The sequence below is a fragment of the Vicia villosa genome, linkage group LG3 (assembly GCF_029867415.1).
Source record: "Vicia villosa cultivar HV-30 ecotype Madison, WI linkage group LG3, Vvil1.0, whole genome shotgun sequence".
Classification (NCBI taxonomy): Eukaryota; Viridiplantae; Streptophyta; class Magnoliopsida; order Fabales; family Fabaceae; genus Vicia; species Vicia villosa.
Window position 1 is genome coordinate 97,151,284 of NC_081182.1, and position 72,089 is coordinate 97,223,372.

Here is a 72,089-nt window from a genome sequence, read left to right on the forward strand (position 1 = left end):
TTAAATGCCTTATAAAACATTAAACTGATGCACTGGATACATAAAAAACATGAGTACAAAGCACCTCCAACGGAGGATCTTTTGCTGTAGTTAGCCAGCATGGATACAAAGAACCAGTTGATTTTCCAAAATTTGTCATTAGAGTTCGACAACATGGCACTACGGTTTAAACAAAAATATTATAATTAATTGTTTTTATTTTTTAACAAATATTTATTTATTGTTATATAAAGTTTTAATCTTTAAAAATAATTGTATTATTTTCTTAAAAACTTAATTTAATTTTATGATTTTAATCTCTTAATTTTATTTGTACATTTAATTTACTTTAACAATTTTATAATATTCTTGTCAAAAAAAAAACAATTTTATAATATTTTTTCCTTTAAATGTTGTTATAAATATAAGTTTAATTAAATTTATTTAAATTGTAATAAAATTTAATTTAAATATAATATTAATATATAAGATAAAGCTATGGGACCGAAAATGAGTTGCATCATTAGAGTAAAAATTTGAAGAATTTCTTCAAGATGATTTGGTATTGTAGGTCCCATAAAAAACCAAAAACTGAATTGCACCGTTGAAGATGCTCTTATGTTGCTTATTTATAAATAAGTTGGATGTAATAAATAATAGAATTTTAATTTAATAAAATATACTTAAACCGTGTATGCAAGAGGTTTTGACACGTCTATCCATGTAAAATTTTATGTTTTTAAATAAAAGAAAAACTAATATATTATTGGAAACCTAAAAAAGTATTTTATTATGTGTTGAATAAAAAAACTGTTGAACTGACCTAAGGATTTGGAATTTGGAATATATGCTGGTTACTCATTGGTTATTGGCATTAATATGTTAAGCAAACGCGTATATCCCAGTAAACAGTATAAGCATACTAAGAGGCCTGCATCGTAATAATAGCTATTGGAACTTAAAAAAATAAATAATGGTATTCTCCAAAAACGCATTGAGTTTATTGGAAACTAGAGCAATTGTTATTGACATGCGTCTCAGGTATTACTGCAACACCCCTTTTCTATTCTCTAAAATATAATAAATATTTACAGAGTATTAACACGCATATAATAAAAAGGGCGTCACATGTTATTTTCACCGCAATGAAAACATAAAACAACAATACCAAATATGCACTAATCATTTTTGTAACACAATTTGATACTTCTTACTTTCACAAAATTATGCACATCGCACGCGGAATAATAAACTCATGCAATTTCAATGAATACATCCCATACTATATTCATCTACCAATTCAAATTAACATATTCAACTATGCTAATTGAAATCCAATATCTAGGCAACATAGCCTTCAACAACATATCAAGTCAAATACAAACAGGATAACATTATTCAAACATAAGCACGAGTTCAAATAAAATCCCCCAAGTGTTACATGATCAGAGCATATGACTTGCTACCTAATCAAACAATAAACTCAGAAGCTCCTCGGTTAAATCCTCGAATAAGCTCACTACTCCTCGGAACCTGCACGATGTCACAATGAACATCATTCAAACAGAAGGGTGAGAATACACATCATAATGAATATATATATATATATATATATATATATATATATATATATATATATAAAATATGTAAAATGAACATAGCATACAATAGCATTATCATTCATCACACTTCATATATTGAATGAGTTCCACAATTATCACACAAACACAATTTCCAATATCACCAAGACAACTCACATCATTTACAGTCAATCACATAGCTCTTAATGCGACTCGAATGTGACTCAAATGCATGAGGTACCAATTTGGACCCAAAGTTCCACCGCTTCCGATTCATATAGAATCTAGCCACGCTCCCGATCCGGACAAGATCAAAGCCAACATGTGAACCCATAGTTTCATCGCCTCTATTTCCAATCAAGGATCAAAGCTAACATGTGAACCCATAGTTTCACCGCCTCTACTTCCAATCAAGGATCAAAGCCAACATGTGAACCCATAGTTTCACCGCTCCCGAATCCACAAAGAAAACAAAGCCTCGTCTCTATTTCCACACAAGGATCAAAGCCACTATGTATGCATGTACAATTATCACCAAAACGTATGCAATTAAGATTATCCATACAATATTAACATACCGCATACCACAATAATTCACATAATGAATTATCCAACAATTGTACCAAACACACATATTGAATAACAATCACAACAAGGCACAACAATTTAGCATATAATCATTCACACTCATCATGAATATCATATCACATATCATGCCAACAATGTTATTATCATTCAACATCAATTCACATATTACATAAATACGATTCAAGTAACATGCCTTCACTCACGTATGCATCATACTCTTAGTATTCACCAACAACAACATACATATTCGCTAAATTCAAGCATCACGTATACATACAATTACCAACACATATGCAATTAAGAATTATCCATATAATCTTAACATTCAAGCATATCACATAATTCACGCATTGATTATTCACCAATTGCACATCATAAATTCATTGTGTAATCAACATCAACAATTAACACAAGGTAACAATAGCAACACATGTTATCCTCATATAATATTAGTTCGTTACATATGCATACATAAATACATGTAGTTTGCCAATTGAACAACATACATCGAATAATCATCTCCAATAAAATAAATTCAAATAACATATATTCATTCACACATATCATGAATGTCATACCACATTTCATGTCAACAATTGTTATTCCTGCTTCACCAAATTATGACGCACATACACCAAATTACATGTTATTCACATAACAACATCATAATTAATTCATCAAGTTCTAACCATTCCAATCATATGATATAGATAATCACATTAGCTTCTTAACGCTTCGAACGACACATAAAACGGAGTTACGGATCAAAAGTTACGATATTTTGAAGTTTCAAGAAAACTCATATTTACTACTGGTGAACGGGTTCCCCAATCTGGGAATCAGGTTCCCAGACCTTCTGTCCGCTAAAAAGTGCATTTTTTGATATGGGAACCGGTTCCCCCCTTTTGGGAATCGGGTTCCCCTGTACTAGAACCCAAAAAACTCCATTTTCTTGCTGTTACGAAAACCCACTTTCAATATTCAAAATCCCTCATTTTCCCAACAATCCCAACACATTTATGGGTCAATTTATACACTTATGATAGCACTCAATTCAACACAATTATCATTAACAATTCCTCTCATTCAACATCATAAATTCATCAATTTGAGTGAAACCCCATGAAATCAAACAATGGAAACTCAAAACCTACAATCATTCAATTTAAGAGTTTCTAATCATATTTCTATCATGGTATATCAACATAGCAACATAGAACATGATTATCTCATACAAATTTCATGGATTCATACTTAAACTCTAACATAGAAAGTTATGAAATAGAGAGATGAAGAACACACATATACCACTACCCATTGCATATATATATATATATATATATATATATATATATATATATATATATATATATATATATATATATATATATATATATATATATATATATATATATATATATATATATATATATAAACAAGATAATGGGATTCTCCCCTTTACCTTGAATCAATCTCCTTCTATCTTCTAGTTTCTCCCCAAATCTTCTTCTCTTTTCTTCTCTTGAGTTATCTCTTTCTCTTTTCTACTTTCTCCTCTAGCCTTTTTTTCTTCTTTTCCCCCCAAATGAGTTATAACATCTAAAATCCTATTTTCCTTACTATCTCTATTCTTAATAGGCTTAACCGACAAACCAATTTCATATTCTATTTCTACTACTTAGGCCCAATTACTTATATCTCTCTAATAACTTAATTAACCCAAATAGCACAAATACACACATAATTAAATAATCAAAGAATTATCGTGTCACATAATAATTAAATAAATCATTAATTATTAAAACATCAAACAAAATAATTAATAATATAATTAATAAAATCGGGATGTTACAACTCTCCCCCACTTAAAAGATTTTCGTCCTCGAAAATTTACCTCAAACAAACAACTCCGGATACGATTCCTTCATCTTATCCTCAAGTTCCCAAGTAATATTGCCACCGGCCACTCCTCCCCAAATCACTTTCACCAAAGTGATTTACTTACCACGAAGCTTCTTCACTTCTCGATCTTCAATTCGCATAGGCGATGTATCAACCGTCAGATTATCCCTCACTTGTAAATCATCTGGTTGAACAACATGCGATAGATCCGCAATGTACCTCTTCAATTGAGACACATGAAATACATCATGAAAATTAGAAAGCGACGGTGGCAATGCAATCCGATAAGCCACTTCACCTACTCTCTTGGAAATTTGATATGGACCAATAAAACGCGGCGTTAACTTATGCGATTTAATGCCCTATCAACACCCGTTATCGAAGTTACTCGAAGAAACACATGTTCATCCTTCTCGAACTCAAGTGCATTCCTCCTCTTATCATGGTAACTCTTTTGACGACTCTGAGAAGCCTTCATCTTCTCTTTAATCATCTTATTCTTATCCGTTGTTTGTTGAACTAACTTGGGTCCAACCACATTACTCTCTCCAGATTCATACCAACACAAAGGAGTCCTACACCTCATACCATACAAAGCTTAAAATGGAGTCATACCAATACTCAAATGGAAACAATTATTATACATGAACTCAATCAACGGTAAATAACTATCCCAAGCACCTCCTTGCTTCAAAACACAAGCTCTCAAAAGATCCTCAAGCGACTGAATCGTCCTCTCCGTTAACCATCAGTTTGAGGATGTTAAGCAGAACTCAAACACAACTTTGTACCCAAAGCCTTCTGCAAACCTTCCCAAAATCTCGAAGTAAACCTCAGATCTCTATTCGAAACAAAATCCATAGAAATGCTATCGCACTTCCACTAAGGAATGGATAACGGTTGCATCAAACCCGACGATTTCTGATGTTCAATCTTTAACTTCTGAGAAATCAAACAAGAATACAAAAATTCCGCAATATCCTTCTTCATACCTTGCGACCAAAATAATTTCCTCAAATCTTGATACATCTTAGTAGCACCAGGATGAATACTCAAACCACTTCGATGACCTTCATCCAAAATCCTCTTTTCCAAATCCGAAATATCAGGAGTATAAACTCGATCACGACATCTCATGACACCATTCTCATCAATCCGAAAATCACCACCTTTTCCTTGATTAACCAATGTCATTTTGTTAACCAACTTCAAATCCGATTCTTTGATCTTCTCTAATCTCATAAAGAATACCACAAGTAATTTAATTTTTAAATATTATTTATAATAAATATTATGGAGTTTTATTTTGATTTTTTTAAATAAAAAAGCGCATTTAGGGCTGGGTAGCCCGAAGCCCATCTAGGGCCGGGCTCGGGTAGTAAATCTCGAGCCCATATTATACAGGGCCTTTTTGGTCCACCCCTAAAAAGCCCAAGGCCCACTAGAGCCGACCTGTTTAGGACCGGGTAGCCCATTTTAACAGCTCTAAGCTTAACCCACAAATCAATTTCATATTCTATTTCTACTACTTAGGCCCAATTAATTATATCTCTCTAATAACTTAATTAACCCAAATAGCACAAATTCACACATAATTAAATAATCAAAGAATTATCATATCACATAATAATTAAATAAATAATCAATTAATAAAACACCAAACAAAATAATTAATAATATAATTAATAAAATCGGGATGTTACAATTACCATCCATCCTAGTTTATTTTACGTTTCGTTCTCTGTCCCTGAAACTTTGTCTTATACCTAATGAAGACGACATCGAGCAATCAACAAGCAGCATCAACCGAAACCAACCCACGGGACAATCACACAATGAGTCGAGAAAGAAAGTATTTCCATGGTTGGATTTCAGACGACGACATTTCAAGCAATAGGTAAGTAAATACTTCAAGTTGAAAATATAGATTATTCATTTGCAAAACACAATAATGTAGTTTATCATTGAAGATGTAGAAATATTTGGATGTGATATTATATAGGACGACATTTTTCCCTAAAAAAAATTAGCGCAATGTTATTAATGCTTTCATACCCCCAATAAAAGTAGAGCAATGATTTAGAGTTTGGAGACTGGCAAAGTTATTCAATGCTGCTATAATTAGTGCAAAGCTGTTTCTAATGCACTAGGTGGAGAAGTCGAAGAGTTATTTTTTGATTTATGTATTTGTGGCAATGATGGTTTTATTAAAATCTGCATAATAATGGCTCATTGGTATATAAATTTTGGATTGGGAAGATAGATTTAATGATTTTTCTATTAAGGTATTTAAATGTTTTGATTTACTCTTTATAATAAATTAAAACCATTAATTGTTAAATTGCATCACTTAAAACATATGTTACGTTGGGATAAAAAAACAATGTTATAAATATGAAGTTACCTCAAATATTGAGTAGAGTATATTTAGTTTACTAAAACATGTCATTTTGATTATTGCATGAGTGATTAATGTTGTTCAACTAAATGCGAAGAAAGATAAGAATACAGCTTTATAAAGATAGACTTATACCATATATATATATATATATATATATATATATATATATATATATATATATATATATATATATATATATATATATATATATATATATATATATATATATTAATAACCGAATAATGATTAATGATGCAACAACATAACTTAGTTAAACATGGCCATAAGGTTCAACTAAACAGTAACAATAAAACAAAGTTTTCGATACGTACACTACAACACGGAAGACATACAAAAGCGTTTTTTTGGGCTTTAACAGCGCTTTAAAGCGCTGCCAAAGCCAGCGCTGGCGTAGGTAACGAAAGCGCTTTTAAAAGCGCTCTGGTAGACCCCCCTATAAGAGCGCTTTTTCTGGAAAAAACGCTCTGGTAGACCCCCTATAAGAGCGCTTTTGCTGGAAAAAGTGCTCTGGTAGCCCCCCCTATTAGAGCGCTTTTCCAAAAGCGCTTTGGTAGGTTGCGTTTTTTTTCTTTTTTTCTTTTTTTTAATCTTTGGCAGCTCTTTTTGTAATAAAGCGCTTTCGTATGTGGACCTTTAAGAGCGCTTTTTAAAAGCGCTGTCGTTGCTAAATGAGGTATTTTAAAGTGCAGCCTGTAATTTCAGCCTCCCAGTTCGACCTGTAATATTTTCGACCTGTAATATATTTTCAACCTGTAATATTTTCGACCTGTAATATATTTTCGACGATATATTTTCAACCATAGGTAGGACTATATATATACTAATATAATACCATTATAATATCCAAAATTTTATATATATATATATATATATATATATATATATATATATACACATCATTATGTCAAACAAACTAAATCTCTAACATCAACAATATTATACTTCAAATATTAATTGGCAACAATATGAACAAAGTTAGTAACCATATATCCTATAGTACTATAATATTCTCTTCAAATCGACACAAATCCTACTGCATGAATAGCTGGTGAATATAAAATTGACACAAATCCTCTTTGATTTCTTCCAACTTAAGTCTCGTGTAAGAAGCAGCACGGAATTCGTCAAAGTACTACAGAATAAAAACATAATATGAATGATTTAGTTAAATGTAATAAATTATAAGAAGTTATCTAATTAAGTTATAAATCCATACCGTGATTGGAATCTCTAATTGATTCATTTGAGGATTTCTTTCATAAACCTCAAAACATAGTATCCGCAATCTGAACTATTTCGCTGTATCGGACACTACATAGAAAAACAAATAATATTTTATAGTTGTCTTGTTTTATCAAGTAGCATAAATATTATAAGCAAAATTGTGAAAAATAATGTACCTGCACTTTGATCCAAGTAATGTTGTTTGATTTAGGTCTCGTTGACTTCGGAACACTTGTATTGATCTAACAAAAATATAAAAGCATATATTTAGATCAATCTCACAAATAATTAAATATATAAATATACAAGAATATTTAGAACGATCCCACTTACAAATCAATAATTTCCTTCATAGCCGGATAATTTCTCCACTCACCATCTACCGAATTCAGAAAATATACCACTTCTCTTATCGGGTTGATAGCAAGCAACAACCAGTGTGCTCTATAAATTAAAACAATAGGTTATATGAAAATTTTGCTACGCAAAAGAAACAAAGATTAAATGAACCAAGAATGAGAAACTAACCCTATTGGTCGGGTATTATACGCCCAAAGAATCAGACTTTCTGTATTGTCGGATGACATGAATCTATCGACTAAGCGCTGTCTAACTGATTCCGGTTCCGAAGCAATTGTCATTCCGCTGCAATGGGCGGAAGACACGAAACGAAATCTGTTTGACAATGCAGTCCCGCGCAACACTCTGTCATGCAACAACCTTAAATAAAAACATTATAAACATATTAGCGGATGAGTGAATAACCGGATGTATGAGTGCATATTAGTGTATATTACCAGATGAGTGAAAAACATAATAAACATAATGTGTAAATAAATTGTTCGATTAATTAAATAATATATCGGATGAGTGAATATTACCGGATGTACGAGTGCATATTAGCGACGCCTAGTTGTTCATGCGTAAAAATCTCTTCCAAGTCATCTATTGCAATATGTGACATGAATTCAACACCAAAGATACCTTCATCCATATTGATTTGACGGAGAGCACCTTCCTTCAAATCGGACATATCAACAAGTGTTCCGAGCATCGTCCGGTATTGAGGCACAAAAGCACCACCTTTTTTTACCGCTTGCTTCGGAGGACCCTTAGGTGGTACTGTTAGCTGAAGATTTCGTTTTGTAGTATTTGTCCTTCGAAGAAGTAGAAAATCGAAGGAAAGATGGTTACTGATGGCCATCCCTTAAAAATAAAAGAATGGCTACTGATGGTCATGCTTCGAGAGTAAAGATTTCTAAGTTCGCTATGAAGATAATGAATACTGAAAGCTAGTGAAAAGTATGTGTCTTCGGGGACTTAGACAAAATTTATAAATATATTCAAGTATTACTACTTAGCGTGTTTTTCGTAGTGTTTGTTTAATACACTGCCACGCGTCGAAGACGGACTCAGGCGGGAAGATTTGAAATTCGAAGACGGTTTTGTAACTGTCCAAGTAACAGATGGCGTCGCTAGAAGTTCTTATGAGAAACGTGGCAGCAGATTAGTGTAGGACCGTTAAGGTCGAAACTAGTATAAATAGGAGTCTTAATGTTAGGATTCTGTGTGTTCATTTTGTACAAATCACTCACATATTTACTCAAGTATCAAGCGTTAAGAGAAAGAGTTCGCTGAGAAAATGTACGTATGACACCACCACTTTAATACATGTGTATTATCTTTTGTTTTTAAATATCTTCCAGAATTACTGCATTTCGTTTACTTCTTGCCATTTACATTTCTGTATCTTTACTTTAATGTCATTTACTTTCGAATTACTTTCATGTTATTTACTTTCAAAGTCTTTAACGTTTCTGCAGTTTAAGATTCTTTACGTTTTAATAGTCCTTTTAATTTCATATGTTATGTTACTTATCTTTTCGTTGAAGTCACATTTATATATAACAAAGTGATTATCAAGACTATTTGTTCTTTAATCGAACAACGCTTATTGAAGAAGACAAATCATGAATATGGTTCGAATGAACATTGATAACAATCTTCTTGACTATGTGTCCTAGGATCAATCTAGTCGATCCTGCGAGTAACCAAATCATATTTATTATAGTTTGGAAGACTAGTGGTTGTTTACCGGAAATCACCGTAAACAAATTGGCACGCCCAGTGGGACAGTGTCAAGCAGATTGTTTTAATCAATTGCTTTATTTTTGTCTAGACAATATCAAGATCTTGTATGAACCTTAGGAACGGTAAATTAAAGAACAGTGCACAACCGATTCCCAAACGAAGGTACAACAAGAAAATGGTCGTTACGGCCAGTGCAGGGGGTGATCGAGATCCCCCACAAGGTTCGGGATCAGGAGCGGCAAATTCGACTTCTACTCAAGGAACACGAGATGCAACGGGTCCAAATGGATCGAGACCTGCAGATAATTCCCAGGCTTTGCCTGAAAATAATACAGGGCTTTCAGGGACTATTCCAGTTTCAGTGTCGACAACCGCACCCTCATCCACAAGCGCAGAGGACGTATTGTTTGCCTCGACAAATGCTGCAAATAATTTGTATGGTCAAGGCACGAATTCCGCCTTCGAATGGAGACCAAATAGTTCATATGCAATGCCATACCCATATGGAACAGGCGTACGAGGGGCAGGATCTATATATGCCCCAACTAACAATGCGACATTTTCACCGAATGTTAGTTCAGTGGGTCGAAGTGCACATAACACTGGTTTTTCTACCCAGGTGCCCCACTTTACCACAAATAACCAAGCAGCATTTCGACAAGAAATGGATGCAAGCAACCATGATATGGTAGGGGTTTTGGCCAGAGAATTGACTTCAGTTTTAAGCCCACTAATGGTAAATGTTACTACTACAAATAGAGAAAACATGGAGACTTTCCAAAAGATATCATCTCAAATGAATCGAATGGCGGAATTCATGGGAATAACACCACCTAAAAGGAAAGACAAACAGCCTTCGAATCAAGAAGAGAGGCCCATTTTGGAACGTGTACAAGATATAGTTCCGTCATCTAGGACAGCCACTAGGGATGTAGGCCCCTCACGAAGAACAGAGATGTTCGAAGGAACTCCAGTAATTAACTTAGAAGCTTCAAATCAAAGAGCCGTCCCCGTTCGACAAGAAACGGAGGAGGAGCGACCCAGATTAAGGATTGTGGGTAGGAACGAACACCCAGATGAGGTCGTTCAAAGAGTCAGAAGAGAAAATCTGGCTACAGAAAATAACTTAACTGCCATGATAGAAAGGGTTATGGCCAATAATGGCCTTAGTACTGGACTTAGACGCCCAAACTATACATCCCCTATATCAGATTATATCATGCAGACAGAATTGCCTAGGGGCACTAAGGTACCCAAATTTACAAAATTTTCAGGCGAAACTAATGAGTCAACGGTGGAACATATTGCTAGATATTTGACAGAAGCAGGAGACTTAGCGGGAAACGAGGATATAAGGATCAAATATTTCCCTAGTTCGCTGACAAAGAATGCCTTCATTTGGTTTACTACTTTGCCACCAAATACGATAGATGCATGGGCATACTTGGAAAGGCTTTTTCATGAGCAATTCTACATGGGTCAAACTAAGATAAGTTTGAAAGAATTGGCCAGTGTTAAAAGAAAATTCACAGAAACAATTGATGATTATTTAAATAGGTTCCGTTTGTTGAAATCAAGGTGTTTTACAACAGTCCCAGAGCATGAACTTGTCGAAATGGCTGCAGGTGGTCTAGATTATTCAATAAGAAAGAAACTAGATACCCAATACCTTAGGGACATGGCCCAATTAGCAGACAGGGTTCGACAAGTCGAACGCCTGAAGGCAGAAAAAGTTAGGGCGAATAAAAGTTATAAGAAAGAAAGAGTAGCGTACGTCGAAGCCGAGGACGCTGATGATGAGTCTTTCAATGACTCATATAGCCCTGAAGAAGTCGAAATAGACTTGGCTGAATTGAAAGAAGCGCCACCTTACGCCTGCAAATTGCTAAATCCTGCAAACGGAAAAAACCCAGTAGAAAACGATAAGATTGATAGGTTCCCTAAGAAAACTTATACATTCGACATTACCAAGTGTGATGAAATATTTGATTTATTGGTAAAAGATGGCCAAATGATACTACCTCCAAATTCAAAAATTCCTCCGTTGGAACAACGGAAGAAAAGAGGTTTTTGTAAATATCATGGGTTTTTAGGCCATAAAACTTCTCAATGTTTTCTTTTCAGGGATCTAATTCAAAATGCTCTCAATGATGGAAGGTTGAAGTTTGCTGACAAGACCAAGAGTCATATGAGGGTCGATACCAATCCCCTGAACATTGCTGACGCTAGCCTCTGCGAGGTAGAAGATATCAACATGGTGGAGGCATCTGAAGTTGAAGTTGTGGAGACTAAAGCAATGTTCAATGGAAAGCAGGCTACTGAAAGCCTAAAAGGTGAAATAGTCTTCAACACTGTTGTTGAAGAATCTTCCAAGACAGAAATAACTGAAGCATCGAAGGAAGAAAACAGTGAGGCCACTGAAGACCTCAGGATGAAACTCTAGAAAATCCAGATCTCTGAAGTTCCTCCAGCAGCGGTTAACATGGTCAGCGCCAGACGACCAGTGTCTGAATTTGGCGAACTAGAGACATGGCTGACGAGGCAAAATGGGGGCATCGAAGTTCCTCCAAGAACCGAAAGCCTCAAAGAATATCTCTGGAATTGCCACGAGAGAAATGGTGGTAAGCAATGGATGTGTCCAAGGTGTTCGATCATGCTGAATCGAAGGGTCAAAGCCAACTTCGAAAGGGTTCGACGCGAAAGGTGGGAACACCCAGGAAGAGAGCCAAATCCCCTACTTCAACTGTACCCAAAGATGGAGGAAAGCTTGGTAGGATTTTTGGTCAGATGCAACAAAGAAAACACTGAAGTCGCTCTCTGCCCAAGATGTGGGGCAGTCTATGACGAAATGCTAGCACGATCATTCGAACGTGTGTATTGCTACATGAGTCAAGAAACTCAGGGGTTGCGTCCTAACCTGTACGGTTTCGACATATGGACTCCAACAAAGAGGCCTGATAGCCCACACCCCAGAACTCGAAGGGTAACTTTCAGAATCCCTGCAGATGCGCCAAGGGATAGGTGGGTGCAAGCTGATGCAAGAACCAACAAATGGCGAAGTTGGGACCAAGGTGGTAGAACTGCAATGGCATATAGGAAACAATTTCAAAGACCAAATCGAGAGGCGTATCGATTGGAGAATTATAAAGGAAAAAATCCTATGTCTCGGTCCCAGTGGAGAAGGCATCAGAGAATAAAAAAGGCTCAGAAGGAATACAGGCCAAGAGAAGCTGGAGAATCTAGTAGCAACCAAGTCCCATACCAGGGGGCAAAGTCAAACAAACCTCCGGTGGAACGCAGATTATTCGAAGCTGAAAAACTCTTGGATGAAGAAGAAAAGATGCGTTCAAATTCCTGGAAAGAAGAGGATAGAATGACAAATGATTTTGATTCTGATGGAGTGTCATCTATAAACTTGAATTGCAATGTTGTTTCCGTACTCCCTCACGAGTTTAATCAGGAAACTGAAGTGGAAGACTGTGAAGAGGCTGATATCGAAGAAATGACAAAACACAAACCTGTGTGTTACTATGTGCTGAATAATGGTGCAGTAGAAGAACAGAATGCTTTCTTCGAAAGGCCTGATGAGGGTATGCGAAATCATTTGAAGCCACTCTATATCAGGGCTAAGATTGAGAACGTTGGCATTAATAAAGTCCTAGTTGATGGTTTTATCTAACTACGAGGGCAAAATAGGACAAACACTGGGAGTTGTTCAAGTCAATTTGACAGTAGGCTCAGTTACCAGGCCAACCATGTTCATGGTTATACCAGCAAAGGCAAACTACAACCTTTTGCTTGGTAGGGAATGGATTCATGGGGTAGCAGCTGTGCCCTCAACAATGCATCAGAGGGTGACAATTTGGAGAGAAGATGGTATAGTGGAGAATATCGAAGGTGATCAGAGTTACTACATGGCTGAAGTCAACCAGGTGAACAAAACCAACTTCGATAGGAACCTGGCAAACATAGGCCCTTGTCATGCTGCAGAAGAGATGTATACCCCAAATAAAAATGCATTGTACTATTTAACGTTACACCCAAATGGATTCCAATGGGATAGAGAGATCATGGATGGTCCACCAGATACAGCACCATTGGAGAATTATCCGACAGTACGGCCAACAGGCTGGGACGATGACATTAATCATGTCTGAGTCTTCGTTCTTCGAAAAGATTTCGGCCTATGTGGCCGAGAACAAAAGGAAGGCGGCTCTCGAAGCCGAACTATCAAATACAAAGATAGATGCAGTTCTAACCAAAGAAGGAATAACAGAATTGGAGATACGTACGAGTTTCAAACTCCCTGAACACACGGCTCCAGACGAAGAGATCATAAGAGAAGAACCAAACCAAAGGTTGGATGCAATATACGACGAGGAACCTTTGGGATTCGAAAAAGACCCAATGGCGTCGAATATAAAGATGTTGGCCCAAGATCCACTTGAAGAAGTAAATCTTGGAGACAATGATCAAAAAAGGATAACGTATATCAGCGCGAAACTAGAACCAGAATTGAAAGCAACGGTCATCAAAATGCTGAAAGAAAACAGAGATTGTTTTGCTTGGGACTATGATGAGATGCCTGGTCTAGGAAGGGATTTAGTCGAACTAAAATTACCAATAAAAGAAGGGAAGAAGCCCATAAAGCAAACTCCCAGAAGATTCGCGCCAGAGATTCACTCGAAGATTAAAACAGAGGTCGAAAGACTCTTACGGTGCAAATTTATCCAAACTACAAGGTATGTTGAGTGGATTGCTAATATAGTACCTGTAATTAAAAAGAATGGCTCATTAAGAGTATGCATAGACTTTCGTGACCTTAATGCAGCTACTTCTAAAGACGAGTATCCCATGCCTGTAGCAGAAATGCTAGTAGACTCAGCCGCAGGTTTTGAGTATTTGAGCATGTTGGATGGATATTCGGGATACAATCAAATTTTTATAGCAGAAGATGATGTATCCAAGACAGCATTTCGTTGCCCAGGGGCAATAGGCACTTACGAATGGGTTGTGATGCCTTTTGGTTTGAAAAACGCTGGGGCAACTTATCAAAGAGCAATGAATTCTATATTTCATGACTTTATAGAAACATTCATGCAAGTGTATATAGATGACATTGTGGTAAAATCTACCTCGGGTATGAGTCATCTCGATCATCTGAGCCAATCATTCGAAAGAATGAGGAAATATGGCTTGAAGATGAACCCCCTTAAATGTGCTTTCTTTGTGCAGGCAGGTGATTTCTTGGGGTTTGTAGTCCATAAAAAAGGGATAGAAATTAACCAGAACAAGACGAAAGCCATTAGGGAAACCAAGTCCCCATCCACGAAGAAAGAACTACAATCATTATTGGGTAAGATAAATTTCTTAAGGAGATTTATCTCTAACTTGAGTGGACGCACGCAAGCTTTCTCACCTCTACTTTGGCTTAAGCAAGGAAAATTCGAATGGCGTGTTGAACATCAAGAAGCTTTCGATCAGATAAAGCAATACTTGACTTGTCCACCAATTCTGTCTCCCCCAAATGGGAAGAAGCACATGCGCCTATACATTTCAGCATCAGATAAAACAATAGGCAGCATGCTTGCCCAGGAGGATGAGAATGGCATCGAGAGAGCCATTTATTACTTAAGTAGAGTACTCAATGATGCAGAGACTAGATATACTGATATAGAAAAAATCTGCCTTTGTTTGTATTTCTCCTGTATCAAACTTAAGTATTATATAAAGCCAGTTGATGTTTACGTTTCATCTCATTGTGATGTTATTAAACATATGTTATCTAAGCCAATACTACATAGTCGAATTGGCAAGTGGGCTTTGGCCCTTACTGAATATTCATTAATATTTCAGCCTCTCAAGGCAATGAAAGGTCAGATTGTGTCAGACTTCATTGTCGACCATGCGGTGGTTAAGAATCATCAGCATTATGTGGACTTAAAACCTTGGAAGTTATACTTCGATGGTTCAACGCATAGAGAGGGTACTGGGGTTGGAATGGTGATAATTTCTCCTGATGGAATTCCAACAAAGCTCAAGTTTAAAATCGAAGGTCCATTGTGCTCCAACAATGAAGCTGAATACGAAGCATTAATTGCTGGACTTGAGGCTTTGTTAGAATTGGGGGCAACCAGAGTCGAAATTAAAGGAGACTCCGAATTGGTCATCAAACAATTGACAAAGGAGTACAAGTGTATCAAAGAGAATTTGATCATGTATTTTGTCATCGCAAATAGGCTACTCAAGAAATTCGAATATGTGGAATTAAAACACGTATCGAGGGTGAATAACCAGGAAGCAAACGACTTGGCACAATTAGCTTCAGGATATAAAGTATCAAAAGAAAAGTTGGAAGAATTGATTGAAGTAAGAGGAAGAGCAATGTTTACTAAACTTTCGCCAAGTGATCTAGAGAACTCACAATTGGGTTATGCCAACAAAGAACAATTCGAAGTACTGAATATAGACTCGTTGGCAGACACAGATTGGAGGAGTCCAATTATTAACTACCTAAAAAACCCTTTGACGGATACAAACAGGAAAATCAAGTATAGAGCATTGTCATATTTTCTGATGGGAAATAAATTGTTCAAGAAAACTCCTGAAGGGGTATTGTTGAAATGTTTGGGTGAAGCAGAAGCATATTTGGCTCTGTCGAACGTACATAGTGGGGCATGTGGTGCACATCAAGCAGGGCACAAAATGAAATGGCTCTTGTTTCGTTATGGGATGTATTGGCCTTCGATGTTAAAAGATTGCATAGAGTTTGCGAAAGGGTGCCAAGAGTGCCAAGAACATGCAGGTATCCAACACGCTCCAGCAAACGAATTAAGTACGATAGTAAAACCATGGCCTTTCAGGGGATGGGCATTAGATTTGATTGGAGAAATTCACCCCAAGTCATCTAAAGGTCAAAGGTACATTTTGGTAGGAATAGACTATTTCACAAAATGGGTCGAAGCAATACCACTGGCAAATGTGGATCAAGAGGCTGTGATTGAGTTTATTCAGAAACACATTATATATAGGTTTGGAATCCCAGAAAGTATAACAACTGATCAGGGATCAGTCTTTACTGGACGAAAAATGCAAGACTTTGCCAGAGAAATAGGTTTCAAGTTATTTACTTCTACACCTTATTACGCTCAAGCAAATGGACAGGTTGAAGCAGCAAACAAAATAATAATTGGCCTTATTAAGAAACATGTGGGAAAGAAACCTAAGAACTGGCATAAGACTTTAGATCAAGCACTCTGGGCTTGTCGGACATCTCCAAAAGAAGCTACAAATACAACTCCTTTCCAGTTGACGTTTGGACATGATGCAATACTCCCAATTGAGATATGTTTGCAATCGGTAAGAATACAAAGGCAAGCAGACATTCCTCCCAACGTATACTGGGAGTTAATGATGAATGAGTTAGTAGATTTGGACGAAGACAGACTTCGAGCACTGGAAATGATAAAAAGGCAAAAGGAAAGAGTGTCCAGAGCATATAATAAAAAGGTGAAAGGTAAAACTTTTGTTAATAATGACTTAGTTTGGAAAGTTATTTTACTTATAGATCGAAAGAATCAGGCACTTGGTAAATGGTCCCCACATTGGGAAGGACCCTTTCGAATCTTGAAAGTATTCTCGAACAATGCTTACGAAATTGAAGAATTAGCAGAAGATCGTAGGATCTTAAGAGTAAACGGGAAATATTTGAAGAGATATAAACCAAGTATTTACGAAGTAAGGATTGCAAAAACGTAGATACTCAGGGTACTACGAATAGCCAAAATGGTCAGGCATGTGTCAAAACACATACGCTACGTTGATCAAAATGGCTTTGCGATCAGAATAAATTTTAAATGGAAGGAAAAGAGTCTAAGGAGACACCAAAAATATTTTTCATTTAAAAGCATAGAAGTACATGCATTACAAAGGATCCAAAGAACAGGATCCAAGATTACAAAAAAAAAAGAAGAAAAAAGAAGGCATATAAATAAAATAAAAAAAAACCTAAGGAAAAAACTAGCTAGTTGAATCCTTTGGTCCAAGCCTTCCAAGGACAGCACAGGCGAAGGTTCAGCTTCGAACATATCCCTGGCTCCAGAATCACGCATCCGCCTCACTACACCTTTCTTCAGGAAAATGTAACTGAGGAGTCTCCCGTAGGGAAGACAAGTCACACTCCCTCGACGGTCAACACCGATAGAGACAACTTTAACAAGTCCTTTAAAGATCATTAAAGGAATGTTAATTTTCCTCCCTCGAAGACCACAGAGGATAAACTCCAAGTCTTCAACCATGATGTTGTTTTCATCGATCCGCCGAGGTTGGAAGTTCCCCACGAGCATCTGGTGCCAGATCCTGATGACTTTGGCACTGAAGCGATCGTTGTCCATAAGAGTTCTCAGCATGAGATGAGTAGTCATGCTGAAACTGTTGTCATCAAAAGTTGCACCAGAGTTATTGCATCTTATTAGGTTGGCAATAGTGGTGGGAGTGATGCTGAGACGAGCGTGTCGAATTTCAGAATCAATGGTGGTCCTACCTTCAGGATCTATGCGTAAAGACGCATTCATCCAGAATTCTGCCACCATGTTGGGGTAGATAGCACCCTCCAAGACTTCTTCAAAATAGAAGTCCAGTTCTTGGTTGACAAAGAGGTTTTCGATATTGATAAAATGACGAACAAGTTCATCCTCAGAGAGTCTAAACTCGCCTCTGATGAGGGCTTTGATGTTGTTAAAGGAGAGAGTTTCAGCCATTGCAAGATAAGAAAGGTGTTCTGAGAGAGAAGTTGTGTGTTTTCTTTTTCTGTGTTTGGTTTGGAGAAAAAGCTCATGAATGAAGAAATGAAGACAATATTTGACCCTTTATATAGACTGGGAATACTGAAGGGTGGTTTTAAATTGTTAATGAGTGATTGGACTGCGGTTGGTTTTCCAAAGAAAGAAGTTATGGCTTCCGCCGTTTCCCGCCCTTGGAAGTTGAGAAGTAATCATGAAACTGATGCACGCACGTCTTAAATCGACGTTTTGGAGAAAGTGACGTCACTGTTTAATAATGATTATGGCTAGAGAAGGGGAAACGTCAAGTCTAGAGGCAAGGATGCTGCGAAAGATGTTCAGTTTCTACACGTTGCATTAAATAAAAAGCACTGTAGAAAATCTAAAGATATATTTTGGCAGAAATGTTTAGATTCGCTAAAAGTAATGCTGGCAAACATTATAGATATAAATGGGAGTCAAGCATACAAATATTATGGGTCTACAGTAGTTTCGATTACAAAACAAAGGTGCAACAAGTAACAGGACTGAAAACATCTAGTTAAAATCTTTAGGGAGATCCGTTTTGATCTTCAAGTATTGAGCCTCCCACGAAGACATACGAAGCTCAATTAGTGCCCGTTGTTTCTTCAATCTTTCGATCTCTGGCACTAATTTCTGTGCAGTCTCGAAATGTTTAATTCCCGACTGCACCACTTCGAGCAAATCTTGTTGGTTAGATTTTTGTATGGCTGCCTGACAACGTTCAGCTTCTTTTATCTTGTCCTCGAGTGCCTTTATCTCTTGTTTCCAGGAGTTGATGTTCTTCTCATAATCATCAAAGGCCTTCTGATTTTCTGAATGTTTAAGCTTGAGGGCCTCACCTTGTTTCGTTGCGTCCACAGCAGAGTTCCATGAAGAGTCATGAGAGGCCATTGTCTCAGATAGCTCTTTTTCGACATTTTGCTTTTGAAGAATGTTGGCCTGGAGTTGCTCGAGTAGAGAGCCTAACAGAACAATTACCTCTGAAACTTCTGTGGAAACTTGAAGCAAATCTACCTTCTTTAGAAGTTGATTTAAGTTGTGACTCTTAATAGGTTCCAGGTTGAGAACGTCTACAAGATTGACCCCAAAGAATCTCTCTTTTATTTGTCGGAGGAGGCTAGGAATATCTTCTTTATCACTAGATTCTGCAGTTACAGCTGGAGAGACATTAAGTTCCGAAGGCGAAGAAGTATTCGCATCCATGATAGCCTTTAAGAAACTGAGAGGATCAGTTTGCTTAAGTTGTTCCAGCTCCGAAGGAGTGGGCTTCACGGGGGCAAGCGTCGAAGTTGTCTCAGGAATGGTTTTCGTATCAAGAGTCGAAGTCCCTTGAAGATCTTGTTTTTCTGGTTGAGAAATCTCTTCCATAGCATCTTGCTCCGACGCAGTATCTTCACTATCATGTGTTTGGGGGTTCACATTGTCGCTGCCTGAGAATGGATGATCTTCTTCCAAATTTTTGTCTTGATGAGTAGGTGGGGATTCGTCAGTGGAGTGACTTTCTTCGACTGGTTCATTAGGCAATATGGTAGCAATTGGCCTAACGTCTTCGAAGACTGGCGAGAGAACATGAGTTTGGTTTTGAGAGGTACCTATGTTAAACGGAGCAAAGTTAGTCATAAAGATAAGCCTTCGAGGGGTTTAGTTGACGAAAGTTAAAATTTGACAATTACCGTAAAGTTTGTCAACATTAATGGTAAAGCCATGGTCCTTGAAACCTGAAGTGGCAGTGCCAGCGTCATCCTGCAATAACAAGGTAGATGTCAGTTTAATTAGTTGGTTAAATCACAAGATAATATGTGGGGTGGAACCCAAATACCTTGGTTGGGATATTGTCTGGACTTGAATTATGACTTTCCACAACGAAAGCATTACTAGCAGTTTTCAAAGGAGACTCTTCAGAGGACGCCTTATCACCAGGAGAAGCAGTTTTAGAGGGACTTATCCTTTTCCCTTTTCTTGAAGGGGTAACAGCTTTTTGTCTCTTCTTGTGTCCTTGTCTAGTTTGGGGAGGGGATTTATCTTCGCCATCTGAGGCAGCTGTCGAGGAAGCTTTTCGCTTCGAACCTGTTGGAGGTTTCGAGCTCTGGCGAATAGACGATAAGTAAGGTGGATACTACTCACAGATTGTACAAAATCAAGAATATGAGATGAGTATGTACCGTGGGCTTCTTGCCAGTGACGATGGAATCACTTTCACTCGGCTTGTTGCTCTTAGATGTCCCGGAATCTTTTTGGGCAGAAGCTTCCTTGATCTTCCTCCTTCGTGCAACAGCTGTAGTTGAAACTGAAATCAGTATATCAGCAAAGAAAAGAAAAGTCAGTCGAAAAGATTGTCTTAATCCAAACCTTCAGGTATTGGGGTCAGGACACGAACATGTTTAAGATCTATATGAAGATATCCTTTGAAAGTATCCAAGGTATGCTTAGTCGGGACCACTCGTTCAGCGCGTTTTTTGGTACTCTCTCGAAGAATTTTGAGAGCATTCCCACACACGAACCAGTCTGGGAAAGGAGGACTTAGAGCCACACCAAAATCAGCACTCGGTAGTGGAGGGAATTTTGGAGGATTAAGTTTGAAAGCCACTTCATAGCGTAGTTCTGGTCGAACATACGAGGGCAATTTCAACTTATCCAGTTTGGCGGAAAACTTTTCGCGCAAAATGACTGCAGCCTCACGAACGGTCCGACTAAGATCATCAGGCCTGTAGATAGTTTCAAAGAATTTTTGAAAAGCTTGGATTTCTTTAATATGAGTTGAAGTACCTTTTTGAAAATTCTCCTGCACATCAGTAAAAGCTGCAGTTAGTTCTTGAGCAAGGCTATCAGCATCAAAGATTTGGGAGCTATAATAATCCGTCCACCATTGATGAAAGTCTGGTGTAGAATAAAAAGCAGGTTCAAAAGAGACAGGAGGAAGATTGGTGATGCCAACGTATTTGTTGATTTTTGTTTTACATTCTTCTTCAGTCAAGTACAAGGTATGGAAACACATATGGTTTCTTTTCTCATATAAACACTTGGGTTTTATTTGAACCAACCCAAACTGTCTCGAGACCAAATTTGGTTGGTAACACATGAGAATACATTGACCTTTTGATGGTCGAAGGCGATGGGAAAATAACCTTGGAGTCAGAAAGGCTTCCCAAATTTCCATAGACTCTGTTTGTTGATCCTGAGATGTTAATGGGAATTTTCGAGTAAACCATTCGGGACCTATTGTTCTGTGTACAAATGGGGCCATAGAAGGATCGAACTGGTTACGCCGGGCAAACATCATTGAATATGCCAGGAAGTGTTCACGAAGCTTTCCAATTTCTTCTTTTGGAGTTAGGTAAGCTAACCTGGTCCATTCTATAGTTTGATTTTTGATTTTGCTATCCTCCTCATTGACGTTTCCTCGAAAGGGAAGATGAGTTTCGAATGTAGCATTAAGCCACAGTTGTAATAGCCAGAAAGGGCCAGCATAAAGTAAACTACCGGATTTGAAATTCTTGGTGAGGGTTGCAGCTTCGCTGAGGTTTTCATAAAGAGACCCTAAAAGCAGTTGGCTGAGGTTGATCTTTTTTCCAGCATGCAATTGATTAGCCATGCAAAGGTACCTCTTTGCAACTTGAATAGATCTTGAGCAGAAGGCACATCGTGAAAGCCATAGCGCTAGGAAAGCAATATGTTCTTCATCGGATACTGCCGTTTCGGTGGTAATATGATGCTTCTGGATGAATGCAGTATAAGTGACTTGTGAGTCATTAAAACCAATAGTATCATTATCCATTTCGTTAGGATCGAAGGTTTCGTCAGTTGGTCGAAGTCCTGTAATCGCAGCCACATCGAAGAGAGTAGGGGTAACCATTCCACAGGGGAGATGGAAAGTGTTGTGAGAAGCATCCCAAAAGTGAACCGCTACTACTAACATGGGTTGGTTGTATTCTAAACCTGTCTTTGACAGTTGAATCAAATCGTATATTCCTAACGATTTCCAGAAGGATTCTTTCTGTTTCTCTACTTTTTCTAACCAGGAATAGTACAAATCAGGATCTTTGGCTAAAGGAATTGACCTAAACACTTTTACAGAGTTGGTCATATAGTTTAACCTAATTTTCGCTAAAGCTAAAGGAGTTACAGTTGGAGTTTCTTCCATGTTAGCAGATTTTCCTGAGGGAGAACAACCATCTTCATCTATCCTAATTTTGCTAACTAATGGTCTAGTCTTGTAATAAGCAGGGAAGAATTTATTCAGAGATGGGATATTTTCACCTGGTAATGGACCCATAAAAGCGAGAGATTTTCCAGAAAGTTCAAAGGGAATGATTACCTGGGAAGCGTAAATAGCGCGTATTTCTTCGGTGTTAGGGTTTTGAACGTGCTCTTGTTCCCCAGACCGTGTTGTTGATTGGAGCTTCAGAGCAGGTTGAAGAACATTTGAAGATGAAGCCATAGAGAAATTTCTGATTAAGGGAGCGAAATTTTGAAGAGATTGAAGATGTTTGGTTTTTGTTGAAGAAGATGAAGAAATAGGAATGAAAGGTTGTGTAGAAGTGCAAGACCAAGTATTTAAAGGTTTAACGGAAACCCTTTTTAAATCTTTTGGGTAAAATCCAAAGAACACGTGGCGGCTGGTGATTTAATCCAACGGCGGTCGAATAAAGTTAGCTTCACTCCTAGTATGTAGGAGTAATGATCAAGAAGTAAGGTTAAAACGTGGGAATGTAAGTTATGAGAAGACATCTTTGAAAATGACAAGACGTTTTGGAAACAGGGTCATCAATGATTATGACGTTAGTCAGCAGTCTTGGAACTCTCAAAGATCAATAAAGAACGAAATCTTATAATGACAAGAAACGCCTATTTCTGTTGACTCTCGAAACAGGCATTTATTGGGGGCAATTTGTTAGCTGAAGATTCCGTTTTGTAGTATTTGTCCTTCGAAGAAGTAGAAAATCGAAGGAAAGATGGTTACTGATGGCCATCCCTTAAAAATAAAAGAATGGCTACTGATGGTCATGCTTCGAGAGTAAAGATTTCTAAGTTCGCTATGAAGATAATGAATACTGAAAGCTAGTGAAAAGTATGTGTCTTCGGGGACTTAGACAAAATTTATAAATATATTCAAGTATTACTACTTAGCGTGTTTTTCGTAGTGTTTGTTTAATACACTGCCACGCGTCGAAGACGGACTCAGGCGGGAAGATTTGAAATTCGAAGACGGTTTCGTAACTGTCCAAGTAACAGATGGCGTCGCTAGAAGTTCTTATGAGAAACGTGGCAGCAGATTAGTGTAGGACCGTTAAGGTCGAAACTAGTATAAATAGGAGTCTTAATGTTAGGATTCTGTGTGTTCATTTTGTACAAATCACTCACATATTTACTCAAGTATCAAGCGTTAAGAGAAAGAGTTCGCTGAGAAAATGTACGTATGACACCACCACTTTAATACATGTGTATTATCTTTTGTTTTTAAATATCTTCCAGAATTACTGCATTTCGTTTACTTCTTGCCATTTACATTTATGTATCTTTACTTTAATGTCATTTACTTTCGAATTACTTTCATGTTATTTACTTTCAAAGTCTTTAACGTTTTTGCAGTTTAAGATTCTTTACGTTTTAATAGTCCTTTTAATTTCATATGTTATGTTACTTATCTTTTCGTTGAAGTCACATTTATATATAACAAAGTGATTATCAAGACTATTTGTTCTTTAATCGAACAACGCTTATTGAAGAAGACAAATCATGAATATGGTTCGAATGAACATTGATAACAATCTTCTTGACTATGTGTCCTAGGATCAATCTAGTCGATCCTGCGAGTAACCAAATCATATTTATTATAGTTTGGAAGACTAGCGGTTGTTTACCGGAAATCACCGTAAACAGGTACGCTACGAACTTCCTGTGTCACTTGTTGTGACCCCCGAGGAGATGCCTAAAAATCATATAACGATCGATAAAATATAAAATCATGCAGTTTTAGATTCAAATTATATATTAACACCTTAAATGTACCTCTTTTAGTGATGCAACAAAATTCTCCTCCTGTAAAATCCCTTTGCCCTTAATTGCGGGTTTTGTAGGAGCAGTCTAATTAACGTAACGGTGCAGATTTGACATTCGAAAATTAAATGATTCATAATGGTTTTCAATATACCTCATCACCAATGATAATGAGCTCCGAGGGCCATGCAACAAATGACCCTATTGCATCTCGCATTAATGTTGTCTATAAGACCATGTCAGGTACCGGTAGCACCGCATCATGATCTAATACAACATCAACTCATACTTTCAGGTGTCCATCCGGGAGCGGTCTATGGTGAAGTAAATCTCCCACAGTGTTGTGCACTTTTCCCTTGCCAACTAGGCGATAATTCGGTGACGATAAGTATAGTTGGCAAGAAGAAATGCCCTAAACCAATAGTAAATATAAAGTCATTATCGTTAATAAAATAGAACAATTTGTAAGGAAAAGAAATTTATAATTACCTCGGGAAGTTTTCTTTGACAGTTGAAACTAGCTTTATCACTAGTTTCTTTCACCGATGCAGTATTACACTTTTCTCTCATATACATATCTTTATCTCTTTGCAATTCAGAGACTTGTGCTTGCAATTCTTGCAATTTTTGCAACACTTCTTGATTGGTAGGATTTCTTCTCCTAGGATGCTTGTAAAAAGAGGTTGGAGTCACACCATGACCCTTACCCCTCACCCGACCGGGATACTCAGGAGCATCTAGTGCTCTACTAAGTACGCTCCTATCATCCTGGTCCTCATCGGTGGACACCGATTGCGACAAGGTCTCCTGTAATTCATTTACATTTCAATAATTATTAGTGGAGATAAAAAATCATTTATATATTAAAAAACATTTGATTTAATTAAAGACACAGTATTATACTTACACATTCAGTATAAACTCTCTGAACATCGGGATCGAAAGCTTGATTCTTGCCCACACAAGCTTCCTTCCACAAACATGTACAGGAAGTGAGGTTTCCTCACTTTTAGTCTCCTCTAACTATGCATTGACACAAATGATAAAATTGTCAAATAAAACACATTTAGACAATTAATTAAAACACATTTCTATTTACTTACAATTTTATCTTGTAAGCGTGCATATCCCAAACACCCTTTTTTGTATGGATATGCGGGTTTTGATGCTCTCGCACTATTTGTGACACTCCTTTTCCGAAAAGCTTCATCTCTTTGATTTACAAACTCAACCCAATCTTTTTCATCAATGAAGATCTCATACTTTTTTGGCCGTCCCGGTGCCTCCTCAAGAAAGTTTCCATCTTTATCCTTAAGATAGGTGTTTGTCAAAAAAGCTTTCCACCCTCTATATCTTTTTCCGGCCAAACTAAGTATGTAGCGTCTACGCTCATCTGGTATGTCAAAAGTCCTCTGCAAAAAAACATACGCATAGTGTGTTAGTATAAGTAATTTAAACAATTTATCGTCAAGATAATAACAACAACCATATATGATACCTGAAGCTCGTCCCAAATCGTTTTTTTTTGCATCCAACTCTTCGCTTTTCAGATTCCATTTAGCTACGGAGACTGGAATATGCATACGAACAAGTGTACCAATATAGCTTGTCAACTTTGCCGAATTAGGACCAATTGGTTGGTTATCAGAATTCCATTCCAAATGGTATACTAATCCTTGGTCTCTATGTCGAATGATTCCCTTCATAATGGTGATGCCTCGTGCAACTTCTTTTGCTTCAGTATCAGGTGGAGCATTTGTATCCGGAGCATCTCTTTCTTGAGCATCTCTTTCTTGTGAGTTTTCTTGTGAGTTTTCAGGTGGAGCATCTCTATCCGGAGCCATTGAACATGTATCAAACAAACTAAAGCACATTAGTACACTATTAATAAGATAACAATCTATACAAGTCAAATGGAAGTCAAACCATGCATGTACAAGTAAATCAGAAACGAAATCGGTGAAATCAAAATAAGCGTCAAAAAAGAAAGTTGTCGGAATTGAACGAAATTTACATGGCTATGGTAAAACGTCCCCACGGACTCAAAAATAAAGTCGGTTTTCCGAAATTCAGACCCTAAGCCCGACTTTTGATTACGGGCAGAAGCAAAACCGATAAAAAAACAGTCCCGAAATGTAAAGATAAGTGCATGAGCAGCTCCGGAATCGTCAAAATAGTATAGTTACATGTAAAGAAGTCGACAAACGGATACATGGTTCAAAAGTTATGTACAAAACGAGAATATGCACCAAAATTGAATAAGTATACTATTGAATAAAACAATCGGTACAATTACCTTTATCACCATGGAGGCCAAAGTATTCTTGAGGAAAGTTAGAAAGAATACCATATTTTGGAGTTTGAACATTCTTGCTTGAAAAGAACTTTGTATACCTTTCCTCTTGTTCAATGGTGAGATATTGAAGTAAAGGATTCACCATGGATGATGAAGAAGCTTTGCCCTTGCCTTTGCTTTGGTCTGAAACTTTTCTCTTTTGTCTTGAAGCCATGGATGAGTGAATTTTCGTTTTAGGGTTGCTTTGAGAGAGAGAGAGTGAATTTTTGACAATGTGTAGTGTTAGGTTTAAGAGAAAGAATATTATATAATTGATTTGGTCAAGATAGATTTTAATGGGATAAGATTGGGAAGGGAGAGTGATGAGTGGGTATTAAAAATGGTCAAGGATAGGTGGAAGGGTTGGTGGAAGAGTGGGTGGAAAAGAATTAAAAATTCTGACCAACATTAAGAGCAACATAAAAGCAAAATAAAGGCAAAACGTAACAGGTGCAATCGATTTGCACAAAGGTGCAATCGATTTGCATAACATCAGAAAGTGCAAAAATTAAAAATAAACAGCAACCAATCGATTTGCACAAGGGTGCAATCGATTTGCATAGCACCAGAAAGCGTAAAAAATCAAAACAAACAGCAACCAATCGATTTGCACAAGGGTGCAATCGATTTGCATAGCATAAAAATTAGAACAGACCTTACTGTTTCAATATGCAATCGATTTGCATAAAGGTCCAATCGATTTGACCATTAAGAAAATACAAAAAAAATAAATAAAGCATGTTTTTTGACACACATGAATGGTTAGAAATGTGTACCTTTGATTTATGGTAATGAAGAACATATTTAAACATCACCTTCATCTAAAATTCTAAGCTCTCGTCGAATTTTATAAAACGATTCTTTTGGAAGAGGCTTGGTGAAGATATCTGAAGTTGATTATGAGTATCTACAAAAGTGACTTCAACATCTCCTTTAAGCACATGATCGCGAAGAAAATGATGTCGAATGTCTATGTGTTTGGTTCTTGAATGCATGACCGGATTCTTTGTAATATTTATAGCACTTGTATTGTCGCATCGAAGAGGAATGCATCCGAGATCAAGTCCGTAGTCACGAAGTTGTTGCTTAAGCCAAAGAATTTGTGCACAACAACTACCCGCTGCTATGTATTCCGCTTCGGCCGTGCTAAGAGCAACACATGCTTGTTTTTTACAAGCCCATGATACTAATGCATTTCCAAGAATGTGACAAGTACCACTTGTGCTTTTACGATCAGTTTTACATCCTGCATAATCCGCGTCAGAATAACCAATTAAATTGCAAATACTACCTTTAGGATACCATAAGCCAACTTTGGTCGTTCCTTTGAGATACTTCATGATCCTTTTAACCGCCATAAGATGTGATTCCTTTGGATTTTCTTGAAAGCGAGCACAAAGACAAACACTAAACATTATGTTAGGACGGCTTGCCGTCAAATACAATAAAGAACCAATCATACCTCGATACTTGGTAATATCAATTGGAGTACCGGATTCATCTTGATCAACATATGTATCGGAGCCTATTGGAGTATTCATTGCTTTACAATTGTCCATATCAAACTTCTTCAATAGTTCTTTACAATATTTGGATTGATTGATAAAGATTCCATCTTTGAGTTGCTTAATTTGTAGTCCAAGAAAGTAGTTCATCTTTCCCATCATAGACATCTCGAATTCTCCTTGCGTCATCAATGAGAATTCCTCACACATTTCTTTGTTAGTCGATCCAAAAATGATATCATCAACATAGACTTGAACCAATAAAGTGTTACTCTTGATTTTCTTAATGAACAAAGTTTTATCAACCTTACCCTTTTCAAAACCCTTTTCACACAAAAAATTGCTAAGTCTATCATACCATGCTCTTGGTGCTTGCTTTAAGCCATAAAGAGCCTTTCTCAACTTAAAGACATGTGTAGGATTCTTGAAGTCTTCAAATCCCGGGGTTTGTTTGACATAGACTTCTTCATTGATGTAGCCATTCAAGAATGCGCTCTTGACGTCCATTTGATAAAGCTGAAAATTTAATGAACATGCATAAGCAAGTAAAAGACGAATAGCTTCTAACCTTGCAACCGGAGCAAATCTTTCTTCAAAGTCGATTCCTTCTTCTTGATTGTAACCTTGGGCCACCAATCTTGCTTTGTTTCGAACAATTATACCATTCTCATCAAGTTTGTTCTTAAACACCCATCGAGTACCTATGATGTGTTTATTACTTGGTCTAGGAACAAGTTCCCAAACTTGATTTCTCTCGAATTGATTTAATTCTTCTTGCATTGCATTTATCCATTGATCATATCCTAAGGCTTCATCAACTTTGGAAGGTTCAATTTGAGAAACAAAAGCCATGTGTAAGCAAGCATCTTTGAGATTTAATCTTGTTGCAACTCCTTGACTAATATAACCAATAACTTTATCAATAGGATGATCTCTATGAGTTCTCCATTCTTTTGGTAGATCATTGGTGTTTGATTCTTGTTGTACACTTTCTTGTTGAACACTTTCTTGTTGAACTTCCGGTGCCTTCACAATTGTATCATTTGAAAGTTCTTCCGGGGGTAAATCTAAAGGATCATCATCATCACAAACAACTATTTCCTCTTTGGAAGTGTTAGTCTCATCAAAAGATACATGCATGGATTCTTCAATAGTTAAAGTTCTTTTATTATAAATTCTATATGCTTTACTAGAGAGAGAGTAACCAAGAAATATACCTTCGTCGGATTTCTCATCAAACTTACCAAGGTTGTCTTTGTCATTGTTGAGAACAAAGCACTTGCATCCAAAAATGTGAAAGTGAGCAATATTTGGCTTTCTTCCTTTGAAGAGTTCATATGGAGTCTTCTTTAAGATAGGGCTAATGATTACTCGATTTCCAACGTAACATGCCGTACTAACCGCATCCGCCCAAAAGTATTTAGGAAGGTTTGCATCACTAAGCATTGTTCTTGCAAGTTCCACTAGAAACCTATTTTTACTTTCAACTACTCCATTTTGTTGTGGAGTTCTTGGTGTTGAAAAATTATGAGAGATACCATGTTCTTCACAAAAATATTCAAATGATGCATTTTGAAACTCTCCACCATGATCACTTCTTATAGATACAATCTTTAATGACTTTTCATTTTGGATTTGTTTTGCGTACTTCTTAAAGGCTCTAAAAGCATCACTTTTCTGCACAAGAAACAAAGTCCAAGAATATCTAGAATAATCATCAACAATAACTAAAGCGTATACATTACCTCCGAAACTTCTTGTCCTTGATGGACCAAATAAATCCATATGCAACAATTGAAGTGGTCTTGTTGTAGTCACCACATTCTTTGGTTTGAAAGATGATTTGGTTTGCTTTCCCTTTTGACATGCATCACATAATTTATCTTTGACAAATTTTATCTTAGGTAAGCCAATAACAAGATCATGTTTGGTTAACTTATTTAAATGATCCATATGAATATGGGCTGCTCTTTTATGCCATAACCATGATTCATTATTGTTTACCAAAAGACATTTCACTTTCAAAGATAAATCATTTAAAGAAATCATAAAAATGTTATTAATTCTTGTACCTTTGAGTTTTACCTCATTGGTGACTTCATCGATGATCAAGCATTCCTCCTTAGTGAATTTGATCTTGAAGCCTTTGTCACAAAGCTGGCTAATGCTTAGAAGATTATGCTTTAGTCCTTCAACATAAAGAACATCTTCAATTGATGTGAAAGGTGGTGCACCAACTTTGCCTTTGCCAAGAATTCTTCCCTTATTGTTGTCTCCATAAGTGACAAAATCCTTGGCCTTTAACCTTAGATCTGAAAATTGGTTTAGGTCACCCGTCATATGCTTTGAACAACCACTATCTAGATACCATAGGTTTGAGGTGGTCTTCAAGCATGCCTACAAAACAAATTAAGTTTTGTTAGGTACCCAAATGGCTTTGGGTCCATCATAGTTAGTTCCTTTCTTCACCCATACATAATGTCCACTAGGAACACTAAAGTTCCTTACATAACAAGCATTGGGTGTGTGACCAATAATACCACAATAAAAACAAGTAGGTTCAAAGTTACTTCTATATCTAGGAGGATAAGATTTCTTCTTAACAAAGTTCTTCCTTTTAGGATAATGTTGCATTACTTTAGGCTTGATCACTTTCTCTTGAATTGGTTGGTTACTAGCCTTGACAAAGATAGTCTTGTTGGATATTGGTTTATCAAATTTAGAAAAACCAAGTCTGCTCTTATCATTGGAGTATCTTTGTGTGCTAAGAACATTTTCCAATCCAATTTGCCCTTTTTCATATCTTTCTAAAACACGTTTTAATTGGACAATTTGGAAGGAAAGTGATTCACAATTCTTGCATGCAACATTATCTTCTTGAACACTAATCATTTTTTCTTTGTCATCTTTATGTTCTACTTCAATTATCTTAACCTTCTCTTCTAAGGATGATATTATTTTCTTTTGAGATGAGATAGTTTTATAGAGAATTTTGCATTCTTTTAATAATTCATCTATTGCACCTTGTGCACCATTATCAAAAAGAGAATCATCATAACTAACCTCGCCTTCTTCATCGTCAGAGTGGTGTGATGCCATTAGTGCTAGGTTTGCACTTTCGTCACTATCGGAGTCCGATGAGGAACTTACTTCATTATCTTCCCATGCTATGTAGGCCTTTTTATTTTTGAACTCCTTTTTGCCTTTGAATCCATTCTTCTTTGAAAGCTTTGGACATTCCGGCTTTATGTGTCCTTGTTTCCCACATTCATAGCATGTAACTTCTTGTGATGAAGTGGATGCTTCTATATCTTTATGCTTTGAGAATTTCTTTCTTTTGACATAGTTAGTATTATCAATATTATTTTTATTACCAAAAAATTTGCCTAACCTTTTTACAAGAAGCAAGAAATTTTCATCTTCATCCGATGCATCTTTCATTTTGCTTTCTTTTGAATCTACCTTTAATGCAATGCCTTTGGATTTCTTCTCTAAGTTCTCATGCTTTTCCAATCTTCCAAGTTCCGTCTCATATTCTTGAAGTTTTCCAAATAGTGTTGCGGAAGTAAATTTTGATAAATTCTTCTTTTCGGATATCGCCGTCACTTTTGGTTGCCACTCCCTTGTCAAAGATTTGAGCACTTTAAGATTAAGTTCTTCGGTAGTAAGAGTCTTAACAAGTGCCTTCAAGTGATTTGTCAAATGTACGAATCGTTTTTGCAAATCGAGAATAGTTTCTCCGGGCTTCATTCTAAATAGTTCGTACTCTTGGCTTAAAGTATTCAATCTTGATCTTTTAACTTCAGTGGTACCTTCATGAGTTTCTACAAGAGTATCCCAAATTTCCTTTGATGTTGTACATGCCGATACTCGGAAAAATTCATCCATACTAAGAGCACCTTGAAGAAGATTGATCGCCTTTTTGTCAGCAAGAACCCTCTTTCTATCGTTATCACCCCATGACGCTTTAGGTTTATCCGATCCAACACCGTTAACGACAGTTACAGGAACATGAGGACCTTGTAGGACAGCCTCCCATACTTCTGCTCCTTGTGCTTCTAGATGAGCCTTCATTCGGATTTTCCAAAAGTCAAAATATTCACCACAAAACAATGGAGGCTTGTTGTTAGAACCACCATCCTTGAAAACCGGATTTTGATTTGCGGAAGCCATTCTGGATCTTTAGGAACAAGTTACCTATAACTTGCTCTGATGCCAAATGTAAGTATCAGATATGCCTAAGAGGGGGGGGTGAATTAGGTACTTTATAACTTTTTCGGTTTTATGGTGTAAAGTGATTATTTTTCTAGTTTATGGTAATGTTACTAAAAGATGTAAAGTGCAGAAAAATAAATGACACAAGGATATATCCTGGTTCCCCTCACAAACCGAGAGTACTCCAGTCCCCTTACGCAGTAAGAGATTTCAATATAGTTGGTATCTTGTACAAGCCTAACCAAACACCAAGAACAATCCTCTTGGACCAAGAACAATCCTCTTGGATTTTTCACTAAGACCACTTATGAGAACAATCCTCTCAAAGTGTCTAACTTGTTTCCAACAATCCTGGATAACAAGAATACAACAAGTATTTGATTTTGTATAAGAGTTTGAATAGTAGAACAATGTATCAATCACTTGATTGATCTTCCCTTCCAATGATAATAATTCACAATTCTTTAAAGTAATAGATTGCTCAAAATATTTTCTAGTTTGGATGATATGAAAGTGTGTAGAAAATATCTTGAAAAAGATTGAAGAATAACAATGTGAAATTCTGAAAATTTCTAAGAGTTTTTGATTGGAAGAGGTGAAGAATGAATTTGAAATTTTGAGTATATATAGATGTTCATAACACCTCTTGAAATATCATAAGTTTCTGTATTTTAATCATGAACCATTTCCAAGATTAAAGGAAAGGTTTTAATGAAAAGGTGTATGAGAAGGTGTAATGAAAAGATGCTGTTTTTAAAAAATGTTCAGCAAGCAATCGATTGCATCTTTGTGCAAATCGATTGCACAACTTCTAACAGTCAAAAAAATTCATAAGTCCTTCAGTGCAAATCGATTGCTATATTGTGCAAATCGATTTACACAAGCAAAAACAGAAGCACATCTAAAAACCTTCAGCAAGCAATCGATTTACAGTAGGTGTAAATCGATTTACACTTAGTGAAAATGCAATTTTTGTTTAGGAAACTTGAGATCTAAGAAAGAGTATGCTATGCAATTTTGTTGTTTGATTTTTGAGCATCTAAGACTTTAAGTAATTGGTAATTATGGTTATACCTATTCCAAAGAATCCATAGCTTGAATCAAAGTCTTTACACATGATGCTTTATCTTGAATATCATCTTTTCCTTCTTGTCATGTATGATTTGTCTTTATCAAAACAAAAGATCTTTCATTGAGAATCTTGATTTCACAAATAGAACCCTAAACAATAAACTATAAGAAGAAAACAACAAACTATAAGCAAGAAGAAAGGGATAGTAACCTGAGTTAGACTTGATGTGGGAGATGGGTAGGTTTGAATCGGCGTTGTACAAGTAGAAACCAGAGACTTCAAAGTAACTGTAAATTTAAACACACACACGATGCAGTTAAATACAAATATCATAAAAGTGAAGGAACTATATGCAAACTGTAGCACAAACTACAACCTAAAACCTTCGCTGGACATACACTAACCTATATAACACAGAAAGGAAGCAACATATATAAAGGGCTATCTCTTAATCATATTTTCGCTTTTCATTTACAAGCATACCGGCCACTTAAAGCAATCTACACAGTCAACATACAAGGTTCTGATAATCAAATTTTGTTATTCCTTTTTAGCAGAACTAGAATCCCCTCTCCTTAACATGCTGGTGTGTCTAGTTAGGATCAGTTGACTCCAATTTCAAAGATAGCATGGTTACATCTTCAGCAATTATTTAAACAATGCAAGTTTAACAAACCCAAGGTCTAGCCTTCAAATATTGATACAACTCAAACAAATTGATACTCCATCACATTACTTAGTTTTGATATAATGTTATTCAAAACATATTTAAAATTCAGCTATTAAATTATATGTAGATTAATGTCTAAATTTTCAAAGATAAAAACAGAATTTTCACAGCAACAAACATATCGATTCGGTAGCATAACGACATAGTAATCTCTCAAACTGAATGGGTACACAAGCTGAACTATACAGTTATGTTACATTGTCCATGAATACAATATATATACATTGGTCTATTCCATCCCCAGCATCACTCAGAGAACACAAAAATGCATTATTTCTGAAGAAAGATACACTGTCTTTTTTGAAAGGTCTAGTAAAGGTCTGAATAAAATACCTATAAACACTAATCTTTCAAATGTAAAAAACAGAACTATAAATCGTGTACCTTCGTCTTCTCTTCGTCTTCGTTTTCTGGGCAGGGATTCTTCTTCGTCTAGCTTCGTATTCTGGGCAGCAATGAAGTTTTTATGGAGATTAAGTGTTGCGGTTTTGAGGATTAGATACGGTTTTGAGGAGTTTTTATGGAGTTTTTATGGAGTTCTTCGTTCTGGGCAGCGATGGTTCTTCGTTTCTTCGTTCTGGGCAGCGATGGCAGTGAAAGAAGATTTAGGGATTATGAAACAGCTATTATTTTGATTTTAAAAATTTTAATTAACGAAACAGCTATGAAAGCGCTTTTAAAAAGCGCTCTGGTAGCCCTGCCTTTACCAGCGCTTTTTAGGGTAAAAGCGCTTTCGTACCCCCCCTTTAAGAGTGCTTCTGAAAGCCCTTTCATAAGCCCCCTATAAGAGCGCTTTTTGAAAGCGCTTTCGTACCCCCCTATAAGAGCGCTTTTTGAAAGCGCTTTCGTACCCCCTATAAGAGCGCTTTTTGAAAGCGCTTTCGTAACCCCCCCTTTAAGAGCGCTTTTTTTGCGTGTTTTTTATTTTGTTTTTAGCGAAACCTATACCAGCGCTTTCTCCTAAAAGCGCTTTAGTAGGGGTGCTGCTAAAAGACAAATTTGACATAGTGGTAACTGAAATAGAGAAAACAACAATGACAACAAAAAACTTAAAAAATATAATCATAAAATTCATGAATCAAACATTTGGCTCCATCTTCACTTTTTTCGACGGTTTGGTGGCGGAAAATTGTGTAGCTCCATAGATTTCACAATCAACGTCTTCAACACTATCACCGACTGAGGCATCCTTAGCAAGGGTATTTGCACAGTTAGTATCAAGATCATTTTCCTCAAATGCGGAGTTTGATTGCTTCAAATATAGCGAAATATAGTTAGTATATATGAGAGAAATCACATTCTATTAGGGAAACTAGTAGATGACCCGTGCGTTCGCACGGGTTTGAATTTTGGTAAGTCAAAGTTAAGAAATGTATATAATGAAAGGAGAAGTAAGCATGAAGCGTAGTAATTATGTATCAGAGTACTAATGACGTTGTCGTGAATGTAATAGTGCAAGATAATATGTAATTGTAATGAGATAAGTAGAAGTGAAACTTTAATGAGATAATATGTATGTAATAAACAATTGTAAGTAATTAATAGTCACTTCAATAAAATAGGTATTGTGGTGATGATAGTGTCCCGTGTGAAAGTTAATTTCATGATTCTCTTAATATTTTCAACTTATACTTCTCTTGATTATTTTATCTGAAGACAATAAAATATTAAATTAAACATGGTCACTTCAATAAATAAGTATTGTTGTGATAGTGTCCCGTGTGAAAGTTTATATCATATTTCTCTTAATTTTTTCAACTTAAGCTTCTCTTAATTATTTCATCTAAAGACAATAAAATTTTAAATTAATCATTATCACTTCAATAAAATATGTATTGTTGTGATAGTGTCCCGTGTGAATGTTTATATCATGTTTCTCTTTAATTTTTTCAACTTATACTTCTTTTAATTATTTCATCTCAAGACAATAAAATATTAACGTCTTCAACACTATCACCGACTGAGGCATCCTTAGCAAGGGTATTTGCACAGTTAGTATCAAGATCATTTTCCTCAAATGCGGAGTTTGATTGCTTCAAATATAGCGAAATATAGTTAGTATATATGAGAGAAATCACATTCTATTAGGGAAATATGTAAATAATGAAATACATACCACAACTGCTTCAACACGAGTTTGGATTGTTTTTTCGGTTACAGGCACACTTTCGGCCTGCATATTGCAATTTGAAATTATGTAATGCAATAAGTGGAACTTTTACTCTAAAAGCAACTAGTGTGCATTTCCTTTTTTTAATTATAGGAAACTTGATAGGAAGTTAATCCTATCAAAACTATAATCTAGGGTTTGTAATAGAAAAGGGGAAGAACACTAAAATTAAAGGACTTAAAATATAAGATAAAAGATAACTTTGATTTTTCATTGATGCCTCTCAAGTGTCAAAGACACTACCTATATATAATAATACTAATGGATAAAACTAAAGGCCCAAAACTAATTAAAGCCCACCTCAATATTTTAAGGTCCTAAGAATATTTTAAAAAGCATTACAAATTAAATAACAATAATATAAATTATACTTCTAATTAATCATAATCCGTACTCTATCATTGCCGCGCGGTTCACATTGAACCTTGTCCTCAAGGTTCTAAAAGAAGGAAAAAAAAATGCACTTGCAGTTTTTATAATTTCATCCGTTGAATTTGATGTTGTTTGGCATGTAGATCACCCAAAACTTTAGAGCCATGTTTGTTTCTCCAGAATAACATTTTCTCCATTTGATAGCAAAAGCAAATCATCAAAATTGTTAAAAGGGCCCGCTTAGTATTCAATTTTGTTGTTGGATATGCAATATAAGCCACTGGAGACTTGGATGAATTGACGTGATTAAAGACTTTTAATCTACCATTAGCCGCATGGAAAGATCCAATAGCAATACTATCATTAAGAAAATTAGAAACATATCCACCAAGTGACAAAGACCAAATATCAACCCCTTCATGGATTTCCATATCCAAAGCTGCGAGTATGTCTGCATCAAAACACTCGTCACCGTTAATCGGAGGCCAACAAATTTTGTATGATGCAACTCTCGCTTTCTGTGAACCAAACAGGATAAAACCAAACCATTTGCCAAAGATAATGTAAGACCGTCGTAACGAAAAGAATTGCATAACAACTTCGTCGCACTTAAGAAGCAAATTTGTCAGTCCATGAGTTCCACCGGGATCGAAAATAAACATGAAGTTTGTTAGTAGCATTACCGAGAATGTGTTCGTAGTCATCTTCCCAACATGTTGCAGACTTGTGTTTAAAGTAATAATAGTTTCTTTGAGAAGATAAAGGAAAATGAAGTCTCTTTTTGGCATTTGATCAAACACCTTGCTCACACTATTCAGGTAATTCATTGGACAATATGTGTTGAAGATATCAGTCCCATGAACAGAATAATTGTAAGCAAACAAAGCCAAAATTCTGAGAACTTCCAGACCAGCAATCCATCCAGCATCCTTTGTAGTAGTCCTTTGTGAATCATTGTTTACCTCCAAAACACAAAGCGAAGCAACATTGTTGCGCAAACCAAAATTTTGGAACTCTATATCTTCTTGATGTAAAATAAGGTTCACTGTTTCAGTATAAACAAAGTTAACAAACCCAAATATACGCTTCTGTTGGTACGGAAACTTCACATTTTGAATATGACCATAAATGCTGAAGTAATTGGAAGCATCTTCCTCTCTTAAAGTACTAACAGCTAGGAAAGTTAAGTAGATTTGTCTTGAAGCTGGGTTAATCATTCCAGTAGGATGAAATTGGTGCTGGAAAAGATGGGTGATACTCTTCTCAATGGCAATCATAGAGTTCCAATTTGCTGGTTTGGGTAGGGGTGGCTCGATCAAAGGCAGAGTCACTCTTACAAACAGAAATTGCTCCTGTTCTGATCCATAGTCATAAAATGATGGTTGCGTCCTCTGAATTACAGTAAGTGGCATAACAACTTTTTCAGGCGGTTTCAGATCTATAGGAATTTCATCACTACTGAAATAACATCTGCTATTGGAAAAGACATTGTTGGAACCATCTGCTACACACCCTAGTGAGTTGAGATTCAGGAAAACCCTAAAAACACTATCCTTCAATTTCTCTCTGACATAGGAGGATAAATCAAAAATAAAGTTAGCTTCAAACTCTTCGAATTCAGATTTCACAATATCCACATTATCGACAAGGAGCTCTGAATCAATGTTGGATGGGGTAAAGATCGGAACGAGGGATTGAGTTGCAATCTGAGTACTCAACTCAGCTTCCGCATTTTCCTTGACACGGTGTTTATCATTGAAACCCAAGGAAGACACCTCTAACTGCTTCGTGGGGATGATGATGGCATCCGGATCCGTCGAAGAAGATTGGAACGATGACTCCTCGTAACCACAATCTGGTACTGCGAAATCTCGATCTCCAAAAACAGGTGAAGAATAATGTTTGTTGAAATCACAGAATCCTTCTTCGATCACTTGTGATTGTTCGATAACAATCTCACAATCACTTCTGCAACTATGGCAGAGACCAAATTGTACCTTTTCCAAATCTCCTTCCCTTACTTTCGCTGAGCTAGTATCCAAAACAATGCTCAGTTCATCAGTCATAATACCTTCGGAGACGACATTAATTTGTTCTAGGCTGTTAACGGCAGGGGTAAAAGGGATGAAAGAGTGAGGCTTGACAACCTTACCGAACCTGGTCAAATCGGAAACGGAGTTCCGAACAACCTTACCGAATTTGGTCAAATCGGAAACAAAGTTCCGAACAGCTTCAGTGTTTCGTCCAACTTCGTCTATTCCATGAGCCTCGAACAGGGAGTAGCCAACGGTGGTTTCGTGGAAGAGGAATGGAGCCTTTTTGGTGGCTGCAACAAAAACCCTAGAAATGTTAGAGTGGGAGAAAGGGCATTTAAAAATGTTACGATACAGGTCTTTTTTTGTGGATCTTTTCTTAAAACAAGGGCGAGACACTTGTAAATGCTTATCAAAATCTCTTCTATGAGATTTATGATTAATTGTGAAAGTGTTTGTTGGTTGAAGTTGATGATAATAATTAGGGTAGTAGTATGAATCATGAGAAGATGAATAGGGTGAATATGAGTTAGGTGGTGGTGGATATGAGGTAGGTGTGTGAGGTGAATATCCATGATTTAGATAAAATTTTGGTGATGAAGATCCATGAGTGTAGTAAGGTGTAAAGAGTTCCCATGGGAATGATGGAAATGAAGGTGTTGGTGTGGGTGTGGAGTAGGTTGGAGGAATGCTCCATTGATGAGATGAAGGTGTATGATAAGCATAATCCATAGGAGGATTTGAGTACATGGATGAAAGCACCAATTGATAGGAAGTTAATCCTATCAAAACTATAATCTAGGGTTTGTAATAGAAAAGGGGAAGAACACTAAAATTAAAGGACTTAAAATATAAGATAAAAGATAACTTTGATTTTTCATTGATGCCTCTCAAGTGTCAAAGACACTACCTATATATAATAATACTAATGGATAAAACTAAAGGCCCAAAACTAATTAAAGTCCACCTCAATATTTTAAGGTCCTAAGAATATTTTAAAAAGCATTACAAATTAAATAACAATAATATAAATTATACTTCTAATTAATCATAATCCGTACTCTATCCAAAATGTTTAGGAAACTGTTCAACTTTTATTTATATCCATGCTATTGCACTTTTCAAAATGTTTAGTTTAGTTTTCATAAAAGGTTAATAATGCAGGATAATAATAATCACCATCATTTCCCAAAGTGTATCGGAAACTACATTTTACTTCCAAAACATTATAAAAAGGATAGAATACATTAATTATTAACACCAGAAGTACAATCTAGCTTCCCTAGCATTATGGCGTCTTCATCTATTCCACCAACTGAAATAGAAAAAGAAGTAATAGTTGAGCCAAATTGGGTTGAACTTCCAAGAGATGTAACGGCAAACATCCTCCAGAGGCTAGGGACGATTGAATTATTGACCAGTGCATGTCAAGTTTGCCCCTTATGGTGGAATATCTGCAAGGATCCTCACATGTGGCGAACCATTAACATGACCAAGGTCCCTTCTTCACGCTATTATTTTCAGGATGAATTGGTGAAGATTTGTAGCAAAGCAATTGAGCAAAGTTGTGGTCAGCTAGAAAACATTGATATCTTTGATATTGATTTTATTGTAACGGATGATCTTCTTGCATTCATAGCCGACAGGTAATTAACTTTGTAGTATTTTCCTTTCCTTTGAATGTTACCTTTTTAATATGTCCTGCAGTAAATTTTACAGTGCTGGTCATCTAAGACACATGCGGCTTTCAATGGTTGGAAGGCTCTCAAATGAAGGATTTATTGAATCTATTAAGAAACTGCCACATTTAGAAAGTCTTGAGATTTCATATGTCGGTCAATTGTCGAAGGAAACCTTTGAAGTCATTGGCCGACATTGCCCTCTTTTAAAAACATTGAAATGCTTTTGGACTGTATTAGATATCGATGATGTAGATATCGACGTGTCAGTTGCTATTGCCGAAACAATGCCAAGACTTCAGCATCTCAAATTTTCTGGAAATATGCCTACTAATGAAGGATTGCTTGCCATTTTAGATGGATGTCCTCTACTTGAATCTCTTGACTTGGAAGAATGTTATTCTTGTTTCTCTTTTGGCTATAGTGAAAGCTTGGAGAAAAGGTGCAGGGAAAAAATTAAAGATTTTCGACCTCCAAATTGCTACTTTTCTGACGACTGTTATTCAGACTGAGACATTGTAAGTCAGAATATTCTAATTCGTCCGGTCACGAAGACTTGTTTTAATATTTTACAATAATGATGTCGATAGACGTGGTCGAATTGTTGTTTTCATTGCATCTGACATTATTCCCTTTGAATCTTGTCTTCATGTGTGTTTGCATTCTTCATTATTCAAAATATACTAATTGTTGAGTATTATTACGATTGTTGTCTATATCCGACAAGTCTATATATTCTGATTGTTGTATGGTAGCTAAACATTGTTTATCCTTTGATAGATAAGATACTCTGCTACTACTATAAAATACGTATTACATAGATTTGTTCTTTGATCACTTAAGCCACGTAGTATAATTTGAGAACATGGTTGACGTTATAAAGACCTTATATATGTGCTTTGGAAGGAAGAACATCATCTTTAAAACTTTGAATTTCTAGCGCATTGAGTAAACCAACTTATATCACAAAGTTTTCTAAAGTCATTAATGGAGGAGTGCTTTAAGTTGATTTTTATAGTGGTAGAAAATTAGTACCAAATTTTTACTGCATAATCCGACTCAAAGAAGCAGGTCCGGCCTAAGGGATTTGCTTATCGGAGCCGTTTGAACCACCACAAGTAATCCATCCCACAAACACATCAATATCAAATGAGTCAGGAGTCTACCATTCTAATGTCACCACCACCTATTACGTCTGAGGCATGTATTACACGAAACAAGGAATTATTCCCAGACGAAGAGGTTGGGGACGACAACGATTATGAAGAAGTGGGGTATGTAAATTCCCAGAATCTTTTTAGTGGCGAGAGTGGAGAGTCTGATGATGATATTGACGCGGGGGCAACAACTCGATCTTGATTTCTACAGTCCACCACTCCACATGAGAAATGTTACTTTCGAGGAGAATATTCAAAACAACACAACTAATTCAACTTGAAAGGGGGTTTTCTTGGAAATGAATTTGAAAGTAAGGATAAATGTGTTTGTCATTCGACATTATCACATCAAACATTCTATTCATTATTCTGTTTATATGTTTGATTCTAAAAGATACATAATCAAGTGTTGTAACAAAGAATGCGCGTTCAAGTGTAAAGCCTCGTTGGGAGAAGGGAGTGGATCACAATGAACAAAGAACACACTAAAAACCCTAATGAGAATTGTCATGATGTTCTGGTATAACATGTTACGACATCTGTCAGGACACATGTCTTCTGAGATGTCTTACCAATATGTCAAGACATTTGTCACAACATCTTGCTGTGAACCATGTTATAGCAAAATTGTTGCCAATCATAAAACCAAGGAACTTACAATCTCCCCCTTTGAAATTTTTTGGCTAAAACAACCTCTGGAAGATACAGTCGGAGATACAAATAAAAACAATCACAAATACAAGACACATGAACATCATGCAAACTTGATAAACCAGCAAACAAAAACAATCAGAGTTACAAGAAGCAAACCCTTACAGAGATACCCGTCATCACACACACACACACACACACATGCACACAGAGAATGGACACTCTTACACAATTCAGAATACCAGTAGAGACCAGATATCTTGACATCCTATCTGACATCATAAAAATAGCACTACACAGAAACACAGTTGAGAAAAGGATAACCTCGGCACACAAGCACTATGCTCCCCCTATCGCAGTATCTCCCTGTCTCATGGAACCAAAACTGCTCCTCAAGGGTACAAACCAATAACTATTTCTCCCCCTTTTTAGCCATAATTTTGAACAAACCATCAAGTATTCAATCCAAAATCAGCTAGGAAAACTGGAGTATGCTTATTGTAATCTTAATACACTATAAAGGGGAAACCCAAATCATAAGAATAATCTCTATTTAGGAGAACACTAAGTATTCCAGATTATCACCTTATAACATTATCCAAAACCTGCACTATCTCTTATCAAACCATCTAGCTCAAATAGATCTACCACTCTCTTGAAGTCTACAATATCTTTACCAAGTTCACAATTCAAAATCAATCTCCTTTAGTACATATACTTGCATTTCTCAACCTAATCCAAAAAAACTTCAAGCAAGATGTCAGAACATCTGGTATGAAATCATGCACACATATCACTAGTAGAAGCAAAAACCAGACACTTTTCTTAAACACCAACAGAAAGCATGACAAGCACTCTTTCTCCCCCTAAATAGTTGCATATATAGCAAGCAACCAAAGACTACTCTCCCTATGTAGTAGTATAGTCTTAACAAAATGTCAATCTAAATGTCAAATTTTTTTACATGAATTCAGGACAAACAAGCTCCCAAGCTAATACACTAACACTTTACTCCATCACTTTAGCTAAAACTTGACACAAAACAAATTAAATATACAATAAAATTGGAAGCACACATACATTGTGGAAACAAACAATATCAGATGGAAACACATAATCATTGGTAGAAGCATAAATATCTTGATCATCTTCAGGTGGTCTTCCACCGTTTATCCTTGTTAAAAATCCTTATGCACTTGTTGTTGTAACATGTTTTAGGAGTGTTGACACTAAACTCCCTTGCCACCTCCTTAGAATATGTCTTCTTCAAACCATCCATTTTATCTTGCAGAAATATTTTGTTCCATCCTTTAACAGTAGCAACTTGCTTAGACTTATCATGCATCAGAAAATAGAGGAAGAGTGTAGTATTTGTTGCATTCCTCCACACCTATAATTGCTATAACTGTTCAATAGTACAGGTTCCTAGCCCAATGCTTATGTTCTCAACTTGATTTGCATATAAGGTTCCTAGCCCACTTCTTATATTCTCAACTCCATTTTTTTCACAGAAATGTCTGAACTCTGTAGATTTATATTCACCTCCACCATCAGTTCTAAGAATCTACAGCTTCTAACGACTCTGACTTTCTTCCTTCACCTTGAACTTCTAAAACTTAATAAACACCTCATGCTTAAACTCGATGAGTTCTACCTATGTCATTCTTGTGAACTCATCCACAAATGACACAAAATACGTGTTTCCTCCAAGTCAAGGTTTTGAGATTGGACCATACATATCAGAATGCACTACTCCCAAAGCATGATTTTATCTTGGAACTACATCGGGTGCAAATGGAAATCTAGGTTGCTTACCTTTTATGCATACCTCACAAGACTTCTTAGGCTTCAAAATCTTGGGAATGCCATGCACTAGCTTCCTAGAACTCAGATGCCCCAAGCTTCTAAATTTCAAATGCCCTAATCTCTTATGCCACAGCTCATTGTCACCTACAGTGCCTTCTACACTAAGGCATTTAGTTTCAGTTGTCTCCACATTCACCTTGAACATTCTTCACTTTGACTTTTACATTTCACATACCTTCTGCATTAAGGTACTTATCATCAACACATATGACCTTTGTCTTCCTTCGGGAGTGAAAATCTATCAACCATTAGTTGTTCCTAGTTAAGTGATTTGAGCAGCCAATGTCCATATACCACCAGTCTACCAAATAACTATCATCAAAATCAAAAGCGATCAATAGCACGGGTTCATTACCATAATCTTCTCTAGCTATATTTGCTTTTTTAATTTCTTTCCTTGTTTGACCAACAGACCTTAGCAAACTGGCCAAAATGTTTACAATAGTAGCATTGAACCTTCTTCTTGTCAAACTTCTCCCTTCCTTTATGATGTTTGTTCTCATCAAAGTTAGAAGCTCTAACTTCTGAGAACCACCATATCTTTTCTTGGCTTCTAACCAAAACTACTTCTGGTTCTTCTAGACAAAAGAAGCTTCCAGAGCCTACTCAACTCTCTTTTCGAGGTTCTCTTAGTCAGACACAACTCTTACGCCTCTAGATTGATTTGCAACTCTTCAATTCTCATGGTGCTCAGATCCTTAGAGAGTTCAATTACTACAACAATGTAATCATATTAAGGAGTAAGAGATCTTAATACCTTCTCAATGATTACTTGTTCAAAAAGAGTTTCTCCTCAAGATTTCATCTCATTTGTGATCAGAATCACTCTAGAGATGTAAACGTGTACCTTCTCATTAATCTTCATGTTAAGATTCTCATTCTTCTTACATAGACTCTAGAGCTTTACCTTTTTTAGTGATGCGTCACCGCCAAAGCACCATACCAATGTGTCCCATGAAGCCTTTGTCGTCGTTGAATCAGAGATCTTCTCAAACACATTCGTATTCACACATTGATGGATATAGAACAACCCTTTCTGATCCTTCTTCCTAGTTTTTTGTAGCACATTTCTTTGCACTTTTGTTGCATCCGCAACAAATGACGTGTAATTGACGTAGACGAGATCAAGCACATCTTGAGCGTCAAATAACACACATCTGAATCATCTACTGATTCCAACTATTTCTATCAAACACCAGAAGTTTCGTATTCAAACCACCCTTTCCATTGTTCATCTTCAATATAGTGCAAGAAATCACTCACATCTCATCAAACACTAGTGTTTTCCGATCCCTCAAAATCAAAAAAAGTGATTCCACTACGATTTTGATCGTGATTTCAACATGGGTTGGTTATATTCTAAGCCTATTTTTGACAGTTGAATCAAATCATATATGCCTAACGATTTCCAGAAAGATCCTTTCGTTCTCTCTACTTTTTCTAACCAGGCATAGTACAAATCAGGATCTTTGGCTAAAGGGATTGACCTAAACACTTTTACAAAGTTGGTCATATAGTTTAACCTAATTTTCGCCAAAGCCAAAGGGGTCACAGTTGAAGTTTCTTCAGTATTAGCAGATTCTCCTAAGGGGGAACAACCATTTTCATCTATCTTAATCTTACTAACTAAGGGTCTAGTTTTGTAATAAGCGGGGAAGAATCTGTTCATAGATGAATTGTTTTCACCTGGTAACGGACCCATAAAAGCAAGAGGTTTTCCAGAAAGTTCAAAGGGAATGATTACCTGGGAAGCGTAAATAGCGCGCACTTCTGCGGTATTAGGGTTTGGAATGTGTTCTTGTTCCCCAGACCGCGTTGTTGTTTGGAGCTTCAGAACAGGTTGAAGAACATTTGAAGATGAAGCCATGGAGAGGTTTTGATTGGAAAAGTAAGCTTTTTGAAAGGGTTGAGAGTGTTTTTTTTCTTTTGAAGAGGATGAAGAAGTAGGAATGAAAAGTTGTATAAAAGTGCAAAACCAAGTATTTAAAGGTTTAACGGAAACCCTTTTTAAATCTTTTTGGGTAAAAACCAAGGGACACGTGGCGGCTAGTGATTTAATCCAACGGCGGTCGAATAAATTAGCTTTACTCCTAGTATGTAGGAGTAATGATCAAGAAGTAAGGTCAAAAACGTGGGAATGTAAGTTATGAGAAGACATCTTTGAAAATGACAAGACGTTTTGGAAACAGGGTCAGCAATGATTATGACGTTAGTCAGCAATCTTGGAACTTTCAAAGATCAATAAGAGACGAAATCTTATGATGGCAAGAAACGCCTATTTCTCTTGATTTTCGAAACAGGCATTTATTGGGGGCAATTTGTTAGCTGAAGATTTCGTTTTACAAATTTGGTTCTTCGAAGAAGTAAAAATTCGAAGGAAAGATGGTTACTGATGACCATCCCTTAAAAATAAAAGAATGGCTCCTGATGGCCATGCTTCGAGAATGAAGACTTCTAAGTTCGTTATGAAGATAATGAATACTGAAGCTAGTAGAAGTGTATGTCTTCGAGGACTTAGACAAAATTTATGAAATATGTTCAAGTATTACTACTTAGCGTGTTTTCGTAGTGTTTTTAAATACACTGCCACACGTCGAAGAAGGACTCAGGCGGGAAGATTTGAAATTCGAAGACGGTTTCGTAACTGTCTAAATAACAGATGGCGTCCCTGGAGTTCTTATGAGAAACGTGGCATTAGATTAGCGTAGGGCCGTTAAGGTCGAAATTAGTATAAATAGGAGTCTTAATGTTAGGATTCTGTGTGTTCATTTTGTACAAATCACTCACATATTACTCAAGTATCAAGTGTTAAGAGAAAGAGTTCGCTGAGAAAATGTACGTATGACACCACCATTTTAATACATGTGTATTCTCTTTCGTTTTCAAATATCATTCAGTATTATTGCATTTCATTTACTTCTTGCCATTTACATTTCTGTATTTTTACTTTCATGTCATTTACTTTTGAAGTATTTAATATTCCTGCATTTTAAGATTCTTTACGCTTTAACAATACTTTCGTTTCATATGTTATTTTACTTATCCTTTCACTGAAATTATACTTACGTATAACCAAGTGATTGTCAGGATTACTCGTTTTATTCGAAACAATTCTTATTAACGAAGACGAATCATGACTATGGTTCGAATGGCCATTGATAACAATCTTTTTGACTATGTGTCCTAGGATCAATCTAGTCGATCCTGCGAGTAACCAAATCATATTTATTATAGTTTGGAAGACTAGCGGTTGTTTACCGGAAATCACCGTAAACAGTTACCTATCGAGAAGGGTGATCTTGGTATTCATAGGATTCGTGATTTTAATATTGCTCTTTTGAACAAATGGCGTTGGAGAATTTTAAATGGTTCGGAAGCTTTATGGTATAAGGTGTTGAAAGCTAGATATGGTGATATAAATCTTCAAGTTGTTTCGAGTGATGGTATTAATTGTAAGAGAATTTCGAAATCTCATTGGTGGTTGGACATATTGTCTTCGGAAAAAATTTACTATGTAGATTTTTTTGTTGATAAACGTAGATTTACAATCGGGAACTGTTACAATACTTCTTTTTGGCATGCTAATTGGATGGAGGGTAAGTGTTTAAGGGAGTTATTTTAGGAAGCGTATATTCTTTTGGATTTGAAATTTGTAGCGGTGGCGGGCATGGGTGGTTGGAGCAATGGAGGTTGATCGTGGGGGGAGTTTGGCATTCGGACGAGGAGCAGCCCGTTGTGGTTTCGCCGATGCAGCAGCTGCAGGTGCGCCTTAGCGTTGTGCGGCTGAACCCGGGAGGGAGGGATGTCGTGTTTTGGATCGCGGAGCCGGACAATGTGTTTATGGTATGCAATTGATATGATCTCTTTAATTTTTTTCCATGTTCCTAGAGGACCGGAGCTTGAGTTTGCTAGAGTTTTCTCTCTCATTTGGAAAGTGGTTTTGCCTCAAAAGATTAAAGCTTTTGGTTGGATATTTTTTATTATTAGACTGCCTACTAGAGACCTTCTTCTTAATAGAGGTATTTCTTTTCCGACGACTAATGCTTGTGATTTTTGTGGAATGGAATGAAATCTTTGTATCATATTTTGTTTAGTTGTAGTGTATCTTCTTTGATTTGGAAGAAATTGGCTTCTTGAGTTGGTTTTGTTGATTACAATTTTGTTGGTATTTGGAGTATTTTTATCGGTTGTTGTAAATCCAAAAAAGTGAAGTCTTGGAGTATTAAGGCACTCATTTGGAGGTGATCGTTCATTGAGAAAACTACTCGCACCAACTATAATTTCTATGAATTTGTCAATTCTCCTTTAATGTATTTCTCATAGGGTGTATTTAGTGTGTAATTTTTCGTGGGGTGTTTGTTTTGCATCACCTCAATGTAATCTTGTCGTTAGAAGTTTTGGTTCTCTTTAATGAAATCTTGATTAAAAAAATCAATATTGTAGCAGAAAATGCAGTTATTAAGTTCAATTTAAAACAATGCTATGGAGAATAAAACATGAAATTGCAATACCTTTCTAGAATTAAACACAATTAGATGTCTGATTCATCAAAAAATTTAGATCTAATATATATATATATATATATATATATATATATATATATATATATATATATATATATATATATATATATATATATATATATATATATATGGCACAATTTCTATGAAGAAAAGAGACAATACTCTAAATATTTTAAACGATAAAACATAAAGGACAAATAATCGTAGCCACATAGAATCATACAAGGAAAATAAACCACAAAGGGAATCATACAGAAATATAAATATAAAGCACATTTGGCCTTGCATTTACATGTCTTCAACAACTTAATACCTTGAAATCAACATCATTAGTAAAATATTATTAGTATCCCTTGGAGATCACATCATGCAAACGAGTATAATGCACAGCATATTCATTATCACTTAGAGCATAACGTATAGTAAATTCATCATCATCGGAATCGTATTCATACTTATCTTCATCATCCAAATTTGAATAACCGCTCTCATTTTCACTTGGACAGTCCTTAGAATATCCGCTGCTGTATAGAGGAAACGACACATTTTTTATTTTCTCACAACACATTTTCTTCAAACTTTCACTAATGAAATTAACATAACAATCAAGGCGGAGAGATTCAAGAAGAGGGCATCCATGTAGAATAGCAAGCAGTCCATCATCAGTAAGCTCAGACACAAAAAACCGGATATGGCGTAGTTCTGGCATAGTCTTGCCAATAGCAAATGCCTTATCATCAAAACTAGAAAAATCACAAGAAATAGCATAATTCAACGTTTTCAGATGAGGGCATGATTGGCCAAGGGATTCAAAAGAGTTCTTCGATAAATCTATATATGACAGATGGAGTTCCTCTAACAAGGGAAAATGTTTGGCAGCTTCAATAAGTCCTTCATCTGATATTTCACTGCAATCTTGAAGGCGCAAGCACCTTAGATTACTAGCACTGAAAATTTTGAACAAAAAACAGTTAGAAAAATCATCGGTCCCAAAACTTTTGATAAGAAATAAAAAACAGTTTGATATGTGAATTATTACTGCTCTGATAAGCATTTCAACAGATCATCAGTGGCAAACTGTTCGATATCGATGTCTTCCAGTCGATCACAGCTTCGTTGAATAGCATATTGACAAATCTTCACTTAATCATACGAAGAATTGAAGGGCTTCTTCATGCAAATGGAACTCCAGACGGAAGGATCTTTGCATATGTTCCACCATAAAGGACAAACTTGACACACGCTTGTAACAATTCGAATGGTGTCAAGCCGAAGAAGGAAGTTTAATGTTGCGTCTCTGGGAAGTTCAAGCCAATTTGGACAATCTCCTTCAGCATCCATTACTTGGAAACAAAAAGTAACGCAGTACAATTTTAATCCTAAGGTATATCAGCTACTAGTATAACTTAAGCTTCATCATCTGCAATGCAAATACTGGTATAAATATAAATTCTAGGGGAAGATTAAACGTTTTATAAGTGAAACATCATTTCCAACACACATTGGAAAAAAAATACTATAATTAGTTATCACGATAAACAGTTACCTTTTATAAACACTACAAACCTAGATGTTTTGAAAAGTGAAGCGTTGGGGAAAAGAATAAAAGCTGTTCTGTTTCCAATAAAACTTTAAACTTTTTTACATATATAGTACTGGTATATTCTTAGCAGATAAATGAATTACCCTAGTATACTAAACTTGCAATTAAAAAAAACCTACTGTTAAACTGCATTTGTATATTATTGCATCATAAATAAAAAATATATAAATATAAATAATTATACTAAATATAAATTATTTTACATAACTTGTAAAATGTAAAATTCATTCGTACCGCATAAACTCTTATGATCTATTGAAGATGAGATCATTAACTACATAAGCAAATAAGCAAGAAGAGAAAAAGTTTTGTGATTGTTTGATGTATGAGAATTCATGATAAAGAAGAAGATGAGATAGAGAAAGAGTGAGAAAGAGTGAGAAAGAGCATTACAATAACATCTTGCTTGAGTGTATTATGTTCATCATAGCTAATGCTTGTGCTTATAAACTTGCCATTCAAAAAAAGAAAAAACCTACTGCTAAACTACATTTATATACTATTGCATCATAAATAAAAAATATACAAATAATTATGCTAAGAGAAATGGTAACGAGTGACCCAGAGGCACTCTTTAAGGCCTTAAAGTAATAAGTTTTTCTTGAAAATATGTGTATTAATTGCCTCGGAAATTGAAATTGTTATAACTTTTCTATAGAATATATTCTTTAATTAGAATGCTTAAAGAGTGCCCCTGGGGCACTCGTTAGCAAGACCCTTATGTTAAATATAAATTATTACACATAATTTATATAATGTAAAATTCATTCCTATCGCAAAAGCCTTGCCTTATATTTAAAGTAGATTTTGAAATGCGTATGACTTATTTAGTTCGAATTTTCTAGATTATATATTTATCAGATTTTACTTTAGAGTTTGTGTGTTTTCTAACAACTTAACTGTGCTTATTGATGGCTCCCGACCCAAGAGATTCAGATCCAAAGGAGATTAAAATAGGGAAACCCTTTAGCACCTTTCCTCTTTCTCCTAATGGCTATGGTTGAAGGCCTTAGTGGGTTGATTAAGAGGACCACTAACGTTAGTCTTTTCTCAGGGTTTAGAGTGGACTCCTATAATTTGGGGATTTCTCACCTCTAGTATGTCGAAGACACCTTGATCTTGGGAGACCCTTCAATTGAGAATCTCCGGCTTTTAAAGTCGTCCTCAAGGCGTGTGAGTTAGTGTTGTGGCTTGGTCTTAATTTCTTAAGAGTATTCTAATTGAGATTAATGTTTATATATTTCTATCTTAGTCTTAGTTGAGAATTTTCTCCATTGTAAGATCGAGTCTTTTGTCTTTTAAGTATCTAGGGTTGCATATAGGTGCTATGTACCTTTAGTCAACTTAATTTGGAAGAGATTACACTTTTGAAATCATAAGTATGTAAGTCCAGGTGGTAGAGTCACACTTATTAATTCTGTTCTTAATACTATTGATCAGTAAATTAGGCTCGATCTCCCAAAGTAGAGCCCGGACGACTGAACTGATGTCTTTAATCCATTTCATTTATCACATGTGGCATGTAAGGCATCCAAGAGATAACGGTAAATAAAGTTGGTCAAAGACTAGTGTGAGAGGAGGAAGCCATCCCATCTACCGTGAAGGAAAAAGTGGTCTTCCGCTACTCGCATTATTCGACCAATAAGCCTCCTATATATTTTCCTATCCAAGGGTTGGAAAATGATCATTCACAAATTCCACAAAATAAAACACACAGATTCTCTCAATCCTTACATGAGTAGACTCTCTTTTATTATTGTACTTTTAGCAAGTACAATGACTTAAAGTGAATAGACGATGATTATATCACACGAAAACTTTAAAAAATGTAACTTAAAGTGAATTAGCGACGATTTTCAACAAAGATATAGAAACTTGTCCATACATACAAAAGGGCAACATAATACCCCTTTAAGTAACAGTTTTTAAATTGTTGTTTATTCTTTTGTTCTATAGTCAAAAAATATTGTAGTGCTCTTAATATAATTTAATACTTTGCGAGGAAATCATCAAATTTGATATTAAGAGGATAAGCTTATTGATTATCAAAAGATAACTACTTGGTTTACTATATTGATGTCAAAATGTTGATTTTATTAGGTATATTTGGCCAAAAGTTCTCTTAGTGAAGAAACCCCAAAAGGATCACTAAGGATAGTCCTTACACATTACCCCCAAACAATAATTTACTAGATGTTCTCCTATTCGCTTGTTGATTATTATGCAAGACAATATCTTGGTAAATCCGTTTTGAGCTCAAATGTTAACAACGGTGGTGGACCTCCTACGATACTAATTTAAGGTCAATCATATCATCAATTTCGTAGTTTGTTGCCACTTGAGGGGCAACCACCCAAATTTACAGAACTATACCTTTATGACACTGAGAATGAAGTTCAAAATCGGATGCAAGGCCTAACGTAATACTTTGTATCTCCCTACTTTTTTTTATCTCAATACAAAATAGAATTATTACTATACTCATACATATTCTATTTATATGATTTTTATAAAGATATAGAATTCCTAAATATTGCAGTTTTTTTATCAATGTTGTTATCCATTACCTTGTCATATAAGCTAACAATTATGTATTATACCATATAGTTTAATTTCATCTCTTTATTTTATCAGAAATACAAAAAACATTGATCCTTTAGCTGTCCAAAAATTGTCTGAAATGCTTTATGAAAACAATACACATGCAAAAAGATTTCAAATGGCAAAACAACGGTTGAATGATGGGAATGTTCATAACTTGAAACTGAGACTAATTTCTAATAGGAACACCAATGGAAGAATATAAATCAACAAACTGTTTCAGAAGTTGCGACATTGATTGTTGGGGATGTTGACACAGCTCAGGAAAGGGATATCATTGTCCAAACAAAAGGAGGTGAATTACAAAGAATAGATGAGTTTCATGCAAGTTATTTGGCTCGTCAATATCCTTTAATTTTTCCTTATGGAGAGGATGGATATAGACCTAATGTAGCACATAGAGACTTGGAAGTTTCCGATGACAACAAGAAAAATAGACTTACCAATAGAGAGTGGATTTAATTTAGAATTCATAACTGGTCTGAGGAGACAAAAACTTTGTTATCATCTAGAAGATTATTTCAAATTCTTGGTTGATCGTTACACTATGTTAGAATCAGAGAGACTAGAATGGATACGTAAAATTTTGTTGCTCTAGTCTAAATGTGCAACAGAGAAATCGCACTAAATGACTAATCAGTCCCCGACAACAGCTCCAACAACTTGATCGGGACTTTATAGGTCTATCGGAAAAATGACTGCAAGTGCACAGTCTATTCGTTAAGTTTAAAAGATATCAAACCCACAGAGACTGTGAATTACTAATGCACGATCTATGTTACTAATTCAGCTAAAGCTATCGAGTTGTTGATTTTTGGGGGAAACGAAAATTAAATAGAGGTAGGATTGAATAAATAGATATTAAGATACCGGTATGCAAAAGTCGGACTTCGGGAGTTCAATAAATCATTCGGCTTAACTAGTAATTTGTGAAAATATTTTTCAGTAGTAACTATTCATTTAAAAATTATTAACTAGCATTTTCATGTACATAGAAAAAGTTATATTACTAAACCTAGTGGATGCACTTTAAATCCAATAATACTTTTTGAAAACCAACAAAAAATAATTAGACCCTTAAAGCACTTTCTTGTATTTAAAAACTAATGTCCGGTTTACTACTATATGGATTGATCCCCACGCTTTCGTGTGCGGGTTCTAGCCTTAATTAATTTTCCACTCTCGTGGCAAAACCATTTTAAATATCCTTTCACTCTCGTGACAAGGGTAGCTAAATTTAGATTAGAAATCTAAAATCAGAAAAGTATTTTGTTTTAAAGATTAAATCGAAGTATTGCCGAATTCCCTCGGTACTATGATTTACATACTGATATAAAATAATTTAGCCAAACATGTTGTAAATTTCAATCATACAAAATAAATAGTACGGAGATGATAATAATAACATGGAAATCAAATTTTAATACGAATTAAGCATATAGGTACAATAACCCTTAATAAGAACCTGTATAATTAGATTAAAATTGAATATACTTCAAATTGCTCCAACAATAGAGTATTCTTCAATGCAGAATTTGAAATTGCAGAAAGTATAAACTAATCCTAAGGTACAATAACCCTCAATGCAAAGGATTATTTTTTTGGACGATGAAATAAAAGGCTTAAATGAAAGGGTTGCAAAAAGAGAAATTGATGTCAAACTAAACACTTGCAAAAAACAAAAATCTGGAAAACTGGGAAATTGAAGCAGGAGCGGAGAGAGGTTTCAATTGGTAACTGACGGGTATATATATGTTCCAATAGCATGACCTAATGCTCCACCAATTTAGGGAGCACTCACGTCAGTTCCCCCTTGAACCAGTCTTCAGCTTGAGTGAAAATAGGAGAAGTGGGCTGCTGATACGTGCTTCTGTTGTGGGCTTTGCAACTTAGTAGGAAATAGCTTGTGCCGTTCGTAACAATTGTTGTGCCGAGGGGCACAACTTAAACACTGTCCCGGTCGCGACACCCCTGTTACGGTCGTAACAGGTTGAGAATTCTGAGTTTCTTGGAAGACACTTTTGCTAAATAGCAGAAGTGTATGTTTTTGTCTGTTTCTTTCACATTTCTTCACATAACTTCAAATATCTTCATATAAGCTCGGATGATAAATAAATACCTGAAATCTGAGAGAAATACCAACGTGAAGCAAGATAATCGGTAAAAACAGATAAATAGTTCATATAAATTAAGTCTAAAATGCGATACTTTTTCATGTTATCAGTCTCAAAGTACAATAATCTTAATGAAGAAGGTGATCAAAGTCAAGCTACATGTAAAAGAGTGGTATTGCCATCATGTAATTAAGAGTTTGAGTTCATCAACACTCGTGGTTTTAATTAAAGTTTAAGATCTGGAGTTAGAGGAGGGTTATATTTAAATGATCAAGTAAGAGGAGGGTTATATTTAAATGGTCTAGCTACATGTAAAAGAGTGGTATTGCCATCATGTAATTAAGAGTTTGAGTTCATCAACGCTCGTGGTTTTAATTAAAGTTTAAGATCTGGAGTTAGAGGAGGGTTATATTTAAATGATCAAGTAAGAGGAGGGTTATATTTCCAACACTTACTCCAGATCTTAACCATTGATTTTCAATAATCTAACGGTTTTAATTGATCATTTAATCTAATTATTTTTGGAAATATTTTTTTTATATAAAAATTTAATTAAAACCGTTGGATTAATGATAATCAATGGTTATGATTTGGAGTAAGTGTTGAACACTTACTTTTGGAGTCAATATAACCCTCCTCTATTAGAGGATGGTTATATTTACTCCAAGAGTAAGTATTGAACACTTACTCCAGATCTTAACCATTGATTTTCATTAATCTAACGGTTTTAATTGATCATTTAATCTAATTATTTTTGGAAACATTTTTTTATATAAAACTTTAATTAAAACCGTTGGATTAATGATAATCAATGGTTATGATTTGGAGTAAGTGTTGAACACTTAGTCTTGGAGTCAATATAACCCTCCTCTATTAGAGGATGGTTATATTTACTCCAAGAGTAAGTATTGAACACTTACTCCAGATCTTAACCATTGATTTTCATTAATCTAACGGTTTTAATTGATCATTTAATCTAATTATTTTTGGAAATATTTTTTTATATAAAACTTTAATTAAAACCGTTGGATTAATGATAATCAATGGTTATGATTTGGAGTAAGTGTTGAACACTTAGTCTTGGAGTCAATATAACCCTCCTCTATTAGAGGATGGTTATATTTACTCCAAGAGTAAGTATTGAACACTTACTCCAGATCTTAACCATTGATTTTCATTAATCTAACGGTTTTAATTGATCATTTAATCTTATTATTTTTGGAAATATTTTTTTATATAAAACTTTAATTAAAAACGTTGGATTAATGATAATCAATGGTTATGATTTGGAGTATGTGTTGAACACTTACTCTTGGAGTCAATATAACCCTCCTTATATATATATATATATATATATATATATATATATATATATATATATATATATATATATATATATATATATATATATATATATATATATATATATATATATATTGTATTCAACAAAAGAAATTCTTTTAAAAAGATGATTTTGATTTTTTTTTTTACGAAAACGTGATTAAAACCCCTAGATTTGTAATTACTAAACACTTTTCTTGAACTACTTATTTGTAATAAGAGAGCAAACTAAAGGAAATAAAATCAATATCATGAGTTTGGAATCAAAGGAATAATTTATCCGTTTCACTTGTTTCTCTTGACCATACTTCAAGTGAACAAGAGAAATTGAGCCGATGTAATAAATCAACCAATTAATAATCTTTCTCTTTACTTCAAACACTAGAAGTTAGCTCTATTACAACCATTCACATAATCATCCACACAAAAAATAACAATTCAATAGAAAAATAATGAAAATAGTATTTTTTGCCAACTCAAACTAAATGAAAGCTCAATGAACTTTCTAGCACTGAATTTGTGTTTAGAATTGATACTAATAGAATCAATGACTAAATTTTAAGACATTTACAAACTTTATCTAGACATAAAGGTGCAAAAGAAGGTTTACACATGTCGTCTGGACACCTTGAATGTACGTAACATTTTCTATATCGGAAACTCGTTGCAAAAGAAAATAGAAAAAGAAATATAATCATAACTTGAACAAATTTGATCATTTCAATCATATTTTCTCCTATTTACATGAATTACATCAAATATTTTTTTATCTCTTTATAATACTTTTGGTACATAAGTTGTAATTCTTCCTAACTTTATAACCATTACTAAATGCCTCTTAAAAACATTGTATATTATGTTTATCCCTTCAATTCACTTGGTAAGTAAGTAACACAAAAAAAAAAAAAAAAAACTTATCGGTCATTACAAATTCATTCTCATTCTTTTTTTACCAAATTTTTACTATATATAACCTTACATGATAGTCAGGATATAGATAATGTATACATTCTCAAGATAGCTCGAAAAGTTTATGATTGATAATGGATTTTTTTAACTAGTGAAAAACCATGAAATAACAAACTAAATTTATTAATCTTATAAAAGAAGTTATTCAACAAGCCAATCCATTTGGGTACCAAAATAATAACTAAATAGAAGATATCTTATTAAATATTTTAGAAAAAAATTGTATAATCTCTTGAGTTTGGAACTCATAAAATCAAAGACTTAACTAAAAGACATTTACAAATTTTATTACTACAATAAGGTAAAAGGAGGCTTGCACATACCACTTGTATATTCAAAATTTTCATAACCTTTTCTATATCAAAAATGGGTACAAAATGGGTACAAGAAATTTCCCTTAAACTCGTTGCAACAAGAAATAGGGAAGTAAATATAATCATAACATGAACAGATTTCACAATTTTAACCATATTTTCTCTCAACTACATTTTAATAGTTTTTAGAAAATAGAGAATAGTACAAAATCTTCCTAAATTTATAATCATTACTTAATGCCTCTTAAAAACATTAATATATTTTGTTTGTCCCTTCAACACAATTATTATATAGCTCACACAAAAAATTACCAAATATAAAAATTCGTTCTTTTTTATACAAAATTTTAGTTATTTATCATATAAGAAACTAGTAATATACCCGTGCGTCCGCACGGGTAAAAATTATTTATTAGTGTAAAATTATATTATAAATTGAGAATTATGTTTATGTATGTTTAGCTGCTTAGAATCTAATTGGTTGTGACTCATGACACTTCATAAAGTATTTCATTCACATTTTCAACATTAACGACAAGTGCAAATGAGTTATAACTCAACACCTAATAAATAACAAATTATCATGAGAGTAAGAATGAATCGGTTCATCAACCATATTATAATGAAAAGATTAGAATACATATTAATATTTAAAATATTTCATCATTGAAAGGGTTAATTTATGTATATCTTTTTGTTTATATCTAACTGATTGTGCCTAATGTCACTTTATCAAATGCAAATTAATATTTATACATGTTTTGTTGCTTTGATCTAACTTGTTGTGTCCCATAAAATTAAAGACAAGTGCAAAGTTATAATGAGCAAGATGTAATATGATTTTGAGATAGATATTGTAAAAATCATAACAAAGCTAAATAATTATTTATGCCGAATATATATTGAATTGTTAGTTAAAATAAAATAGGTATCGTGTTGATAGTGTCCTGTAATAAAAAAAGAAATTTTGACATTTGAAAATAAGAATTTTGTGTCTCAAATAAAGACAATGGTTAATTAAAATAAAATATGTATTTTGCTGATAATGCCCCGTGAAAAAAATAAAAAATTTGACATTTGAAAATAAGAATTTTGTATCTCAAATAAAGACAATTGTTAATAAAATAAAAAATTATTTAGATGATAGTGGCCCGTCAATAAAGTAGAAATTTTGACATTTAAAAATATATTTTTTAATAGTTATGAATAATTTTTAATAATCATAAAATAATTATGTTTTCGATTGAGTAAATATTTACGTATTTCTTTCCGTTCCATTAAGATTCAATTTATTAATTTATTTACATTTTAAAAAAGAAAATGAGAAAAAGAAAATTGAGGGAGAAAAAATTAAAATGAAAATTGTGAAGCGTGTAGAGTGTTTAATAAAGAGAGTGAAAGATAGGAATAGTTTAATTTGTAAAAGGAGGGAAAATATAATTTGAAATGAGAAATTGATTTTGTATTGTCAAGTGTCAACACTTTATTGATTAGAGAGTGTGATTATATTGATCTTTATGTAATTACTAATATACCTTTTTGCTTTGTAAATTTTAAAAGAGCAAAGGGACTTTATTGATTAGAGAGTGTGATTATATTGATCTTTATGTAATTACTAATATACCTTTTTAATATACCTTTTTGCTTTGTAAATTTTAAAAGAGCAAAGGGCATTCTTGGTAGAGTGGTGGCATCTTCTAATAATAGCTAGATAGTAGAAGTCTCCCATTTCTTGATCATTGGGACTGTCCACATCAGCTGCTGTCTCCATAATATTCCACATCAGCAGCCTCAACCTTCTATTCTTCAATCCATAACTTCCAACCCTTCTGCCTTCCAAGCCCTCCATCTTCCACATTCCAAAACGGTTTTATCATTACTATATATAACCGATCATACTTTCACATTCTCTATCATATTCATCAAACCTAATCGTGGAAATTCTGGTTTATACTATTTTTGCAATTTCAGTCATTCCCACGACTATTCATGGACATACCGGTATGTTTTATCATTACTATATATAATCGATCATACTTTCACATTCTCTATCATGTTCATCAAACCTAATCATGCAAATTTTGGTTTATACTATTTTTGCAATTCCAGCCATTCCCACGACTATTCATAGACAGACGGTATTTAACATTTGTTCCTTTCTTTTCTTGATAGAAAATATCTTTCATGTTATTTGCAGGTTGAATTTGTAGTGTATCATAACCAATTGGCGTCACATGGTTTGTTTTTTACCTGGGTTGTTTCCAATCCCTATTTTCTATTCTTTTAGTAACAATTTAAATATTGTCGTAATCCATGTGTTTTGGATTTTTTTTCTGGTGCAGACAGTGGCAAACATCGTCTATACGATTCGTTTGAAATAAATATTCTTCCTTGACTGCCCTGAAAGTTTGAGCAGTAGAAGTAGAAATCAAGTTAGCTGGTGTCAATATACAATGGAGAATCTGCTTGAAATTACTGGGTTATGCTTGCGCAAGTTTTGTCGAAATTGTAGATATTATAATATGTAAATAACATGAAATTTTATATTAATTCATAGAATGAACTTTAATTTTTTATATTTTAAGTGCAAATGTTAATAAATAAATCTCATAGATTGATTGATTGATTTTATGTTTGAGTGATATTTATATTAAATCTTAGTAATTATCGAAATTGTAGATATTATAATATGTAAATAAGATAATATTTTATATTAATTCATAGAACTAAAGAATATTTTAGTTAGGTCAAATTAAGAAATTAAGTTTATCAATATATATAAAAATGTAGTTTTATAAAATATTATTAATATTTATTTATTGTAAGGTCGAACAAAACAAAAAATAAAGATATAATATAATAAAATATTACAAATTAAAAATGTATACATAATTTTGAAATGTATAGGAAAATAGAATCAAAGAATAAAGAAAAAAATAGTATATTTTTTTAGGTAAATAAAGAGTTTCGAAATGAAAAGACATAAATCATTTACCTATAAAAAAAATTAAATATCATAATCATCTTTAATTGATTGCAACTTTAATTTTTGATTTAATCTGATTGCAACTTTTGATTTATTATTTTGATTTTTGATTTAATGTGATTGCAATTTTTAACTTCTTATCCATAATAGTCCAAGCATTATGGTCGATTTGAACATGATTTTAAAGAATGGTTTGTAGAAATAATGAAGCAGCACACCTATTTTCTTGATATGGAAATAATTGGTATATTATTGCAAATTTTAATAATTAAATTTTATTGATTAATTGATTTTATGTTTGAGTGATATTTATATTAAATCTTAGTAATTATAAAAATTGTAGATATTATAATATATATATATATATATATATATATATATATATATATATATATATATATATATATATATATATATATATATATATATATATATATATATATATATATATATATATATATATATATATAATTTATAAAGTTGCTTTTATAAAATATTATTGATATTTATTTATTGTAAGGTCGAACAAAAAAAAATAAAGATAAAATATAATAAAATATAATAAAATATTACAAATTAAAAATATATACATAATTTTGAAATGTATAAGAAAATAGAGTCAAATAATAAAGAAAAAAACAGTATATTTTTTTTAGGTAAATAAAGAGTTTAGAATGAAAAGACATAAATCATTTACCTATAAAAAGTTAAATATCATAATTACCTTTAGTAATCATTGATTGATTGATTGCAACTTTTAATTTATGATTTAATGCATGTGATTGCAACTTTTGATTTCTTATTCTTTTAGTACTTACCACATGTATTTTTAAATTATTAGATTTGAGAAAATATTGTACTTTTATATCTTACAAAATTATATTGTTTTTACAATATTGTATGATTTACCTAAAAAAAATATAATTTTGAGAAAATATTATACTTTTGTATGATTTACCTAAAATTATCTAATTTTGTAAGATATAAAAGTCTCTTTAACTACTCATACGTTAAAATCATTACGTTGGGGATAATTTAATTGATATAGAATCAATACATTAAAATCATATCATTTACTTACCAATATCATAATTGGTATAAAATAAATACTTTACAAATATATTTAGTACTCCAATTATATTGATGTTGTATCACCAAAAATTGAGTGAATCAAATTATCATTAAAAATTAATAAAAATAATTTATCTCACTTGATTTCCTTCAAAATTATTTAATAGAAACTTTCCAAAATAATGAATTTATCAACCTAATTTTGAAACCAAATTTCATATGGTTAGAAGATTTCTAACCTCTCATTTAACAAAAGGATAAATATTATTAGATACATATTTTAATAAAGTATTTTAGGCATATCATTGCTTTTATATATTGTAAGGATTTTTTTGATAAAAAATGCATAATTAAACTAACTACTATTTTCTATTTTCACTTTAATAAGATTTCTTACTAATACTACTAAATCATTTAAAATATAAAATTTGAAAGTTATATATATATATATATATATATATATATATATATATATATATATATATATATATATTAATGAAATTTTTTAGAGATTATCAAATAAAATAAATATATTAGATCTATTGACTTTTAAAAAAAAACATTTTTAAAAATAACTATGGGTGTTAATAAGCATAAGTAATCGAATGAAACATAAGTATTGTATGAATAAATAGTAATAGAATGAAACATAAGTAATGTATGAATAAATAGTAATAGAATGAAACATAAGTAATATATGAATAAATAATATCAAAATTGTATGATATTTTTTATTAATCATAATTAGGGTTTTAATCAATTATACTAAATATTTATTATTAATTGTATTATATAATTTGATAGAATATTTCTTCATTATAATTTGTCAATTTAAGATTTTTGTTATTATAAAATATTTTAATTATCATCAAATATTTTTAAACAATGTTAAAATTAATTTATTTTTGTTTTAAAAATATCATCAAAATATTGAATATTAATAGAAACATGAAGTTACTGATAAAAAAATTGAATATTAACGGGAAGATGTAGTTATTAATCAAAATATTGAATATTAATAGAATGTTTTTTTGAATATTAATGGGTACATGAAGTTACTAATCAAAATATTGAATATTAAAGGTAATATTAAATTACTGATCAAAATATTAAATGTATTGAATATTAACGGAATCATGAAGTTACTGATAAAAAATGGCATGTTAACGAGAGCATAAAGTTACTGATCAAAATATTGAATATTAACGAGAACACGAAGTTATTGATCAAACTATTGAATATTAACGGGAAAACAAAGTTATTGATCAAACTATATTGAATATTAATGGGAACATGAAGTTATTAATCAAAATATTGAATATTAACGAAAACAAGAAGTTAGTAATCAAAATATTGAATATTAACGTGAGTATTAAATTACAGAGCAAAGTGTATAATATTAATGGGAACATGGAGTTACTGCTAAAAATATTGAATAATAACGGAAACATGGCGTTATTAATCAAACTATTGAAGATTAACAGGACAAAATTTGGAATATTAACGGAAACACGAAGTTAGAGATCAAAATAATGAATATTAACGGTAACATGAAGTTATTGATCAAAATATTGAATTTTAACGGGAACATGAAGTTACTGAACAAAATATTGAATATCAACGAGAACACGAAGTTACTAATCAAAAAATTAAATATTAAGGGGAACATGAAGTTACTGGTCAAAATATTGAATATTAACGAGAAATGAAGTTTATTGATCAAAATATTGAATATTTTTGGGAACACGGAGTTACTGATCAAAATATTGAATATTAACGGGAGCACGGAGTTATTGATTAAAATATTAAATATAAACGGTAGCACAAAGTTAATGATCAAAATTTTGAATATTATCGGAAACATTAAGTTACTGATCCAAATTTTAAAAATTAATGGGAACAAATTTTGAATATTAACGGGAACACGAAGTTACTGATCAAAATAATAAATGTTGACGGGAACACGGAGTTATTGACAAAATATTAAATATTAACAGGAACACGAAGTTACTGATAAATTTTTGAATATTAACAGAAACATTAAGTTACTGATAAATTTTTTGAATATTAACAGAAACGAATTTGGAATATTAACGGGAACACGAACTTATTGATCAAAATAATGAATATTAACGGGATCAAGGAGTTACTGATCAAAATAATGAATATTAACAAGAACATGAAGTTACTCATCAAAATATTGAAAATTAACGGGAAGAAATTTATAATATTAACGGAAATACGAAGTTACTTATCAAAATAATGAATATTAACGGGAACATGAAGTAACTGGTCAAAGTATTTTTCTATTAATTATGTATTTTGAATGAATCATTATTATAAATAGAGTTTGTAGTGGTTTCTCATTGGCCTACCAGAGAGAGCTGATAGTTTGAGATTGGGGTGATAGTTTTTAGTTATAATTGAGCCAAAATAATTAATTTTCTCCTTAGCTAGGCAAAAATAATCGATTCTCCTTAGCTGATAGTTTGAGATTGAGCTAATAGTTTCTAGTTTAGTCAATTATATTAAATAGTTATCACTAATTGAATTATATAATTTGATTGAATATTTCTTCATTATATAATTTGTGAATTTGCGATTTTAAAACTTTTCCTTCATTATAATTTGTCAAATAAAATATTATTATTTTTATAACTTTTTCAATTTTACCCAAAACTTAATCTTTTACTAATATATTTTATTTTTCTCAATCACAATGCGCGAAAACGACGGGTACCCGTGCGAACGCACGGGTAAGACACTAGTTTGATTTAAAAATGTAACCAAGAGTGCATGAAAGGTTCATGGAAAATAATGGTGTATTTTCCAAATGAAATAGAGCTACAAAATTTATTTATCTTATAAAAAAAAGTTAATTAGTAAGTCAATCAATTCAATAATTTTTTATAAGTATTAACTACCAAAGAAGTTGATTAGCAAGTAAATCAATTCAATAAAAGAAGATGATTAGCAAGCCAATCAATTACAAAAGATGCATTTGATTTAAACGTTTCAAAGAGGTACACATTAAAACTTAGGATTGATGTCGTGATTCACAATACACACAAGAGAATCACGTTTTATATAAATAATAATTTTAAAAATATATACCAACTTCTGTTGATCCATAGATCCAATTTCAAAATTATAAGTAATTTATTGGTTTGAGAAGTCCGAATAAAAAATAGTTATCCTATAAAAAAATCATATAATTAAATTTTTATTAGAAAGAAACTAGATGAAAACTCTTTGTGCCTCGACGCTATTCTAAGCGTCAAACACAAGTAAATGAGATGATAAATAGTCGAATAATAGAAGGTATTGAAAAATGAAGAGATATCACATATATAATGACATAAACACATAATATTGAAAAATGAAGAAATAACACATATATAATGACATAAACACATAATAGTACATACTCATATTAATCATAGAATTAAGTAAAAAAATCACATTCACAATATCTTACTTTATTTTAAAACATAGTTCACAGTAATGGAAGACTCATTATAAGCACAATATTTCTTAACCACTTCACATGACACTTGAAAATGAAACGTGGTAATATGTCCTCATATGAGACAAACTCATCCAACCACTTATTAACTTACTAAAATGGTTCCCCATTAATTTATTTAGACAAAGTGATAATAATCATTACACTACTACAAAAATGTTAATTTACACTCGTTTTTTATTAAATTTACACCCATTATTTTTAATAAAAATTGGGTGTATATCCATAGGGTGAGAAATATCTAACGAATTTACACCCGTTTAAAACGGGTGTAAATACGTTCGTAATTACTCCCTATTTTAAAAATATTGGGTGTAAATACGTTCTACATTACACCCTATTTTAACAAAAATCGGGTGTAATTGAGCGTAATTACATTTTTAATTACACCCTATTTTAACAAAAATCGGGTGTAATTACGTTTTTAACTACACCCTGTTTTAATAAAAATCTGGTGTAATTGGGCGTAGTTACGTTTTTAATTACACCCTGTTTTAATAAAAATCGGGTGTAATTGGGCGTAATTACGTTCTACGTTACACTCTATTTTAATAAAAATCGGGTGTAAATACGTTCTTAATTACACCCTTTTAGTAAAAATCAGGTGAAAATACACCATTTAAAAATAAACAAATTATATTATATTTAATTCGTTTACACCCTATTTCGTATGCTGCATTAAACCATATTTTATTAAAATTTCAATGCATAATACATAGATATTCAATCAACAAACCAGTTCCATTATGGGGGAACTTTATTCCTCAATCTGTATCTCACATACATACATATACCTATACACAATACTTGAACAATACCCTATTTTTTCTACTATATACAACAACTACTAGTACTTCTATGTACTGTAAAGAATAATCACACAGCTCAATATGCATTCTTCCTTATTTACATATAGAATACACTTTCCATCTATATATACACAGATAAGCTATTAAGCTCTTGAAGTCACTACAACACGGAAGGGCTTTAAAAGCGCTTTTTTTGGCCTTTAACAGCGCTTTAAAGCACTGCCAAAGCCAGCGCTGGCGTAGGCTACGAAAGCGCTTCTAAAAGCGCTCTGGTAGACCCCCCTATAAGAGCGCTTTTTCCAGAAAAAGCGCTCTGGTAGACCCCCCTATAAGAGCGCTTTTTCCAGAAAAAGCGCTCTGGTAGACCCCCCTACTAGAGCGCTTTTTCTAGAAAAAGCGCTCTTATAGGGAGGTCTACCAGAGCGCTTTTTCTGGAAAAAGCGCTCTGGTAGACCCCCCTACTAGAGCGCTTTTCCAAAAGCGCTTTGGTAGGTTGCTTTTTTTTTTTTTTGATCTTTGGCAGCGCTTTTTGTAACAAAGCGCTTTAGTATGGGGACCTTTAAGAGCGCTTTTTAAAAGCGCTGTCGTTACTAAATGAGATATTTTAAAGTGCAGCCTATAATTTCAGCCTCCCAGATCGACCTGTAATATTTTCGACCTGTAATATTTTCAACCTGTAATATTTTCGACCTGTAATATATTTTCAACCTGTAATATTTTCGACCAGTAATATATTTTCGACGATATATTTTCAACCATAGGTAGGACTATATATATACTAATATAATACCATTATAATATCCAAAATTATATATATACATCATTCTGTCAATCAAACTAAATCTCTAACATCAACAATATTATACTTCAAATATTATTTGGCAACAATATGAACAAAGTTAGTAACCATATATTCTGGAGTACTATAATATTCTCTTCAAATCGACACAAATCCTACTACATGAATAGCTGATGAATATAAAATTGACACAATTCCTCTTTGATTTCTTCCAACTTAAGTTTCGGGTAAGAAGCAGCACGGAATTCGTCAAAGTACTACAGAATAAAAACATAATATGAATGATTTAGTTAAATGTAATAAATTATAAGAAGTTATCTAATTAAGTTATAAATCCATACCGTGATTGGAGTCTCTAATTGATTCATTTGAAGGATTTCTTTCATAAACCTCGAAACAAAGTATCCGCAGTCTGAACTGATCCGCTGTATCGGACACTACATAGAAAACAAATAAGAATTTATAGTTGTCTTGTTTTATCAAGTAGCATAAATATTATAAGCAAAATTGTGAAAAATAATGTACCTGCACTTTGATCCAAGTAATGTTGTTTGATTTAGTCCGGGATACCTGTGCGTCTCGTTGACTTCGGAACACTTGTATTGATCTAACAAAAATATAAAAGCATATATTTAGATCAATCTCACAAATAATTAAATATATAAATATACAAGAATATTTAGAACGATCCCACTTACAAATCAATAATTTCCTTCATAGCCGGATAATTGCTCCACTCACCATCTACCGAATTCAGAAAATATACAACTTCTCTTATCGGGTTGATAGCAAGCAACAACCAGTGTGCTCTATAAATTAAAACAATAGGTTATATAAAAATTTTGCTACGCAAAAGAAACAAAGATTAAATGAACCAAGAATGAGAAACTAACCCTACTGGTCGGGTATTATACGCCCAAAGAATCAGACTTTCTGTATTGCCGGATGACATGAATCTATCGACTAAGCGCTGTCTAACTGATTCCGGTTCCGAATCAATTGTCATTCCGCCGCAATGGGCGGAAGACACGAAACGGAATCAGTTTGACAATGCAGTCCCGCGCAACACTCTGTCATGCAACAACCTTAAATAAAAACATTATAAACATATTAGCAGATGAGTGAAAAACATAATAAACATAATGTGTAAATAAATTGTTCGACTAATTAAATAATATATCGGATGAGTGAATATTACCGGATGTACGAGTGCATATTAGCGACGCCTAGTTGTTCTTGTGTAAAAATCTCTTCCAAGTCATCTATTGCAATATGTGAAATGAATTCAACACCAAAGATACCTTCCTCCATATTGATTTGACGGAGAGCACCTTCCTTCAAATCGGACATATCAACAAGTGTTCCGAGCGTCGTCCGATATCGAGGAAAAAAAGCACCACCTTTTTTTGCCGCTTGCTTCGGAGGACCCTTAGGCGGTACGCTACGAACGACCTGTGTCACTTGTTGTGACTCCCGAGCAGATGCCTAAAAATCAAATAACGATCGATAAAATATAAAATCATGGAGTTTTACATTCAAATTATATATTAACACCTTAAATGTACCTCTTTTAGTGATGCAACAGACTCCTCCTCCTGTAAAATCCCTTTGCCCTTAATTGCGGGTTTTGTAGGAGCAGTCTAAAATTAAAATGTAAAAAATAATTAACGTAACGGTGCAAAATTGACATTCGAAAACTAAATGATTCATAATGGTTTTGAATATACCTCATCACCAATGATAATGAGCTCCGAGGGCCATGCAACAAATGACCCTATTGCATCTTGCAGCAATGTCGTCTCTGAGACCATGTCAGGTACCGGTAGCACCGCATCATGATCTAATACAACATCCACCGATACTTTCAGGTGTCCATCCGGGAGCGGTCTATGGTGAAGTAAATCTCCCACAGTGTTGTGCACTTTTCCCTTGCCAACTAGGCGATAAGACGGTGACGATAAGTATAGTTGGCAAGAAGAAATGCCCTAAACCAATAGTAAATATAAAGTCATTATCGTTAACAAAATAGAACAATTTGTAAGGAAAAGAAATTTATAATTACCTCGGGAAGTTTTCTTTGACAGTTGAAACTAGCTTTATCACTAGTTTCTTTCACCGATGCAGTATTGCACTTTTCTCTCATATACATATCTTTATCTCTTTGCAATTCAGAGACTTGTGCTTGCAATTCCGCCAATTTTTGCAACACTTCTTCATTTGAAGGATTTCTTCTCCTAGGATGCTTGTAAAAAGAGGTTGGAGTCACACCATGACCCTTACCCCTCACCCGACCGGGATACTCAGGAGCATCTAGTGCTCTACTAAGTATGCTCCTATCATCCTGGTCCTCACCGGTGGACACCGATTGCGACAATGTCTCCTGTAATTCATTTACATTTCAATAATTATTAGTGGAGATAAAAAATCATTTATATATTAAAAAACATTTGATTTAATTAAAGACACAGTATTATACTTACACATTCAGCATAAACTCTCTGAACATCGGGATCGACAGCTCGATTCTTGGCCACACGAGCTTCCTTCCACAACACATGTTCAGGAAGTGAAGTTTCCTCACTTTTAGACTCCTCTAACTATGCATTGACACAAATGATAAAATCGTCAAATAAAACACATTTAGACAATTAATTAAAATGCATTTCTATTTACTTACAAGTTTATCCTCTAAGCGTGCATATCCCATACGCCCTTTTTTGTATGGATACGCAGGTTTGGATGTTCTCGCACTATTTGGGGCACTCCTTTTCCGAAAATATTCATCTCTTTGATTTACAAACTCAGCCCAATCTTTTTCATCAATGAAGATCTCATACTTTTTTGGCCGTCCCGGTGCCTCTTCAAGAAAGTTTCCATCTTTATCCTTAAGATAGGTGTTTGTCAAAAAAGCTTTCCACCCTCTATATCTTTTGCCGGCCAAACTAAGTATGTAGCGTCTACGATCATCTGGTATCTCAAAAGTCCTCTGCAAAAAAACATACGCATAGTGTGTTAGTATAAGTAATTTACACAATTTATCGTCAAGATAATAACAACAATTAACCATATATGATATATACCTGAAGCTCGTCCCAAATCGCTTTTTTTTTCCGCATCCAACTCTTCGCTTTTCAGATTCCATTTAGCTATGGAGACCGGAATATGCATACGAACAAGTGTACCAATATAGCTTGTCAACTTTGCAGAATTAGGACCAATTGCTTGTTTATCAGAATTCCAATCCAAATGGTATACTAATCCTTGGTCTCTATGTCGAATGATTCCCTTCATAATGGTGATGCCTCGTGCAACTTCTTTTGCTTCAGTATCAGGTGGAGCATTTGTATCCGTGGCATCTCTTTCTTGAGCATCTCTTTCTTGTGAGTTTTCTTGTGAGTTTTCAGGTGGAGCATCTCTATCCGGAGCCATTGAACCTGTATCAAACAAACTAAAGCACATTAGTACACTATTAATAAGCTAACAATCTATACAAGTCAAATGGAAATCAAACCATGCATGTACAAGTAAATCGGAAACGAAATCGGTACAAATCAAAATAAGCGTCAAAAAAGAAAGTTGTCGGAATTGAACGAAATTTACATGGTTATGGTAAAACGTCCCCACGGACTCAAAAATAAAGTCGGTTTTCCGAAATTCAGACCCTAAGCCCGACTTTTGATTACGGGCAGAAGCAAAACCAATAAAAAAACAGTCCCGAAATGTAAAGATAAGTGCATGAGCAGCTCCGAAATCGTCAAAATAGTATAGTTACATGTAAAGAAGTCAACAAACGGATACATGGTTCAAAAGTTATGTACAAAACGAGAATATGCACCAAAATTGAATATGTACTATACTATTGAATAAAACAATCGGTACAAATTGAATAAAGCAAATTTGTCGGAATATGTATACTATTACCTTTATCACTAACGTCTCTTTCTTTTCTTGGTAGGATTGTGTTCTACGCGTCTCTTAACAACGCGGACGGTTGGATTGATCCAAATACCTTCATTATGATCATTTCTAGTACAAGATTCATTCTCATTTTGATCGTTTCTTGTACAAGATTCAATGCCAACACCAATATCAGCTTGATCTTCAATGTTTTCATCAACTATTTTGTTAGATAAAAGCACTATAGACCATTTCGTACTTGTCGGATCATTGACATAGAACACTTGTTTAGCTTGAGAGGCTAGAATGAAAGGCTCATCTTTGTACCCTACCCTATTGAGATCCACTTGCAAAAATCCCGACTTATCCATTCGTATGCCACTATTATTTTCAACCCACTTGCAACCAAATACAGGAATCTAAAACTTCGCGTAATCAAACACCAAAATGCGCTCGATAACCCCAAAATATGACAAATTTGCAAATTTCGGATTTAAGTTATTCGCACTTGATATGTGCATTGCTTCAGCTACCAAGGTAACACCACTATTTTGCATAGTACTTTTATCATCCTATTCTTTGGTATAAAATGTGTATCCATTAATTGCGTATGCGCTATAAGAAAACACAATTACACTTGGACCATAGGCTAAACATCTCAACCTTTCTGTTACTGAAGCAGGATCTGAACAATACTTTGAATAAATATGTTCCCTAAACAACGGTATGAAACTTCGATTGTGCTCTCGTACTATCCAGTTCTCATTTCTATTCGGATTTAAATCTCGGAGAACAACCTTGTGCATTTCAACATACGGCTCAACCTCAATCTCATTGTGCAGAACATACAAGTGCGCTTGATCCCGTTCGACCATTGATACTGTCACAACTTTATTTCCAATTAGCCTTTTTCCTTCTTTTTTTTCGACAATATGAGATTTGGGGAGTCTAATTGATTGAACATTTGACAGATATTCAGTACAAAACTCAACCGCTTCTTCAACAACGTATCGTTCAGCAATACAACCCTCCGGTCGACTTCTGTTTTTCACGTACCCTTTTAATATTTTCATATAACGTTCAGCAGGGTACATCCATCTCATATAAGCTGGTCCGCACAATTGTGTCTCTTTCACAAGATGAACGACTAGATGAACCATTATG

General features: G+C 34.2%; 3 protein-coding genes and 1 pseudogene across 3 annotated transcripts in view; 2 read left to right on the plus strand and 2 right to left on the minus strand.

Annotated features, from left to right (window-relative positions):
* The first annotated feature begins 40,309 nt into the window (after positions 1-40,309).
* Positions 40,310-40,669, plus strand: LOC131658619 (F-box protein SKIP19-like). The gene has a single exon (XM_058927891.1). It carries the CDS (start codon positions 40,310-40,312, stop codon positions 40,667-40,669), a length of 360 nt encoding a protein of 119 aa, XP_058783874.1.
* LOC131656390 (putative F-box/LRR-repeat protein 22) lies at positions 40,341-41,313 on the plus strand. The gene has a single exon (XM_058926122.1). It carries the CDS (start codon positions 40,716-40,718, stop codon positions 41,208-41,210), a length of 495 nt encoding a protein of 164 aa, XP_058782105.1. The 5' UTR covers positions 40,341-40,715; the 3' UTR covers positions 41,211-41,313.
* A 7,925-nt stretch (positions 41,314-49,238) lies between these two features.
* On the minus strand, positions 49,239-50,236 carry LOC131658620 (putative F-box/LRR-repeat protein 23; annotated as a pseudogene).
* A 19,602-nt stretch (positions 50,237-69,838) lies between these two features.
* The window catches only part of LOC131656391 (uncharacterized), a 4,676-nt gene continuing 2,425 nt past the window's right edge, over positions 69,839-72,089 (minus strand). The window contains exons 2-3 of the mRNA XM_058926123.1: positions 70,109-70,462; positions 69,839-70,014 (exon numbers count right to left, since the gene is read on the minus strand). Coding sequence (XP_058782106.1) covers positions 70,004-70,014; positions 70,109-70,457 — 360 coding nt within the window. The 5' untranslated portion in view covers positions 70,458-70,462 and the 3' untranslated portion in view covers positions 69,839-70,003. The remainder of the gene's footprint in view (positions 70,015-70,108; positions 70,463-72,089) is intronic.

Coding starts and splice junctions, on each gene's coding strand:
- LOC131656390 (XM_058926122.1), top strand. CDS start 40,716: ATGTCCTGCAGTAAATTTTACAGTGCTGGTCATCTAAGACACATGCGG.
- LOC131658619 (XM_058927891.1), top strand. CDS start 40,310: ATGGCGTCTTCATCTATTCCACCAACTGAAATAGAAAAAGAAGTAATA.